Source organism: Arvicanthis niloticus, chromosome 12 (genome assembly GCF_011762505.2).
Source record: "Arvicanthis niloticus isolate mArvNil1 chromosome 12, mArvNil1.pat.X, whole genome shotgun sequence".
Lineage (NCBI taxonomy): Eukaryota > Metazoa > Chordata > Mammalia > Rodentia > Muridae > Arvicanthis > Arvicanthis niloticus.
The window spans coordinates 11,216,123-11,288,211 of NC_047669.1; the positions used below are offsets into that span (position 1 = coordinate 11,216,123).

Below are 72,089 nucleotides of genomic sequence, written 5' to 3' on the forward strand. Positions count from 1 at the left end.
ATGTGCCTGTTCTACCAGTGAAGGTAAAAACCAACCGGAAGCATTGATAGATTAGGTAGAAAAATCCTTTACTTGGAAAACTGAATACTTGGAAGAGTCAAGGTTAGATTGGTTAGCAGTGTTTTGAATGGACACTTTAAAAAAAAATTGTTTTAAAAACAGTATAGAAGAGTCATAAGATGTCTGGGCACAGTGCCCCAGTCAACTCATCAATGGGATTCTGTAATCCAAGCAAAGGTTATACAGTATAACAACACAGAGAGCAAAATGCACAAAGATCTTCATGGAATCATAGTTTTTAAAAAGCACACCCCTCCCCCCAAAAGGAGAATGTAAGACGACTTGAAGGTCTCAGAGTGGGAGCACGGTTCTATTAGTTAGAGAACATCATGCAAATTATATCATCTAGGCATTATAATGCAAACTTTAAAAGGAAATGCTCATTATGTAATGTTAAGTGAAAAAAATCAGGCCGTAAAATGAAATGTGCATTATGCATGCATATGATGAAAAGACAAGAAATAGATAAGAATATGCAGAAATACAAATAGTTGGCTGTGGTGTGGGATTCTGGCTTGTTTTCTGTTTTAAAGCCATTACATCATCTTTCCAATGACAAACTACATTTTAAGTTATTGAAAACAAAGTCTCGTTAGCCTTGTCCTTGCATAAATTCCCAGAGAACACATTATTCTTGTTCCCTTCCACCTCTGCTACTTGTCTTTGGTTTGGACCTGCTCCACCTCCTCTTACTTTTCGGTTCTGAACTAGATGGGGAAAAGAAATAGACCCTCGGGAAACAAGGAAGCAAAAGCACCTGACTGTATGGAAGCCTGCACTCAAGCTGAAAACTAGTGGAGTGGCTTCAACACTTTAACTTATCACCATTGTTGCAAAGGCAGACCCAGATTCTTGAATGACCACAAGTGGCCTCAGTTTAACGAGCCTTGCCAATGAGGCACAATGTTCCCGGCCTCAGAAATAGAGCCCAGCAGAGCTTCCAAGGACCCATAAAAGTCTGCACTTTTGGGAAGACGTGACAACCCTGGCAACAAACACAGATTCGTCATTCTCTATATTAAGAGAACGTTTGGTTGCATCAGGCTTTTGAGCTGGGCCAACACTTAGTAAAAATTTGAAGCTGGCAATGTCAGTTTTCATCTCTAGCCCGAGGTTCCTTTCCTTGCAGATGATCAAGAAAAAAAGTCGCTGTGAACAGTTGACAAAGTCCTTCCACACTCCGTTCTCATTTGAATCTTGTTATCAGACTAATTATGTTGGTGTTCTTACTAATTTGACGTTTCAGAAGTGAGCACTGAGGTTCTAGCAAGGAGGGTGACTTGTCTAAGGCCACCCAGCTAGTCAGTGAGAAAATGAGAGCAACAGGAGAGTAGGGGACTCTGGCGCGCTTGTGCTCCGTCACCCATCCTCTCCTCCAAGGGAAGAGCTGACCTCATATATGTTTCATATGAGTACTTGGTGTCTGACCCATCACAAAACTATATTTTAAAAGATGACAAATGGGAGAACAGTGTTAGACAGTGTATAGGCAACTATACAAAGAAAAAGTCAAGTGGGATTCTTAAGATGCTGAACTAGCCTGACCTCTTGGTTCAGAGAACAACAGAGGGAAAAAATTACAATTTTTATTTTATTTATTTAATTTTGACTGTGGGGCATATGTATCTGGAATGTGTAGGGAGCCACAGTGAGCAGTGATAGCATTCGACATTACAAGATGGCGCGGGCATCTGGTGCTCCCACAAGTAAACAACTAAACTGCGCAGGTGCAAGAGGCGAAATCGCGCCAAGCCACTGCCCATCCCGGGGCGTAATATGGGGTGATGAGTGAACAGCCAATCAGAAGTGAACACGCCACTCTAGGGTGCATATAAGCAGTGCCTTTTCTGGGCTTGGTGTCGTCCGCTTCAGCTGATACAAGAATAAAGCCTCGCTGTAGTGACTACCCGAACACTGCCTCCCGTGTCTCTCTTGTGGGCGAGGGGACTCGGAAGGGGCGAGGAACAGGAATGGTCCTAATTTAAAGCAGAAGGGATTCAGGCTGCTGTAGCCAAACAGAACAAGAAAGGAGTCATGGCTTCTCCAAGTCTTCATCTCACTTCTGTCTCAACTCCTTTGGCTTGGAACCTTCAGATTCAAAGGCAAGGTGATGCTGAGGCCCTGTACCTGACACAGTTAAGGGTTCCTATCAGTAATATAAATGGAGGCACAGAAAGAGTCAAATAAAATTAAAACCTTGATAATTGGGGGCTGGAGACGTGGTTAAGTGGTTGAGAGCCAGTATTGCTCTTGCAAAGTACCCAGTTCAGTTCCCAGCACTCAGGTCATAACTGCTTATTACTCCAGCTCCAGGGTACTCAATTTCTTTTTCTGGTCTCTGGTGGCAGCCACACCCATGTGCACAAACTCACACCCATGAGCACATACTCATAAACATCATTATAAATAAACTTTAAAATATGAGAATGTAGGTAATGATGGTTACTGGAAGCATAACCTCATTAGTGCAATGGGATAGCAAACTGAGAGAGTGGCTTAAGGAAATCATTTTAAAAGTAGAAAACATAAAGATGTTGTGGAACAATTTACTCCAAGATTGAAGGACTGCATCCTGAAAAGAAGCTCCTTCAGCTAGAAGGCAATCAATTCAAAATAGCTGCAGGAAGTTCCTGAAACTGAACAGTTTCAATAGGCTCCGACCTCTCAACAGTAAGTAATAAAGACTGCCAAGAGTCGCTCTGAGAGAAGCCAATCTACAAATAAGATGCTAAGACCAGATCAGCTACCTGGAAGAAGCAGAAACCAGCCAAGCTTCCTGGAAGAGGTTTAGACCAACTGAGTCATTTGGAAAAGACACTCCCCAACTTGCTGAGCTGCCTGCAGGCTGTGCAGTGGCTCCAGGTTCCCAGTTTTTGTGAGCTGTCATCCATGCTGGAGCTGGCTTTGGTGATGCAACTGTCTTTGACTCATTTCTGCTCCTGTAAACAACCCCTCACCCATATTCCTGTGAATAACTCCAATAAAACTCAATGGCTCACCAAGTTGAAGTTTGATGGTATATGTTATAGGCTCTCTATTTGGGATGAGTAGATGTGTGTACTGTTCATCACACAATAATAGACAATAGAGAAGATCCAAAAATAGTCCTAGAAAGAAAAAGGTCGAAGTAGAGAAGAGGAGATATTTAAGAGACTAATGAGAGATAATAATCAAAAGGCAAAAGATCAAAGATTGAAAAAACCCATAGAAGAAAATAAAATAAAAACAGGTGGATACAAATTATATTGAAATTTTAAACACTGAGGAAAACAAAAGGCTGAAGAAATAACGAAGCCAAGACAGAGACAAGAAATTGGGGAAAGATATCAACGACAAAGATACCAACGTGCCACTGGTGCCATAGTAACAAGACTAATTTATGCTGCAACCAGCCTCTCTCTTGATTGCTTTTGAGGTCTGATTTCAGGATGAAATTAATGCCTGAAACTGCAAACATAGTTTTAAAAAACAAAAACACAACAACAACAACAAAACTATGGCTAGAGAGGTCATAGTCTCTACCAGAGAATTTACTGGTATTTATTTTGTAAATGGTCATGTTGTCAAACTGCTTTACAAATATTTGTTTATATTTATAGATTTGCTCTGCTCTCAACATTGGTCAGAGAAGCCTCTCAGTGCAATCTTAGTGCAGAGACCTGTCACTGTGCAGAAGTGGGAAGAATGTCAGAGAGAGAGGGTAGAGACGAGCCCCGTGAAATGTATATGACCGCTGCACACGTGAACTCTGAGCAGCTGTGCTCACCTGTTCAAGACCAGCATAAGAGTAATCCAGTTGAGAAATTCCAGCATAAAGGAGGGATTTACTCCCGAGCCCCAATCCCCAGCGAAGGAGCTCTTGGCAGTTGATGGCTGTGGAGGGAAGGAGGAGACTCACTTTTCGTTGTGTTGTATCATTGGTGGATTCCTCGTGCCCAAGTGAATGACCCTACACCTACATGCATATGGGCAGCATTATTTGACTCAGAGTGTAAAAGAAAGATCCTTGGATTTTAAAGGAGGGCATAAAGTTAGGAGGGGGATCTGATGGTGAGTTTCTGAAGGGACTTGGAAGGGGAGTGAGGGGTGGCAATTATCAAGGTATATTGTATGTGTACATGTGTAAACATTACTAAACACAAGGGGGACAACAATGATATTAAAGTTCTCAGCAACAAGCAAGGATGCAAGACCATGGAGACATGTTATTACATTTTTGAAGACACAGAATTTGGTATCCAGTCAAATGTTTGTTCAAGTGGAAACGCATGTTAAAATACTCTAAAGCATGCAATTTTGAAAGCTGGACACACAACTATATTTCAGAACGTCTCAGTAAAATAAATGAGAAGATATCATGTAAGGTGACCAAATATCTTTGTAAATTTGTTATTGTCTTTAAAAAAAAAAGTTTAGAGACCAAGGAAGAGAGGAAGCAAAAGCATATCCAATGAGGCCAAGAATTTAAGGTCTTGATGAGATCCTATAATACGTAGGGGTAGCAGAAATACCTCATCTTATATGACTGAAAACATGGACAACTTTATACAAGAGAATGAAAAGAAGGAAAAAAAATGTAGGAATGTGTAGAAAATGACTGTGATACTAGAATAGTTGCATTGGCATATGGATATCTGCTTCAGATATAAATTAATCCACTCACCAAGTAAAAACACTCCACATCTTTGCTCTTTATTACACACATTCTAAAGCTCCATATATTTAAAAATATTTAAAAATATTTAAATGCTTAATCAAGAAATAGAGAGTGGAGCTGGTCTTGGTATATAAGGTGGTTTATCTAATTGTGGCATCACTTGGGAGATGAGACAACCAGCATGCCTGTGAGGATCATCTTGATTATGTTGACTGAGGTGAGAGACTAAAACCACCGTGGCCAGCAGCATCCTGTACTCTGTAAGCACAGGAAGGAAGCTGAGCACATGGAAGCATTCCTGGCTCTGCTCCTAATGATGGATATAACTGTACTGGTTGTATGAAGTTCCTGCTGCCTGAACTTCCCCACCATGGAGAATTGTACCATGGAACTGTGAGCCAGCATAAACTCCTTCTTCTCCAAAGGTCTCTATTTCATCACAGCAATGGGAGAAGAAAGTAAGACAGTTATTATTACTAGATAACATGAAGATTACAAACTTTATACCAAAAATATAGAGATGAGAGAGAGAAGCTCCACAGAATTTTAGTAAATTTAATCCAATAGCTTAGTTAATTTAGCACACTGAGCTTATCAAATGGTAAGGATAATTTGGATATTAGAAAAGCCATAAATATAATTTATCCAATAACTAAAAATAACCAATAAATAAGGAAAAATAGGGGCTTCAATTTTTTTGGTAGATGCTGTATTTCCATTTTTTTTAAAAGAAAGCTCCGTGGGCTGGAGAGATGTCTCAGTGGTTAAGAGCACTTGTTCTTTTGTAGAAGACATGGGGGTCGGTTCTTAACACCCACAAAGTAGATAAGAACTGTCCAGAACTCCAATTTCATGGGATTCAACATCCTCTTCTGAACTCTTCAGACATCATGCAAGTACATGGTGGACACATACAAGCAAATTACTAATACATGTGAAATAAAAATGAAAAATATTCTTAAAATAAAAAAAAGTCTACCCACAGCCTATCAAAAACAATGGTATTTGAGTAGTGTGACAGACTATAAAATTAATGTGAAAAATACAGTTACATCTCTTCAGCAAAGGACTAGAAAAATTATTTTAAAGGAAGATATCTTTTGTAGGACTATTGGAAAATATCAAATGATGAAGGAAAAGGCAGGTAACAGTCCATACAATTTCTACAGGAAATATAAAATATTATTGGAATTTCAAAGACAATTTCATTCATTCCTCTGTGAAGTTTCATACTTCCATTTGGGATCATTTTGCCTCAGATTGAAGAATGGCCTGCATTGCTTGAAATGCTGTTTGAAATAGTCTCGAAAATATTTTTTAATGGAAATAGCTTTAAAGAATAAAAATTATTCTTTAGCCTTTAAAAATTATTAAAATACACTTTTTAAAATAAGCGTGTTTTGTGCTGTGTTTGTGTATATTAGTGTGTGTTTTCACTTTTGTCTGTTTGGGACTTGGTGAGCTTCTTCACACTCTGGACTAATACTTTTGATTACTTTAAGAGACATTTTGAGCAGTACCAAGTCAAAAACAACGTTTGCCTTATTCTTTCCTCTCTTGAACTGGAACCTTTGACTTTGTCTCTTACTTATTTCTAAATCAATTCACAAGCAAGCTGTAAAGTGATTGTATCTTTACTCATGCCTTTCTCTCTTGGAATTTGTTTCTATTGTTTCTTTATTCTCCATGTTTATGTTTTTCTTTGGGTATTTCTGTTGTCTTGTTTTAAAAGTATTTAAAATAGATTTTCAGGTCACCTGTTTTCATTGTTGTTGTCGTTTTTGTTCTTGTGGTTTTTTTAAAAACATAATAATCACATACTTTCTACTTCTTATTCATTAACTCCAGAATGCAATTCACTTCTGAGGCTAACATTCCACTTGTTTGTTGGTTTGTTTGTTTGTTTGTTTGTCTGTTTTTCCTCGTCTTAGTTTGCAATTACGGATTCATTATTGTCAACATGCTTTTCAAGTTTTGATATAATAATGAACATTGTACATGTGACCTTTAGAATCTTTGGGAGATCTTAGTTTTATATACAGAATATGAAACTTGCTTCTGCCAGGCAGACAGGTGAGCAAAGGCACTCTTGATCCTGACACAGCCTGGTTTTAAACATCTTTAGACTTTGTCCCTTTCCTATTTCCAAGGTCCTCATCTCATAATTGTCCAGTTCCTCCTTGGGCTGTGGCTCTTCCATGTGGCTCAGCAGAGTCCTTTCACTGTGTTAGAACTTACACGTCACCGTCTTCTGGGCCTGAAACCCCTCCTGAAACTGACAGCTCTGCTATTATTTTTGCAGATGAGAGGCTTCCTTCACATGTATATCTCAGGAGCTGAGCAGAGGGAAAAGAGAAACTTCAGATGTCCATGAATTGCTTCTCTTGTCCTCAGCATTCCCCCTTTTGAGCTACCTAGTTCTTCAGAACTCCTCCCTCTGCTCCTCAGCCCAGCAAGCCTGCTGCATAACCCCTTCCCTGCACTTTGGGTACAATTTGCCTCAACCTAAGTTGGAAAAGAAAAGAAAGAAGAAAGTGGAGCAGCCACCCTAAGAGCTTCCCACCATGTGTGCACAGGAATGCCTCAATTTCTGCCTGATTTGGCTTCTTTCCATGCTTTCAACTGTTATCTCATAGACTTTGACCAAGTCTAACAGTTGGTTTTGATAAGGGGGATAGTCACAGTGAGAACTAGAAGTTTGTGAAATGACAAAAAAAACAAAACAAAAAAAAAAAAAACCAACTTGATATTATCCTGCAAGTGTGAGCACTTATGGCCATTATGAATTCTCTTCACATAACTGTGCTTCCAAGAACTCTTTACATGTGTAGACCAGAAATAGGGATGTGAACATGTCAATAAGCTTTTAAAAATCTACTCAATAGGGGAATTGATGAGCGAGCTATCGGATAGTCTCACAAAGCGACAGTTAAATGAACTGTAAGAAGCAATATAGGTGAAGCTTCATGATACAATCTTAGTTAAAAGGTGAAATCTTTAAGAGCCAATTGCACAGGAGGTCCTTTATATAATGTCAAGAACAACATTAATAAAACATGCCTTAAAATACAGAGAGAAGAAAAATCTGTATAGAAAAGGAAAGAAAGAGATGAGCAGTCTATGATCCACAGTAGCACTTTATCTGGGCAGAAATGGAATGGATAAACAGACAGATTTATGTGGTCAACGCCCTAATATTCACACAGCAAGATGTTTTATGAATGTTTATTAAATCAAATTAGCTAAGGAAATGACAGGCTAGATATGCAAGAATTATAACTAGCTCAGTTATAATAAGTTCCTGAAAGCCATGTGTGTGTGTATGTATTCCTATATATATATTATACGTATTAATATACAAGTATATTAAATGTATATTTCAAACTGAAGACCTCAAGCACTGAGGCCCTGAAAGGGGAGGTATTTAGTAGTAGAGCTATCTGAGTCAGAATAATTTTATGACATTCGTTTCATTCCTTCTGGAGGCCTGTATAGTTCCTTAAATGTGTTTTAAAGACCATGGGCAAAATCCTTAACTGCCCTGGTCAGACACCTTAACATTAACCAGAGTCAGGAATGGGGCTTCTCCTACAGTAGCACTTGACCAACCAACCCTCAGCCTCACTCTTCTTTATAGTCTTCCACCTACGCTTTCCAGAGCACTAAGTGCAAGGTTGACCAGATAGCATTTGCTGTATCATTTCCTCTGGAATCAGCTCTTTGGATGAGGTGTGTTTGATCTGCAGAAACTATGAGTAGCTTTATAATATCACTAAACCCTGACCATGCACATTCATAACTTGCATATTAACACTCTCCTTGCCCTTTTCTGTATAACATTTTGTCTACGATGACTATATTCACATTTTATTGACATTTTACTCATTTTCAAGTCTCAGTTCACCTTTCGCTATTTCCTGTTTCCCCTCTTGCATGTGTTCGTGCGTGCGTGCGTGCATACGTGTGTGCATGTATGGTGTGGGTAAGATAATCTTCATATGTGTGCACGTGGGTACATGTGTACAAGCACGGAGATGGGAAGATGATCCAGTGTGGTGTTCCTTACCTTCTACATTTTTGATACAGGGTCTCTGTCATTATCACACTGTGTGTTCTAAGACAGCTGGCCAGGGATTCTTCCATCTCTTTTGCTCATCTTTCTTCAGGAACACATGGATCACAGGTGCATGTGCATCCAGCTTCCCTGTGGCGTCTCAAGATCCAAACTCACTAGGCTTTCATCAAAAGCACTGAACCATGCCCTGTTTCTCAGTGGCCATTTCTTTGACTCCATCGGAAGGAGGAACAGTGCTTTGAATATGAAATATGCCCTATAGCCTCAAGCACTGGGGGCTTGGCAGCTAGCTGGTGAGAAGAGGTTTGTTTCCGAATGCTCTGATTAAATCACTGGATGCATTCCTTAGTGGATTCATAAAATGTTGACATTATGGGAATAGTAAAAGGTGGAGCCTATTTGGCAGAACTAGACCCTCGAGGGCAGGCTCTGGAAAAAGGTGTCTTGTTCTTAGGTCCTTTGCTTCCTTCTCCTCCTCCTCCTCCTCTTCCTCCTCCTCCTCCTCTTCCTGCTCCTCCTCCTCCTCCTCTTCCCTCTCCTGCTCCTCCTTCTCCTCCTCCTCTTCCCTCTCCTGCTCCTCCTCCTCCTCTTCTTCCTCCTTCTCCTCCTCCTCTCTTCCTCCTCCTTTTTCTCCTCCTCCTCCTCTTTCTTCTCCTCCTCTTTCTCCTCCTCCTCTTCCTTCTCCTCCTCCTCCTCTCCTCCTCTTCCTCTTCTTCCTCCTCCTTTTTCTCCTTCTCCTCCTCACCACCCTGTGTGCTTCCTGGCTTTAAAGAGTTAAGCATCATACTCTACCACCCACTCCTGACACCATGTGTTCTGACTCAGTTTAAGCATACGGTACTAGGGTAAGTGAACCAGGAATGAAACCTCTGTTACAAGACAAAACAAATCTTAGCTCCTTGAAATAGTTTTTCTTACATGTTCCTCACAGTGATAAAGTACCTGACTGACACAAACATGGAGAACTAAGCCAGGCATGGAGATTGCAAATTTCCTCTCAGGAGTAGGTTTGCTTATGAAGGAACCCCTATGGCTCAGGGGAGCCAACCTAAGGCACTCTAAAACTCTGACCTCTGCCCCAGCTACCCAGACATGGTTTCTAGGAAGCAAGCTGTAGAGACAGACCTTGGGCTTTGGAATTAGACCAATCATGGGTAAATTCTTCATCCATCCTTTCCAATGTATCAAATTGCTGAGAGTTAAAATATTAGCTTCTTGAAAAAAAAAAAAAAAACGAGAGAACAATTTACAAACTGCAGATGGTTCTGTCTGCTATTTCATTAAGTTAGAAGATGTAATTCAGCAGCCAGGAGATGACACACCAGGCCTGTTGCTTACACAGAACCACACATTCTTCACTTCAGTGACAAACTGAAGGATGTTCAAAGCACTTTTGAATATGAACAACACTTTTTTTACTTATTTTAAAATTTAACCCTTGATTGAGAGGCTGCTCAAATATGCTAGCTGTGTGAATGAGAAGCATTTTTCTAATCTCTTTGAACTTTTATATCCTCATTCTTAAGTATACTCGGAAAGAATGCATTATCCAAGCAAAGACCTGGTATTTCCTATTGCCACAGTTCACTGTCTCTTGCTATAACAGAACATCACAGCTCAGGTAGTTTACAAAGAAAAGAAGTTTAAGTATAGCTCACAAAGATTCTTTCCCATTCTGCAAACTGTCTGTTCACCCTGTTGATTGTTTCCTTTGCTCTGCCAAAGGTTTTAATTTCATATAATCCCATTTGTCACTTCTTGGAACATTTCCTGGCCTATTAAGGTTCTGTGTAAAGTTCCTGCATACGCCTGTGTCTTGAAGTGTATTCCCTATGCTTTCCTCTAGTGGTTTTACTGTTTCTGGTCTTTAATCCCCTTTAACTGATATGCATGCAAGGTAAGAGATATAGATGTATTTTTATTCTTTCAAGTGAATATATTCTGATTTACCAGCACCATTTTTTGAATAGTCTTTTTATACCAGGGTCTATCTCTTAAACATTTATCTATGGCATGCATGTAGAGATCAAAGGACAACTTGCAAGAGTTGACCCTGTCTAACACAATGTGGGGTCTGGGATTTGAACTCAGGGTATAAGACTTGATGGCAAGCACCTTTACCTGATGAGAGACCTTGCTAGCCCCAAGGTGTGTTTTGATGCTTTTGTATGAAAGTAGAAGGTAATAACTGTATGAGTTTGTATTTGTTTGTTTCTCCAGTTGTTCTTTGTGTCTGTTTTGGTGCCAATACTTTTTGGCTTTTGCCACTATGGCTCTGTAGTGTAGTTTAAGATCAGATATTATAGTCTTTCTATTGTGTTCTGAGTAATAAATTACAAAAACAATCTCCTAATCTGTGCTGTGTTTTTTTCTACTTAGAGTTTCTTTGGCTACCCATGGTCCTTGACTTTTCATATGGATTTTGTAAATTTCATAGTGTCCCTTTCTTTTCTATTTTGTGGAGGAGTTTGAAAGCATTGGTGTTGAATATTTCTTACAATTTTGTAACATCTAGAATACAGAAATATCTTCAAAAATAAAAAAAACAACACATAGGTAGATAGATAGATAGATAGATAGATAGATAGATAGATAGATAGACAGGCAGATAGATACCACCAATCAATAAGTAGTAACTGCCTGTGAAATCAACAGGCAGTTCTTAAATGTGTGTGTACATGTGTATATGTATACATGTATATATATGTATATACATGTATATGTATATACATGTATATATATACACATATATATACACACACATATATATTCAAGATCTTTAGTCATCAGAGAGATGCAAGCTAAAACTACTTTGAGATTCAATTTCAACCCAGTGATGATGACTGTCACCAGGAGAACAAGTGACAGCAAAGGCTAGTAAAGATGTGAAGGAAAAGGCTCTATTGTTGTGGAAGTGAGTGCAGCCACCATGGAAATTTAGTGTGGGGTTTCCTTAAAAATAAAAACCAGAACAAAATTCAACTAAAATAAGTGTACCTTGTGAGCAATGATATCACTTGATGGCTTGTTTGAATAGGGCTGTATGTCCAAACAGAGTGCTCGCATGTCCATTTGTCACTGCTCCAGTTACAATAGCAAAGATGGTGAGGCAGCCTAGATGTCCATAATTTGATGAGTGGGTAATGAAAGTGTGCATCTTTTAGGCCTCCATAAAAGAATATGAAATTTGCAAGAAAATAGATAGACTTGGAAAATATTATATTAATTTTATGTAACTTGGACTCATAAAAACAAACCCTACATGTTCTCTCTATATGCAGATCCTAGCTTCCAAGTTTTATATTATATCTGCATGTTTATGTGGAAGTGAGGGAATGACTTGGACAGAGGTCATGAAATCAGAAAGGGGACCACAAGGGAAGAAAAAGATCTCTTAAAGGAGGGGATGAATAGAAAGCAGAAAGGTAGTGCAGCAGGGGGTAGACATGAAGGGTGTGGGGAACAGGGTGGAGGAGTTGGGGAGTGCAAGGGTACAAGTGGGAGACAGATCAAAGTGACAGAGGAGAGGAGTAATTAGGAGAAAACATTGACCCAAACTAAGCCTTATAAAATGCCAGAAGGACATGTGTTACTATACAAACTGGGACTTTCAGGGACAGAATGCCTGCATCTGTAGAGGGTTACCATACTGCATCACAACATGGCAGTATACAAACTCCCAAATGTAGCCTATGAAAGCCAGCTGAACTCACTCTTAGAACAGTTCACTCCGAGAGCAGGCTTGCTTCTGCAATAATAATGTTGGTCCATTCCAGAGGGCTGTACCTCAGAAACCACATCACCTCTTAAAGGTCTATCTTTCACAACTGTTTTATTGGCAATTAAAGTGGGAACTTCTGGAGACTATGTTCCAATCTCGACTTGCTGTCTCTTTGCTTCCTTCCTGTGCAGGAGTGGGATTTACATCCCTCCCCCTGCCTGCCACGTAGGTGAAGGCAGGACTTGTTTGTCATCAATAAAGTACACAGCAAAGAATACAAAGGACAGGGCTTCAGTGCTAGACCAAAAGGTCACCTCGTTCCTGACCCTTGGGGGTAGAGCATTAGAAGTCTGAGCTTGCATTAAAAGCAAGGAGTGTAATCACCCTGATGCCACCATGCTGTGTCACTCAAGCGATAAGGAGAGATGACTAACCAATGCTCTAGTCTAAGCAGAGAAGTAACATCAACTTCTGTGACTAAATGCTTCTAGATGATTCTGATCTACAGCTGCAAACCTCCAACCTGTGTATGCTGAAGTAGAGGCGCAGACATCCTGAAGTAGATGCAAACTAACCCTTTTATGGGCTTTTGAATCCCTGACCCAGACAATCCACTTTCCTGGTATAATTATTTTGTGTCTCTGAGTTTTTCAAGTGTCACTAGAAGTTGGGACTAGGAAATCTGATCAATGAACAGAATATATTTGTTGTGCCAGTTACAGAACCGCTGCTCAGAGAGTGGAGGCTGCTCCAGCAATGCGGCTAACACGCAGCTTTGTGGCCTTAGACCAGCCTTTGTTTTAACATCGAAAATTTCTCTTTCGAAATACCTGCCCAAGTCACTCAGAGGGTTACTGTGAGGATCAAAGAGGATAATGGGTGTAAAAGCACTTTGGAAACTGGAATGTTCTGTACAAATCAAAGGTTATCAAATGCGTATGATACCTGCTCGTGCAGGGCTCCGGCTGAGGAACATTCTAATAAAGGTTCTGTAGCAGTTGGTGTCTGAACCCCTAAAACCAAAGGCTCTTGGCTTGAGACCCCAACTTAATTCCTTGTTAGAAATCATTAAATCGAACCATGTATCAAACAAGACTTTGTTACACCTACTATAGATAAAACAGTTGAATGCAGTGTGTTTTCAGAATATAAAGGAACCAAAATAAAAAACAAACTTAGGGCAATCAGTCTAATCTTCAAAACAAGCCCTGTTATATTTTGATGCCAAAAAACGACAGAATGATAGAGTACCGGCAGCTTTCTGTAAGCTGTTTCCAGAACCCCCTGGAAAGAGGTTGAAAAGAGAAAGAGAATTTACATGCGTTCAGAACCTACAGTGTGCTGGGCACTATGCCAGACTCTTTGTATGCCAACTCACTCGACTCTCACAGTAACTCTTCAGGATAACTTTATATCGTCTACTTTCCCCAGGGAGGAAACAGACATTTGTGTAGATTGTCTTGGCCAAGTTCACATCTGTACCAAGTAAGTGCCAAAGGCCAGGGTTAGTGATACTCCACCATGTTTCGAGCCCTGAGTATATTTTCTCCCTTGAAAACTTTCCCTAATCATTTTACTAAAATCAAACCAACAAACAGAAACAAACAAACAAACAAACAAACAACAACCCAGCATTTCCTGCTCAGGTATTTATCCCTTGGTTGATAACATCCTCATTCTATCAATCTCTTGTAAAAATCTCACAGTAGAATGACTAAGAGTAATATCTCATTTGCACAGGACTTCATTGTTTACAAAGTGTGCTCACAATGTTTCACGTCTTGATCTGTAACAGTCCTGTCAGGAAGGCATGTGTGACAGCGAGCATCATACAGATAGATCTTCTGTGAAGGAAGGCTTTGTGCCTTGTTTACTGCCACATGAAGGCTTTCCATCAGTCTCAGGGTGTCCACGACATGACCTTTTCACATCATTGGCTACATCATGACAAAACACGCGCTTTGGTGAGAAAGAGTGGCTATAAATCTATTTTTAGAGTCGCTACAGAATAGCTTCAGTTTCTTTGTGGTTCCCTTCCCTTCCAGTTGCTACTGGTTGAATAGTTAATAATTTTTTCCCTTGTAATGTGTCTAACAGAAGAAAGATTTTTCACTCACTAACTGACCAAGGATGATGACTTTGTACATCTGATCCTCCTGTTCCTTTTCCTCCCCTACCTACCTTCTGGAATTACAAGCGCCAGATACGGGCACGGGACACTACAGCTGGTTTATGCGGTGTGGGTTGCCGGACCCATGGCTGCAAGAATATTACATAAACACCATAGCAACTGAGCTACATCCTCAGCCAGAGAAGTTCTAAACGATGCCCTTTCCTTGTTGCCTGATTCTCCTTGGGCATAGATATTATCTTCAATCCGCTGGCTGTACAAATCCTTTAAGGCAGAAATCGTTTTACCACATTGAAGTCCATTTTGAACAGATAATACAGGCCAACACAAACGGCAGATCCACTTGTTCGGGCTTCTCTTCACAATACACCAAGAGCCAACAGAAGAAGAAATGTGGGTGTAGGGGTGAGCTAGATGTTGTGCTGCACATTGCAATCTCAGCACTCAGGAGGCAGAGGCAGGATGCTTGTCTCAAGCTCAAGGCCATCCAGATCCACGTTGTAAGTTCCAGGACAGCCAGGACAGCCAGGATGGCCAGGACGACACCATGAGACCTTGTCGCCAACCAACAAGCCAAAACAACAACAAAAGAGAAAAATGTGGATTGTCACAGCCTTCAATTCTCATTCTCACAGTTGGCTAAGATGTTATGAAATATGCATGCCATGACAAAGTTTTCTTTATTTGTAAGATGTAAATCAAATTTCTTGGCGAACATGAATATATGTCCGGGGCCGGGAGGGGGGAGGCAAGCATGTTGCACACAGTACATGCAAATACATGGGAACTCAATTCAAGTCCTGTGACTTGCACAAGTGTTGGATTTTCTGGTTTGATTTTGGATTGGGGTTGGAGAAAATTAAGTGAAGAGGGTCATGATCTCCCCTTTGTTTGGCTTTGCAATTTCCCGTGCATCTTCAGTCATTTAAGAAACCACATGACCAGGCAATCTAACACTCTTGCCCTCTGAGAGTCACCTGTTGCTCCTCTGAGAGATCATGGCCATAGTCACTGTGAGACCCGGGAGACATGGTTTCCTCCATCAGGATCAGTTTCCGGTGTGGTAAGTGGACAGCTATTCAGTTCTAAAGTCCTGGAGATTTTTATGCACACTCTTGAATAGGAAAGAATAACTCTCTCTTGGTCTGTGGTTGGCTGTGTTCATCTCTTCCATACGTGGTTCCCTTTCTCTTTCATGGAGCATAGATGTGGAGTCCTTTCCCTTTCCCCATAGGATCGTTCAAAGGGTTTCCTACTAAGAAAAACAGAATATATGAAAACAAAACATTTTAAGATATATTTTGTTTCTTAGCATGTGTTAATGTACCTGTGTGTGCGCAGGTGCCCCCCCCCCCCAAAAAAAGAGATCAGGACAGGGTTGTTGCATCCCTTGAAGCTGGAGTCACAGGCATTTGTGAGCCACCTATGTGGGTGGTACGATCTGAACTCCAGTCAGCAATGCATGCTCTGAACCAGCCTGGAGATAAGCAAGTCATGTCCAGCCCTGACAGTGCTTTTGTCAAGCACTTTGCATACAGTGTCACAGACAGTGAGTGGAAGGGAAGAGATGACATTACCTGCCGACTGATAACCTCGGCTGGGTCATGGAAACCCAGAATACGTGCTGACTATTCTATGCTCCCATGACCTCCCCAGGCTGCCCAGATGCTAGCTGTACAGGCAATGGCCCTTCAGCTGCCAACATCACAAGAATTTGTAAAGGCATTTGTATGAGGCTCAGAGTATGTTTAAAGTTGTATCTCTGACGTGGAAGAAAGAAGTTGTCCTTAGATGCATAGCAATTAAAAGCATAGAGAGCTGGGGGAGGGAATGGTTATACCTTTCCATATTTGTGTACACAGCTCCTGAACCCTGGAAACTGCTCCATTGGGAATAAATATTTATCTAGGATACGAGAACAAGAACGATTCTTACAATGGCTGCTAAGGTATCAAGGGCAGTTCAGTATGTCAACTATGTACCTTCCTGTGACCTGTCTCTCCGTATTTATCCACAGAAATAAGCACGTGGTGATAAAGAGATGAATATAAGTGTTCCCTTCAGGCAGCATGCTTGCATGTGAGACTCTGGGAACAGTTAAGATGTCCATCCACAGGGTATTGGTTAAAGCAGTGGTTTTCAATTTTAGAGGAACTGATATAAAGATGACATCTTTTCTTTCATGCAGTAACCGTTACAAAGCTCTATTAAGCAGCAATGCTACTGCCCCAGGAGTAACAGAAGAGTGAAGGTAGATCTGCTACACCAGAACCTCTGGAAACTTCTGTGAGCATGCTGGCAGGAAAAAGATCTTCAGTGGGTCAAACGGTGACACCTGTAAGAAGGCTTATAGATTAACATTAATATTTTATCAACCTTAATTTCCTGGTTCCTAGTTTTACTAAATACTGAGACAGTGCTCACCGTCTATATTTACAACTCTTTTCTAAGCCTGAAAATATTTTGCAACAGTGTTTACATTGTATCTGTCCCCTACTCAAGAAGAGGAGAAGCATGCCTGTCACTAGAAACCTAGCCACAAACCCAAGGCTATAGTGAAGTTGTGGGCCTTGGGGAAGAATCTACAACTACTGCTTTAACACATCAACACAATTCCTAACTGCCTTCTGAGGATTTGTCCTTATATCCACAGGGAAATATAGGTCTCGCCCCTGAACAAGGAACCTTCTTTTGGCTACAGATGGAGACCAATACAGAAAACCATAAGCAATTAAGACACAGAGTTGTGGACCTGAGTCCCAAAGGGCACATCTACAAACCAGCGCCCAGAACCAGGGCTCAGGGATCTTTTCAGAAGAGGGAGTGGGAAAATTGTAAGAGCCAGAGGAACAGGGAGTTTGTATGAGACTGTGTATCCAAGGAATGTCAGAAACTATACCCCTAGGATCTCACCAACATGACTGTCTAAGCATGAACCGAACAAGGGCAACAACAGGCATGCCGGAGTGGATGGGGGAAAGCCTAGGAGGCCGGGGGAAGAACGAGAGACAGAAATGTAGGAGAAAAAGTCTTCCCCAGGGAAGAGCACACCATTTGGTTATACAATACCAAATGATCGGTCCTGAAAATACACATACAACCAACATTATATAGACGGAAGAGGTTATATTTATGTATTTAGGAATGCCTAGATACATATGTATATAAGTATGTATACATATAAGAACAATTAATGAAAAAGGAGGCTATGAATCTGAAAAGAGCTAGGAGGGGTATGTGGAAGGGTTTGGGGACACGAAAGGGAAGGAGGAAACAATGGGATTGTATTTATAATCTCAAATATACAGAAATAATTTCTTAAAAAGTGTATCTGTTATTTACAGTAAAGCCGTTTATAGCGCTGAGTGCTGTACAACATTGTGAGAGGCTTCTCGTGGGATGAACCTATTCACAACACAACACTGTGTCATTTAAACCATCCAGCTAGCGCTGGCCCTTTTCTTTCTCCAAATTGGATGTTGAAGAAGTGGAAGCAGTACTGAGACCAACCAGGCAGGGAAGAGCTTCCCCATCATGGATGGTGCCTGCTCTGCCTTCCTGCTGGAGGCCCATAGCTTAGAGAGTAGCACCCAGCATGGTGTCACTTCTCACAGGAGCAGGGGATTTGCTTCTAGTGCCCACTTACACAGAGTATGAGTCCACCTTCTTAACATGAAACAAGAAGTTACTTGAAGTTATTGGGGATGAAACTATGCACACACACACACACACACACACACACACACACACACTAAATTGGACCAAGTGTGGGAAGTGAAGTCTTTTTTGTCTTTTTCGCCTTGGTTAGCTGAGTGGATATATTCGCTTCTGGCCATGGACCTGCCCGTTACTTACGATACATATATTACTGCTGCTACACTAGACAAAAGGTCCAGGTTAATCTTTCTGAAACATTTCCTAGTCCTAAACAACACAGTTTAATACAAACAAAGATGGATTCTTTTTTTTTAATTTCTTATTTTTTATTGGATATTTTATTTATTTACATTTCAGATGTTTTCCCCTTTCCCCATTCTCCCCCCGAGAAAACCCCTATCCCATCCCCCTCTTCCTTCTTCTTCTCCTCCTCCAGCCTTCACAGGACCAAGGATCTCCTCTCCCACAGATGCTGGACAAGGCCATTCCCCCCTAGATATACAGCTGGAGTCATGGTCCCTCCCTATGTGCTCCCAGGCTGGTGGTTTAGACCCTGGGAGCTCTGGTTGGCTGGTATTGTAGCTCTCCCCTTGAAGCTCTTAAAACCCACAGTTAAGGTCTCAGTGCAGAGTTAACTGACCTGTCTTCCTAAGTTTGACTTTTTCTCCTGAACGGCCTTCCATTCCAAGTAGACTGGTCATCATCTGAGCACAGCACATGTGTCTCTCCTTCAAGCCACTGCTGATATTGTGTTCTGTGCTTGAAATGTCCCTCCAGTCATTCCCTTTCAACCAGCAAATTCTAACTAATTTTCTTCCGGGAAATTCATCTAGTTTAGATGTGTGTTGAATGTGTCACCCCGCAGTTCCTATTTCAGTGTTTAAGCCTTACTGTGAAGTTTTAAGGAAACAGACTCTGAACCTGACTGTTGTGCTGCGCTTAGTGGGGCCTCTGGAAGATGGACACACTTAGATCAGATTAGCAGGATCGAGTCCCCATGAATGAGTAACTGTGGTGTTATACAAAAATGCCCCCCCTTTCTCTCACTTGCTCACTTGCTTCTTTGCTCTGCTCTGCTCTGCTCTGCTCTGCTCTGCTCTGCTCTGCTCTGCTCTGCTCTGCTCTGCTCTGCTCTGCTCTGCTCTGCTCTGCTCTGCTCTGCTCTGCTCTGCTCTGCTCTGCTCTGCCTTGGGGCTTTTGCAGGAAAAAGGTTACAGTCATATACAGGCATTTGAACATCCAGAACTGTGAACTGTGAGCTAAATAAATGTTTTTTTCTTCACAACATAACTTTTCTTTAGATTAATTCTTCAGATTAATGAGGTAACTCACAAGTATACCCAGCATAGTTTAGTATTTAAGATTCGTAGTTAAAACTAGAGGTAGTTCAGGGGTAGAGTATTTGTCTAGGATATGCAAAGCTTTGAGATCAATCTCACACAGACTCTCTCTCTCTCTCTCTCTCTCTCTCTCTCACACACACACACACAAAGAAAGAGAGAGAGAAAGAGAGAGAGAGAATAAAGCAAACTAGGAAAGAAATGAAGTATGTTCATCAAATGTTGTATATATACACAATTGCATACACAATGTATATGCAAGGGCATGTGTAGAGGACCTAAGGTCCTTTCCAAGCACCCACATAATGGCTTAAAACTATCTGCAACTCTAGTTCAGAGGACCTGAAACCCTCTTCTAACATCTTCAGGCAACAGGCACACTTGTGGTACACATACATACAGGCAGTCAAACTACTCGAAGACATGAAATAAAAATAAGTGCGTCTTTCAAAATGAAAACGAAAACTTGGTAAATTTGCAGCTGGATGAGTGGAACTAGAAAGCGTTAGGTAAGGCAACCAAGGTTCAGGAAGACAAACACTGTGGCTCTCCCCTGTGTGTATAGCCTGCTTTTCTGTTTTATAAAGAGACACATGAGAGGGGAAAGGGTAGGGGGTGCATATGTGATGTGGAATGGAATGAGGGGAGAACAAAGAAAGAGCAATTCTATTGGGATCCACACATATTAGTACCTGGGGGTAGAAACAATTATTTGCCAAGATTTTAATACCTCTTGCCTGGTAGTTTCTATAACAAAGCACTCCGCCTACCTTCATCCTCCCTGTCAAAAAGATTATTGGAATGAAAGAGAAACCCAGTTCTCCCTATGGGTCAGAGCTGCTTGCCCAATCCAGGATTTTGAGACAGGTGGATTCAATCTCAGCTTCTCCTCCCCTCTCCCTCTCCTCCCTCTCCTCCCTCTCCTCCCTCTCCTCCCTCTCCTCCCTCTCCTCCCTCTCCTCCCTCTCCTCCCTCTCCTCCCTCTCCTCCCTCTCCTCCCTCTCCTCCCTCTCCTCCCTCTCCTCCCTCCCCCTCCCCCTCCCCCTTCCCCTCCCCCTCTCCCTCTCCCTCTCCCTCTCCCTCTTCCCCTCTCTTGGTTCATCTGCAAAGGGAGGTGGTAGAGACTTGCATTGTGGACTAGTGAAAGTAAAGATACCGCTTTGCTCATAGTGAAACATCCAGTAGAAAAGAGAAGTGATGGCTTTCAGCCCCATGGTGACAGTGTTTGGTCTGGGAGCTCTGAGGGACTGTGTTTGCCTTGCTTGGTAAATATTGAGTGAGTAAACAGGGCCTGCTCGGGCTCTAGAGTAAGTTTCTCTTGTCACCCGGAGCCTGTGACTTTTCAAGTGATCAGCATCTTCCACTTCCTTAAGTGTGTGTGAGTCCACTGACCCTACATCTCTTGATTCCTGTTTGTCTTTCTCCCTGTACGTAGTGGATACAGGTGTTTCATGAGCTACACATGGTTATGCATAGTAACCAGGGCTGGAGAGAAGCAGTTAAGAACACTGGCTTCCCCTCTAGAGATTCATAGTAAGGTTGCAGCCAAATAACAATAAAATAAAACAAAATAGACAAATATCTATAATAAAGTTTAAAGAGACGTCTCAGCTTATTGGTTGTTGAATGTTTCATTACAAAAACTATTCTGCTTATCTGTCTGGGTATCATGACTGCACAATATTACTAATGTTGGCACCAGTGTTTTGTCCCGTGGCATCTCTCATGACTGTCTCAGATGGAGTGAGTAGTGTCTCCAGTGTGCCCCATCATCTTGTATGTTTCTCTATTACACCTTGTGAATAATCAAATATTTAGATGGTAATCCTGGCCTGTAGAGGGAATATCTACGGATATTCAGTTTTCAGAGCAAGCTCTGCATGATTAGCTTTTTGCTGAGGAACTGAACGTGGAGTGAATATACTAATCATGTATACTAGCATTTGAATAAATGATCAAACAACTTTGACATTGTTTGGAATAGTTTAGCTTGGGAATATCTTGAAATGTTCACCTAGAAGACTTTTGTTGGTGGTGACCCTGCTTTGGGCCAGACAACTTCGTCCATGAGACCAAGTAAACTTGTGTTGTTTGTTGTAGTTACAGTCTGTTTCCTAAGCCATCCACGTTGCTTGGTGCGTTGTCAGTATGAAAGTATGAAGTCAGAGTTGAGATTTCCTCTGGTATTTACTTGCTTCTCTCCTTGTATCTCACACTTCTCTTTCATTAAGCCAGCACGTAAGTACAAGCTTCAAAAGCTAAGCTTTTTTTTTTGATCTCTGGAAGAGGCCTCATGCAGCTAAATATCTCACCCACCAAGCTCCTCAAAATCACAGGTTGTACTCCCCCCTTGGGTAAAAAAAGTTAAGAAATCATCAATAAAAATCAGTTAGTGAAATTACTGTGAATGATTCATGACAGATTTCTCAATTCCAGCTTGATATGCCAATTACCATACTCGTGATGGCATTTTTCGTGTGGTTTCTCTTGCCTTAGTTAAATAGATAAAATAAATGTTAATTCAGACAAAGTAAAGAATCAGGCAGAATTTCACTGGGAAATGAGAAGATTCAAAAGTGCCATGACTGCTTCCTTCAAATGTGCAGTTGAATATGGACGTGTAGATCTGCAACAGTCCTTGTTACTAACACAAAGAGAGGCTCATGAGATACCATCAAAACCTGGTTCGATTCATTTCAAAGAAGAATTTTCAGCTTGAAGTGGTGGAATACAGCTGACATCCCAGCACTTAAGAGATGGAATTTGTAGGTTCCAGTGTTTATATTTATACTTATCTACATTGTGAGTTCAAGACCAGCCTGGAGAGAGAGAGAGAGAGAGAGAGAGAGAGAGAGAGAGAGAGAGAGAGAGAGAGAGAGAGAGAGAGAGAGATAGGAGGAAAAGGAGGAGAAGGAGGAGGAGGGAAGGGAGAAGCAAGAAAAGAGAAAGAAGAGGAGGGGACGAAGAAGAGAAGAGGAAGAAGGGAGAAGGGGAAGAGGGAGAGGAGGAGGAGGAGGAGGAGGAGGAGGAGGAGGAGGAGGAGGAGGAGGAGGAGGAGGAGGAGGAGAAGACTGTTAGAACAGTTTATAAATGACAAATGGAACAGGCTGCTTCAGGAGCTAGTGAGTCACAGTCGGCTAAAAAGTGTTTATTGGGTACTTGGTACAAGCTAGGCACTGTTTAAAGAAATGAAGTTACAAGGAATGAAGACAGCAGAATTATTGATCTTAAGCAAGCATGGAGCAGCAGAGGAAGCAGCAAGAGTAAGTAACAGTGTGCGTGGACAAATGCTCCAGCAGAGGTGGAGATGGCATACAGGGGCAGAGGAAGGGCTTTTTAAAAGTCTCTGATTAAGGGCTTCAGAGAGAAAATGAGATTTGAACGGAATCTCAGAAAGTAATTCAGACATTGTAGAATATTGGAAATACTTAAGCTATGAGGGGTAGGAAAAGAATAACTTTGGCAGGGATTTGTTTGAGAACGGGATGAACTATATTTCTAGCTTCCTTTATTTCAAAGAGTCGATTATTCTATTGGCTCAAATATACCTCAAAATTTTCCAGTTTTGAGGATAGAAAGTGGTAGAGTGGTCTATAGGTACTTTAATTAGAAATAATAAATTAAAATTTTAAACTTTTAGTTGCTCCCCACAGCCCAAGAACCTAGAAGAGTTAGAAACAGAGTGTTTGCTAGACTCTGCCCAGAGAATGATCTCTCAGGGCAAGGCTCCTGGCATTCATAGTCAATAGGATGGCAAGATGGTCCTCAGAACATGCTCTGAGAATAACAGGTCTACATACTCATGTGACTCTATCACACTTGTCATCTTCCATGTTCCCAGAAAACCCATTTATTTTAGATGACATCGGGGCAAGTTTTATTCTCTTTGAATAATACATATGTTACTACATGGGATTCAACTCTTAGAAGTTCCTTCCAGATTGTCATTCTCCCACCTATAGACAGAACTCCCACCAGAGAAAAATTTTTCCTTTGTATGATGACTTGTTACTTGGACAACAGTTCATTTAAAATGCATTTAGCAGCCTCTAGAGAATGGTTTATTCTTGAGCTCTTTGGTGGTGAAAATGTTTGGTGATGAAACCTTTGGCTCTGGATGTTGTGCTGCATCAGCTATAATCTTCCTGATTGACAACCATGGTGATTCATGGAGAAAAAGACCAAGGATTTCTCTTGAGCTGCTCCTGTTTGCTTGTTTATTTTTGCTGCTGGGTTTCTGCCTTCTGAAGAAAGTCTCTGGTGCTTCAGCTGGCAAGTTGATATCAGTTGCTAACTTAATGTCCCTTATAAGTAAAATTGACTTGAAAAGAATTGATTTTCGGAATCCTGCAGGGACAGTCATTAAATCACCTACATGCAGATTATAACACGAGCAGGCACACGGCTTAAGCTAACACTATCCATGTCTTCCCCGACCAAATTTACCATCTTTCCTCTAGTAAAGCCACTTCCTAATCCATGCTCACATAAATGCCCGTAAAGCAATGTACATAAAATTGTATTCATGAACTTGGTGGTGTTGGTGCATGCCTTTAATACCAGCACCCAGCAGGCAGAGGTAATAGAATCTCTCTGATTTCAAAGCCAGCCTGATCTACAGAATGAGTTCCAGGACATCCAGGGCTATGCAGAGAAACCCTGTCTCAACAAAACAAAACAAACAAAACAAAACATTATGATCACCTAACACTGGAAACAACTCAACACACACACACATCCATAGATTAGTAGAAATGACTACAAAATTTAATAAACTCTTTAGCAATTAAAAAACTATTAATATGAATTTTCAATGGATTATAAGTCAAGGAAACAATTCTAAAAAGCGAATTCTATAACTTCTTTCACTTATATGGCATTCTTAAAAAGAAAAAAGATACAGCATTGGCTACCAGGCTCTTGGGATAGCCTTGGTGTTGACTATAAAGGACCAAAAATAATTTTTCTTTTCATGAAACTAATCTATGCTTTGACTGTAATACTGTCTAAACAACTACATGCATTTGTCAAAACTCACTAAATTAGATGATAAAATGGGAGGAGTTATCAAGATAATTTATAGCTACATAAACCTGATTTAGAAGAACAATGTAGCAACAGAACAACCTTTTATATTTAACTGAACTTGAATCTCCTAGTCCCACATTGACCTTACACACACACACCTTACACACACACATTCACACACACACACACACACACACACACACACACTTATACACACACTTATACACATACTTTTGACTCATCCTATCTGACAGCTCCTGCTTCCATTTTCTGTGCCTCTGGCTTCATTTTGCCGCTCAGTGGACTTGCATAGAGTCTGTGTGCTTTTCTCAGTGTCTTCTTCATCCCTGACAAACTTTCCAGGTCTAGACCTTCTGTCAAGTATCCCTCCCCCTAAGGAGGAGCCTCTGCTTTCTTTTGTGAGCAGGGTTCATGTCCTCTGAGATTCCTCAACACTCATTCAGAAGTGATAATCCACACTGGCACCTTTGTAACTCTTGTGTATTAATTTTCACAGAGGAGCAAGCCCATCACATTCCTTGTTTTAAAAAAAAATTAAGAATATGCTTATTATCTCTTATTCAAAATAATAATAAAATACATGCTAAACCAGCATATTTTAAAACAAACAAACAAACAAACAAACAAACAAACAAACAAACGAAACTGACTTTCCAGTTACTTTCCTCACCAAAACTGACACAGGGAGCAAACAATTACTGTTTAACTTTTTTTTTTTTCTTTTTTTTCAAAGTCTCTCTAACGTCTTGCCTAACCGGGGACAACTGAACTGCCCTAGCTGCTGCCACATGCCCTCTGTTGCAATATCACATGTCATGTTGCCTCTGGAAAACTCCATCCACATTCATGATTGAAGGAGCGTGAGGGAAACAACTAGTGTACTGTGCTAGGGTCATTATGAAATCCTTGTTGAGAAAGGAGCTCTCCCCAGTAGGGTTCCAGAGAGCCACGGGGGTTCCAGGAGAACACAGAGCCACTGCTTACAAGTCTCCCTGCTTTTTATGTTACTTGATTTTGTTGTTGCTGTGAGCTTTATTTTTTACAGCAGTCTTAGAAAGAAGAACACTGCCCCTACACATGCACAAGTAACCCCACTATTGATGTCCCATACCCCAGAAGAACATTATAGTCAGTGACTCTACAATGAATGACACAGTATTATCACGCAAAGCATACAGTTTATGTTCACTGTAGGAGCTGTGTGTTCTATGGGTTTTGACAAAGAGATGATGCCAAGTATCTACCATGGCCATATATGATCATGAATGGATATTGGATTTTTGTCAAATACCTTTTTTGCGTTATTAATATGCTTGTGTGCTGTTTGCTCTTTGACTTGTCACTATGTTGTTACATGAATTGGTATGTGAATATCTAACCACCTTTTTGCACACTTAGGATAAGTTCCACTTGGTCATGGTTCATAAATTTTAGTGTTTACCTGATTGATTGATTGATTGATTGATTGATTGACTGACTGATTCTGTGCGTGTGTGTGCATGTGCAGGATTCACAGGTATTCATGCCTATGCGTGCACATGTGGAGGCTGGAAGTGGGTGTCAGTATTTTTCTCTATTGCTCCTCACCTGACTCCCTTGAGATAGAATCTCTTACGGAACCCTAATCTCACCTTTCCTATCCAGACAGACCGGCCAGTGAGCTCCCAGTCTCCACCTCCCAGTGCTAATGGCAGTCTGATACAGCCATGTCTGGTGGGGCTATGTCACAAGTGCTAGGGCTTTAGACTCAGGTCCACATGCTTCAAGAGCAGATGCTCACACTCTCAGAGCCATCTCCCCTGCTCCGAGTATGTGAGTCTTTGGATTCAATTGTATTATTTTCAGAATTTCTCGTTATTTGTATTGACTATCTGATTTTTGTAACATGGTAATGGTGGCCTAGCTGAACGCATTTGGAAAGTATTTCTTGTTACACTGTCTTCTGAAAGAGAATTGGTGTCCTTATTTCCTGCAAAAGTGCAGTAGTGAACTTAGCTGAGCTCCCTCTCTTAGAGAAAAATGTATCATTAGAACTATAGCCTTAGTGCAGATAGAAGTGGAAACAGAGGGTAATCTCATGTATCCTCTACGTAGTCTCCCCCAATGCTACTATCTGTGGTTGTGTAGTGTTATAACACAACCAAAGTCTTGGTATGTGGGCCAGACTAACATCAAATTCACTGTGTAGCCTAATGTAGCCTCAAACTGGCAGCAATCTTCCTTTCGTCTTCTTGGGTGCTGGAATCACCATACCTGTACCCTATGATACAACCTATGTTATTTAGATTCCCTCACTTTATTCATTTGTGTATCTCTATTTGGTTCTATGACTATTTGTAAGTATTGGCATGTTATCTATAACCAGAATCCAGATAGACACAAAAATGTAGATTCCTTTGCATCTTTACTGTCACAGTCTGGATACATCTTTGTTGTGATGGTTGACGTCGATTGTCAACCTGACAGGATGTAAGATCACCTAGGTGACAAGCCTCCAGCCAAGCCTAGGAGAAAGAATCTGGATTAGACTAATTGAGCTGAGCGAGTGATGGTGAATCTTCATTGTGGGTAGCACCATTTCATGCTCCGAGATCCCAGACTAAACAAAACAAGAAAGCAAACTGATTCTGACATTCCTCTTCCTGCTTCCTGATTACGAATGGGACCAGCTCCTTCATACTCCTCCATCCACAGCTTCCCCACCAGGATAGACTGCTCCTCCAAACTGTGAGCCAAAATCAACCCTTCTTTCCTTATGTTGTTTTTGTTGGGTGTTTTTATTGCAACAATGAGAAGAGTAGCTAACAGTTGTTAGCATGGTTTTTTTTTTTTCCCCAGGGGATACTCAGGAGCAATTCCTGGGATTTCTTTGTTTTGTTATCTGTAGGAATGGTCTCATGGGCCATTACAAAGAGCTGAGGTTGATATACTTACTTTTCTGTATCCGTTACTGAATTCAACAGCATGTTCATGTCACGTACAAGTCACATTTTAACTATTAGAAGCTGATGATCACAGCACATCTTTCCCCGGGTGAGAGATAACCTATCTACAGTTTCAGAGCCAAGGGACAGCATTTCATGTCTGTGACAGTCAACAAAAGAAGTGTCATGTTCAACATGCCTCCCAGGAGTATGTGATAAGGTTGTATCAACCCAACGTACTGATAGTTTGGAAGGAAATGCCTCTAATATAACCCATTTATTCATCAATCAGTTTTGAGAGAAGCCTTTTGCGTCAGTCCTAATAAGGAACCGAAGATAATTTGAATGAATATTTCTATAAGCAAAACTTATACACTAGCTAGGAAAACATAACATTTACATATAATGAGTCTTCTGCAATATAACCTCTTCAAGGCACTGTGCCCAGCCAGGAAAACACCTGTTCACTAGTCCTCACATGGGCGTTCTTTTCTCCACTCTCGTTCATGATATTCCCCCCTCTCTATGAACACTTTCATAATATTCCAAGCAGGCTTTCTCTTTCCCTTCTAAGAAACTGGTCCTGGCTGTGAAATGCCATATATTTTAATTTACTTATGTAAATGTCTGAGCCCCCTAGCAGATAAACACTCAGCTAGTAGGATCTAATTCTAGGAAACTGAGGCTCTAATTACGCCTCCTGCCAAGACTGGCAAAGGTAGTAACCTTCTGATAAAGCACAGCTGGGTTATAAAGCAGGGATCAGCCCTGCTTCCCCTATCTGTGTATCTACCAATAAGAATTAAGATACAGTTTGGCTGTGAACATTTGATGTCAGGCTTAGAAAACAGAAGGAAAAAGCACAGGATCATAAAATATTCTTGAATTTGTTTTGTAATCCCAGAGCTTACAAGCATTCCTGAGTTTCCTGTGGTAAAGAACTCCCCCTAGGTTCTAACTAAGATTTCCCCAGGAATAGAAAGATTAGGAAACACACTGCAATAAAACACCATGGCTGAACAGTGCCTTAGGGATCAGCTAGTTCAACAAACTTGTTCTAAATATAAGAAAACAGAAGCTTAGTAGAGAATAGGGTTTCTTCAAGGTTATAGTGTCAACTTGCCAACTTGATCTTGTCCTTACCCAATAGCTTTCTAAAGATATTGCCTGACTTGGCCCTGGATGGCCACACACATAATACAGCATGCCCTCCATGAGCCTGGCAGTACACATTTGTCCAGGTTTATGTGAGGTTGACAAACTACATAGAATCAAGAAGCTATATACAGTATGCCATCAAGAGTATCGAAGGGAACCTCTAGTGACCAATGAAAGAATGAGTCCATAGCTGCAGTTGGGAGGGAGGCCATCTTGAGAGCAAAAAGCTCTTGAACTTGAAAGAACCTTGGAAACCATCTAGAAGAGAAACCAGAACTTGAATACTGGGGGCGGAAGGGACATACCAGGTTGTAGACATGACAGTGGACAAGTGCCCATCTCTGACACTCAGTTTCCAACTGCATCAAATAAATAAGTGCTAAATGATACCAAAGTTGCTTTTCAAACGGAGACTTGATTTTTCTTCTACAGAGCATTTAATTTCCTGTTTTGACATGTGAGAAAAGAGACATAACCCTTTGAAATAAGTAGGGAACCTAGCTATGATTAAACCCAAGGTAAGGTTTTCAGCCACTGTCTGTAGGGCTGGATTCATCTTTTCTGTGTTTTCCTGGAGCCTTGGGAGGATTTCTGCAATTGCTGTCCCCAGGCTGTTACTCTTGACCTCTTTTTTACCTCTGGGACTATTGGCAGCGTTGGAGTCTGAACACATTCTGAAAGTGGTACATGGGTCAGAAGGAAAGGTCTTCCCTTTCACTGTTAAAATGAAACCAGAATAGATGTGATCAGTGCCTTGCTCAGCCATCAGCAGAGAACCTTCCTACTTCAGCAAATGGGAACAAATACAGGGACCCACAGCCAGACATTCTTCAGAGAATGAGAGACTTTGGAGTACTCAGTGCTGAACTGGATTTCCTCCTCAGAGTCAGAGAAACCCATGGAAGATGAGGCAGAGCCAGTGTAAGAGCCAAAGGGGATGAAGGACCAGAAAGAAACAAGGCCGTCTAAATCAACAAGATGGATCCACACGTGAACTCACAGAGACTGAGGTAGCATGAAAAGGGCCTTCAAAGTGGGCACACAATGGGGTTCAAGTGCTGAAAGGAGAAATGGACACATGCCCCCATCCATAACCTAGAAACCATCTCCCACTGATACCCACTTTCAAATAAAAATTTGTTTTTTCCAAAGGAGTCTCACTGGAGAAATAAACTACTCTTAAGGGTAGGCTGCGTGCCCAGCAGCCGATGCCAACAGTCAGTGAGCTGAACAGCATCAGGGGAGACTCCTGTCTCAGAGTGTCATGTCAGGGCCTTTTTAAAATTTTATTTTACTTCTTTTAAATTTTATCTTTTTTATTTTTTACATTTATAATAAAGGATCTACAGGTCCTTTGCATATACATCATGGATTCTGGTTTTGCATTTTTATGGAATGTGAGCATACAAATGAGTGGGTCTTATAACTTTTCTTGGACTCTTTCCTTCTGTTTGTTTGTATTGTCCTATTCTGACTTATTTCTGTGATATCATATCATATCATATCATATCATATTCCCTTATGACACGGGGAGACAGAAAGAAGATGGATCAGGATGGGATGGGATGTGGGCAGGAGCTGGAAAGAGTAGGAGAAGACAAAGTGTAATCACAATATTTTGTATGAAAAAAAATCCATTTTCAATAGAAGAAAAAAAATACAAACTATGTGTACACTCATTTTTAAGGTTGACCAAGTATTAGGATTAACCTCACTCACAGACCGAGCAAACAACAGTCTACATGATAAAGTTCCCCTACCTCACAAACACATGCTGTCACCTCAAAGCACTGAGTCCCATCTTCTGGAATACCATAAGATTTCTGGAATACCATAAAACCACTAGTTTTAAAGAGACTCACTCTGAATCAATACACAATATTTTTAACATTTTAATTCCTCCAAAGAAAGTGCACTGAGCAGATTAAAACTACAAGAAAAAAAATTTTTTTTTAATTACAATATCAAGACTTGGGGAATTTTCGATTTAGATATTTATTTTATGTCTCCTAATAATATTCTTATGTTAAAGGTCTCTACTTCATTTAACGGTCTCCCTAAAATATTGTAATTTAGATAATTTAAAAAATAAAGAGGAAAATTTTCAGTGTTAAGTAACTAGTGGAGATAAACATTTAAAACAAAAGAAGGGAAGTACACAGCGGGATCCACTGGAAACAGAGAAAGTCAAAGTCATGAAGCCAGCGCTGCTGGACAGAGTTCCAGCAAAGCTGAGCTGCATGTTGCAATCCCTAGTGCTCTGTCTCTCACTTTTGGGTTTAGGTCTCTGTGTGTCGCATTCTTGGGGGGGACTTTCTGCATTATGATTCATTTTATGTTTTTTCCTGAGAAAATTATACCTGAGTCATTTTAGGAAAGTCCTAAACTTATGATCCCTTCTGCTTTTAGGGAAATAACTTTATTTGGCCCTATTTTAAGGTCTTCTTTATGCACTGGAGATTGTGATAAGCACAAAGATGCTAGAAATTTCTTCATGGGTCATGACTCCAGGAATCTTCTGTGGGTTAGCCACCCCTAAGCAAACTAAAACAGTATAATTGAAACAGGGTAAACTTAAAAATAGTTGACAAACTCCAATTGACCAGGAAAATTGCTAATAGATCAAAGGTTTCTTTTTACAATAATATACTTAGAGTATCTCTGAAAATGTTGTTTAGAGATAGGGGCTCATACAGGGTACACCCCTGGAGGAATAAAACTCAGTAAATAAGACTATAAGTAATAGCACTCTAAGTAAAGGGAGTTGGGTATTAGTATTTGCTATTCATAAAAGGACTGGTTCGGATAGTTTCTATTTATCTGGAATACTCTAAAACTTAAATACTGCCAGCCTAAAAGCAGGCTGTCATGGAATAAATGTGTTTGCTTTGGTAGAGACACTCTTTAGATTCTTGGAGTTATGGGGCTGACAATAATAACAAAATTCGTTCTGTTTACTCTTCCTAATTGTGTGCCTTTAACCCTGGGCACGGAATGAAAAATCGAACACATAATCTCTAACGCCTGGAAAATCATGGGCCCATCTTTGTTCTGTGAAATCTGTATAAAGAAAGAAGCAACTTGATTTCTGGTCAGTCAGAGCTGCAAGACTCCCTGACCACCGATCACTGTGCCCGACTCACTTCTCTCTCCGCGACTTCTTATCTTCTCTTGGGAACCTGTCAACTTCTGGGGCCTGCCCCCCCCCCCCAGGATAGAATGAGAAAAGGAAAAAAAATCAGGGTGTTTATGATTTCATATTCTTAAAAACAGAATCTCAGATACACTCCAATCCCATGCTCAAACATATACATCTGAGTGCATATCATCTCACTTCTTAAACTGGTAAATAAAATGGGCATGAATCAAAAAAGCATTTAACCTTCTTATGCCTTATAATAATAATAATCAACATGCATTTTTCTTTAGGAAACAAAGTTTCTCAAAGTGGGTGCAAAGATGGAGAGGCAGGACCAGAGCTGCCCCTCAGGCCCACATCTGTAGATCTTTTCTTTCTCAGCAGAGTCAGTGGATCTGTTTGAATTCTGCAAGGTAAAGCCAGACAACAAGTTAAGGCCTGGAAGAGAGACTATGACTGAGGAGAACCAGTGCTAAGGCCATGGAGCAAAGGCTGCATCTAGCATTGCTGGGTCACCGACTTCCTGTAGGACTTTACAGAAGACCATTTGAAACAGCATTTGAACAGGACCGTCCCTGGGCCTGAAAAGGATTTCCCAAGCATGACAAGAAATCTGATGATGTTCTTATCTTAGTCATATGTGACCTCGAAAGTCCCCCTCAAAAGGCCACATGGCTCCATACACCCTTGGGCCAAGATAGCCCTTCTTCACAATGACCAGTTTTGAGGTGACTTGCCCTCACATGGAGACATCACACAGAGGGTCAGCACAAAGACAAGATCATACAGATTGCCTGCCACCCAGGCCCTGTTCTCTGTTGTTAGAGGCATAGAACTAGAGTAAGGAAAGGAAGCAGAGAGATATAGTAACAATTTCTAAGCTGGTTAATAAGGTTCAGATAACCACAAGCCCGAGGTCAGAGGAGAAATTCAGGTCAGCAGGAGTTACACCCAGATTACACCCAGGTCCCCAGGAGAGTTCTGTCCCGCTAGCAGTCAGAGGCACCAGTGGCAACTAAAGCCAGGCCTGTGCTTTTCGAATGGGGTCAGAACCCAGGCCCTTCTGAATCCAAACTGTGCAACGAGCTGGACAGCAAGCAGAAACCAGGCTGGAACACATGCTTTTCATCAGAGACCTTGAGACCCACAGGGGACCTTACACATAATTTAATTCAGTCCTCCGAGCTTGCAAGCAGAGAAATTAAAACCCAGAATAAAGGACTGGGCACAGAAGGCTCATACAAGGTCACTTGGCAATTTAAAAATAGCACGGCAGGGTCACAGGGGTGGCTTTGGTGTGTGACTGTGCTCAAAACGTCCATGTTGCCACTTCCTGCTACGAGCCACTGGTTGAACCATTTGACTACCGTGAATATTAATGTTGGGAGTGTGAGGTGGGGAACCTGAGTACACTGCCGCCATCACAGAGCTGTTACAACAATTAAAGAGGATTTTACGCCGGGGGCCATTCTTCATGCAATAGCTAATGTTGATAGCCAATAAGCTAGACACAGTGGCCCACTCAGATAGTTCCAAGTAGAGAGAAACTTGGAGGGGATATCTTCTACTTGAGTCCACTAGTAAATAAAATAAAGCAAAATAAGCTAAAAATATTAATTCACCTGTAATAATAAGAACAGCATGCTTTTCTGAGCGCCCACCATGTGGCAAGCGTGTGTGTGTGTGTGTGTGTGTGTGTGTGTGTGTGTGTGTGTGTTCACTTGGTCATGCAGTGATTCCAGAGCTCTAACAGCCAAATAATTTGAAGCCAGTTCAGATAGACAGCAGACTCAGACTCAAACACGGCCTCTGCTTACTCAGCATTTCTCGCATCCAGATACCTGGGTCTTGGATTGTGTTTTCAGGCCACGGTTCACCCCCAACCTGATCTCACTCACTACCCTCCTCTGGCAGCAGAGGTAGCCCCTGGTCCCCTGACATCTCTTTGTACCAGAAGACAGTGTGGTACTTGGCGCAAGGTAAGAAACATCAAAACAAAGTAAAAAGTAACCTGAGTTGACAGGTTATGTCACTCCTTGTGACATAAGTCGCTATGTCTTGTTTCTGTTATTTAAAAAATAGCCCTACTAAAGGATGGTTAGGTGGAAAGAGGTTTTGGATTTATTTGAAGAATTTATAGCTCTCATGAGGTGGGGCGTGCGGCAGGGGTGAAACAGGGAGCACAAGGGTAGATCAAGATAACGAAGCTGTGTAGGGAACCCACGCTTTACATTGTTTTACAGAAGTCAGATTGATAAAATGCCACTTCACAACTCAGGACCAGATCTTTCTGCTAGTTTCCAGACACACAAAGCTGACAGACCTGCTCAGGTGGGAGTTTAAACGAGTCTCTAATATGCCTCCCCCATCCACTTTACTGTGTCCCTTTGTTAAATGGGAGAAAGATGCTGAGGTTTGTTTCAGCTTCGCCTCACAAGAGATCTCCTCTGTCAATATGAGACTCTTCGATAATAAGTCTCTGGGTCATTATTTGGTGGCTTGCGGGTCCAAGAAAGTCCAGCAATAGAAAATTAACATCTTTGATAAAAAAAAAAAAAACTGGGGTCATTTCACAAGGTTTCAACCCAAATCCTCATCTGACGCCTCCAGACCCTCCTCTGTATAGCAGATTGTTTTTCTGAAGATGGCTGCAGCCCATTTCTCCCACACCACCTGTTTGTCTAGAAAGTTGTGCTTCTCCAGTTGAAAAGCAGGAGCTTTGGTCTCTTTTGAGTGAGTTTGAGCATAGTGGTAATTCCCCGAGAGTTCAGTAAATGTAAGTGACCTTGTGTGGTTTCTGAAGGTATGACATGAAAGTGGTTGCCATTTCTTTCTTGTCCTCTAGAACATTTTCAATGTAGCTCAGAGCCACCAAATAAGCAATGCACTCATGCTGAGACTCCATGCTACGAAGCCACTCATGCCTGCCCAGTACCCCCACTCCCAGCTTCCAGTACCCCATCGCCAAATCTACCGTTTCTCAACACTGTGATCACTTGAGCTATGTGAGCCAGAAATGCCCAGGGTAGCCCCTTAGTGTTCAAGCCGACAGCTTAAGCTACTTTATTCTAGGATGTTTTGTTCCTCAGCAGAACCACAGGACTCCCCTCCCCACCCCCATCCCCTGCCATTACTACTTCTGGTTACAACATCACAGACACATGGCAGGGCATGTCAGTGTCCAGCCATAACCCTTCCTTCTTCTCTTTGTTAGTGACATTGCATCCTGGCTCTGTCATCTATTAGGTAGAGCCCTTAACAAAAGTGTCTGCCACATTATTTTCCTCATCTACAAAAGAAGACCAAGATTTGTTGCCAGGATGTAGACACAGGGATTGTAACTGAGTTGAGGCAGCCTTGGCTACATAGTGAGTTTTGTCTCACCCCAAGACCTTGTCTAATAATAATAACAATAATAATAATACCTTAAATTAAAGCTAATAGTACAGTCTGTGAGGCCTCTACAGAAAGTGATGATCACTTCATTGTACAATGATCCACATTGTCCTAGGAATGTCCCTGTAATGGTTAAGGTGTAAAATGTCATCTCCAGGATTATGTGTTGAACCCTTTGTCACCAGCTGGTGTTTTAAGAGGTGGTTCGACCTTTTGCACACAGGGTCTCTAGCTGACAAACATAGGACTGCAGGAGCTGGGCTTGAAGGTGAAAGGCCAGCCGTGGTGGCTCTGGCTTAAACTCCCTGTGTTCCTGACCCATAAAGATCGAACAAGCCACAGACTCTGGATGCTATGCCATCCATGTTAAGATGAACTATACCCTGCACTGTGGATCTGTGCCCCTTAAGATGCTTCTGTCTAGTATCTGGCAAGAAGGCTAAGAAAAGAAACCTGCACAGTTTGAATTACCCTGACAGCATGGAGTTTTTCTGACAATGTTGTAGGGCACCTGCACAAGCAGGGAAATGACAGAGGTAGGCTCAACTGCTCTCGTAAGTACAAGGAACATCAGTCGCCTGGACGCAAAGTCCAAATCTCTTGTTTTCTCAACCCTGGTTCTCAACTACATAATCATGAAGCATCAGAGAAAACTTAGCTTCTCTTCTTTATCCTTTCTCTTTCCCCGTGACCCACTCTAGTTTCGCCCTTTGTGCCCAGCTACCTGCTTTCCTATCTCTAGCGCTACCTACTTGGTAAACATGAATATTATCACAACCTCACTGTATCTCTCAGGGTCACCAAAGAAACGCAAGGCTTCTCACTATTAGTACATGGGAGCATAGATTTTAGATGACCAAAGACAATTAAATGACCAAAGACATTTACAGTTCCGCTTTACCAACCACATGTATCCAAGGCTTTCAATCAAGCCCATCAACCTAATGCCTTGCAATGAGAAATGCAGACCTAGGACATCACCTCCTGGGATGGCACAGCGCGGAACAGGTAAGCAAGGTCCTGACCTCCACTACCTTGATTCATTGATGCAAAGGCTAACTTTGTTTCCCTTCTTGCATTAAGCTGGGGAAGGTATTAGCAAAGTTTCTCCTCAGGAGTCTCAGCTAATGTTGGCTACCACAAAAGAAACCTAGGCAAAGAGTCACAGGGGGAATTTCACCTCCAAGGAAAGCCAGGAGTCTCACTGGGAAAGGTGCCCCAGATGTGCCAAATCTGAGTAAAGATGGCCTCACTCTTCTATTGTGCTTACCTCGGTTTGTAAGAACATCAAGAGCTTTAGGTATAGTTTTGAAGAGCAGAGTCAAGACCAATTGATTGTTGAATACTTTAATTTTAGAACCCAGAGGATTCTAAGACAAATAACACCCCCTTTTTTTTTTCCTTCTTTAGGCAAAAAAGAAAATCAACTAAAAGTTTTCTATAAAGTCAGGTAAGGCACAACCAAACTCAGGTTCTTGGCAAGAGCAATAAACTTCTAAAGGCTGGACCAGCCCTCTAGGTGGTCTGTCTCTGCTGTTTTAAAAACTTTTTAACTAAGTGATTGATAAATGTTATGTTCTCAGCACCCTCCTCAGCAGCCCTTTCTCGATTCCTTTGATCAAACCTACAACGTAGTTGTTTTTCCAATCAGTGAAATCAAAATACATGGGCCATTCTAAGGGCAGGAGTTGAGTTTTAGATAAATTCTGGTTTAAATATGTGGGGAAGAATCTCAACCTGATGAAGTATCCGTTTTCAGGAGTGAGATATGACAAGTTCAGGCTTGCAGGAACTAGGCTCTTAGCAATCTTGTGACCAAAAAATAATTTTAAGGCTTTGTTTCAAATAAACTTGTTCATCAATCTGTGTCGTTTCTGTTTTTTTTTTTTTTTTTCCACGAGTGAAGACTGCTCTGCTTTATAGCTTTCAAGTGGGCAGCATTAAAAATTCAACTGGTTTTTGTTTTTGCTTTCCTGACAGCATAAGTTTTATATATTTGGGGGTGGTGGTCCATATTTTATTAATGTTGGAGCTCAAGGACAATCCAGGTGTCTAAAATCCAGTGTTCACCTGGAAAGTATCCTTAGAAAGTATTTTCACTTGTTCAGAATCAGAGGGTTTGCTAATTGTCACATGTGTGTTGGAAGAGAGGAAGCTGGAAGGTTCTTTGTGCATAAGCAGGGCTGGAGTGTGTAAGCACATGCGTGAGGCTGGGGGACTAGCTCCAGTGATTCAGAGCTGGGGATGCTTTTGCAGTGGACCTAAGCTTGGTTCCCATTACTCACGTTGAGTAACTCACAACCACCTATACCTCCAAACGCAGGAGATCTGACGCCCTTTGTCTTCCAAGGGCATCCACACTCACTCACACACACACACATGCATACACATGCACACCACGTACACACACACACACATACTCACACATGTGTATGCACACACACACGCACACACACACACTTAAAAATAAATACTTTAATATGAAGGCAATATTGATAATGATGATTGCAGTGGTCCACACTTAAGCAGAATTGTACAGGTCACATAGCTTTCCTTGCTGTCATTTTTACTAAGGCTCTGCCCTGTGAGGTAAGCATAGAAACAACAGTTTATCTCCAAATGACAGATGAGAAAATAAAGAGCCTGGGAGTTTCAATAACTCATCCAGAGGCATAAAGTCTCATTTCCTCAGCCTGAATACACCACAAAGTGCTTGAGCAACTGGAGGCGCGAACAGAAGAATCCGTTCAGTTAAAAATCCTAGTAATGTGGGCACCCTGCAGAGCCAGCAAGATCAGCCTGCCAAAGGAGGGAGCATGTGGGGAGAGAGTGCACACCCCCTTCAGTGTGTTCAGTAACTAGATGTGGGTCAGAAGAAAACCAGAGCCAGGGTGCTTGGAACTGAGGGCCATGAGAAGGGGCTGCTGTGTGGGTTTCTGATTACTGCTACGAGGAAGTACGTAGTCCGTGTGGTTTAAAAGAACACAAATTATGTTCTTAAGGTTCTGGAAGCTGCTGAAGTCTTAACTAAATTGTCTGTGCTTAAGTCAAATCATTACCAGGAAGGGCTTCTTCCAGCGGCTAGAGATGAAATCTTTTCCCTGTCTCTTGAGCTTCTCTTCTTTGATTTGAGCCTTTCTCAGTCTTTAAAGTCCAACACTCGAAGCTCTCTACATTGTTATCAAAACCAATTCTCCCTGCACCCCACCACATAAACATCCCAGTGTTTATGTGTTCCCCCCAGATGATCTAGGATGAGTTTCCACCTCTGAACTCTCAGTTTAATCCTATCTGGGCAGGAAGATAGCAGGCATTCACAGCCCTGGGGATTAGGTTGTGAGCATCTCTGAGGCTATCATTCAGCCTATCACAGGTGACAAGGTGACAAGGTGACAGGTGGATGGTGGCAGTTGTTTTGTGCTGGCAAGTGCACCTCTGGTTGTGTTTGCCTGTTGAAAGTCACTCTCCTCTGCCACCTGACATGCAGGACCAAAATAGAACCTCTGTGTTCTGATTCAAAATTGAATGCTCTTTCAGGCACAGAACACACTGCCTCTCAACGTTGGCATTCATTCTTACAGACAGCCCATTCTTGTATAGATAGTAATTAATATTTGCATAATGCTTTAGAGTTTACAGTGTCCCCTTGTATTTACATGAAATCATCAAACCCCTACAATAACCTTCTGAGATGGTTATTATTAACACAGTTTTACATATGAAGACGCTAAAGCTCAGAGGAGTGAAATGGTTTGTCCGAGGTCACCCAGCTGGTAAGGGTGAGACCACAATGCAAAACCCTGAACTTGCCCTATGCTCAGTTCTAACTAATGAATCTGTACTTGGCTAACTTCACTAGACGTGTTAGTTACCTTTTGACAACTACTCAAATGATAACTTGGATCTCAGACATGCTTTTGAGAGGAAATGAGTTTATAAGAGCACTTAGTACTTTGTAGTATGCAGCATGATTAGTGACACACACACCCATCATCTCTTATCACCACTACCACCCCTACCACTATAACCATAAGTACCACACCACCACCACCATCACCATCTGTTCTGGAGGCCAAGAAAACTCAATAGGAGAAAACTTTATTTCTTTTTGGAATATTGTGCCTGCTGTGTTATAGTTCTTGGGAACAACAATGTTATGACACACCTCAGCGCTCTGTGGTTTGTTGGCCACCGTGCAGGTGTGACTGGTGAGATAGCCAAGCTCTTGTGCCCTTGCAGATAGACAAGGTGGCTCCCTGCCTGGTAAAGCAGGAGTCCTTAGGCACGTGACTATAATGGCCCTTCCAGTTGCATGGTGATGCTCCTTGTAGATACCTACCACTTGCTAGGTATCTCAAGTCCAACTACTTGGATAAAGAGGGAGGAATTAAGATGGGCAGAATACAAGACAGTGAGGACAGTGGGCTGGGGTCAAGTCACAGCTGCCTTCTCTGGTGGAACTGCACTTCACCAACCCTCCTGCTCTTCAGCCTTTTTTTTTTTTTAGAATAGCCACCAACATCTGAAATTTGCAACCTCAAAACCAAACTAGGGGTTCACCGGGAGGACTAGCCAAGCTACCCTGCACATGTGGCGGAGCAGTCAGCCGGCCCCCACTTCATTTGAGTGAGACCGCCAAAAGCCTTCACGTGGCGCCTTGGCCACAGAAGTATGTATAATTAGGAAGTGCTCCCTGCCCCTCGCAATGGCCACCTTCACTGGGCCAGGCCAAGGGGACAGATGGCAGGCAGGTGCATTCAAATGGTCTTGGTTTGACCAAGGGAAATGAAGTACTAAAACCTAACTCAGTTCCACGATGAGTCAGAATGGGGGTGGGGAAGGCTCTCAAAGTCCTCTGGCCCCTGTTCTTAGGAGCGCATGTTGCTCCTGCTTGGTTTCTAGCACTCACGGTTCTAGTGCTCTACTGCTATGAGACAGCCCCTTGATTTTGGCTCTTACTAATAGTGCTTCTTGCTTTCAAGCTCAGTTGTTTAATAGCACAAGTTCTGGCCAACTGAAATGGTCTCCGAACCCCAATAACCCATGCCTCTGCTTATTTAGACCCCATCAGTACTTCACGTTCACATTTAACCCCTTCTTAGAAGCCTTTCCCCAGCCCAGTGAAGTGGCACGTGCTGGCAGTTCCAATCTTTAGAAGACCAAGATGGGAAGACGGCTGTTATCGAAGGACCGGGCTGGTCTATGGAGTGAGACCTTACCTGAAGCACAACAAGACAAAGAACCTGCCAGCTAGACCCAGCAATTCCTTGCTACCTGGGCCCTCCTGACCCTTTCACTCTCCGTTCTAATGTATATCAATTTGAAAACGAAAATAGTTTCTCACCTAAATGTTGAGTGCCCTGATAAGCACTTTCACACTTGTTTGTTTAATTTGCTGTGTCTCTCCCTGACATTAGACAAAAAACCGCCATGAAGACAGAGACAGTGATTCATTGCTCTCTCCCCTGCCAAGCGGTATGTTCTCCACAAACTGTTCCTGGATTAACAATTTCAGAAAACTATTTGAGAAAAATCTAAGACTAGTAAAGAATTAGGCAGGAGTGGTCTCCCTTTGCTTCTAATCTAATTCACCCAGCTCAGAACACCATGTACATAACCCATCCACCAGTGCAGGCCTTCCTGTGACCCCTCTGTGGTCCCCGGGGAACTCCACAACTACCTCTTTGCAATCTTCTTCATTCTCACATCCACAATAGTGTTTTCATTTAAAAGTTAACTGCTTCATCATTTTTTTTTTCAGTGTTCTGGGGACCAAATCCAGGGACTTGTTCTTGCTGTGCAAGCACTAGACAACAACAAACTCATAGCCCTTAAAAATCTCTCCTGGTCCCCCACTGTCCATCCTCTGATGGTATGAGATTCTTCAAGAATCCACTTTGAGTTTCTGCCTGGTTCTCCGTCCTAGATACACTTTGAATCCCGATGTGCTCCAAATCTTTGCCTCCAGCCTCTATTTCTCTCCCAAATGCTAGTTACCACTGCCTTCCCAAACGTCAACTTCCTCTCCAGGACAGTGCTTCCGGCTGGCATTTTAAAGCCTGTTCAAAGGGCAGCTCTCTTTTCCATTCTTTCATCCCAGTTACTGAATCTTGGCAATTCCTGTCTGGCCCTGATTAGGAGCGTTTGCGTGGACTACAGTGAAGAAGTTCAAAAGCAGTCTTTTAAGACTCGCCTTTCCTTTGATTGCCACATGCCAATCGCCTGCTGGGAGTTTAACTCTGAAAGTTAATATTTTAGTCATCCTGTCCCTCCCTCCACCCATAATGCCCTGACTCAAGCCCTTGTCTCCTCTAGCTGGACCCCTTGCAGCATCTACATCATCGTCTGTATGTTTCTTTATGCTATCCCTTTAGAAAGTAAACGTAATCAAGGCTCTGTTTGCCTTGAAATCCCCTTTCTGATGCACCGTGTACAAGACTGAGGTAAGATGCTCTGGCAGGGCACACACGTCTCCTGACATTCTGAGCTAACTTCATCTCTGTCCCTGCCACCTCATGCAGTCACTTGGCTCTCTTAAATCAATATGCCATTTTCTTCCACAATTTGGGAGCAGGAAGGATTTGCACATGTCTCTACCGTTTCCTGGCGTGTGCTTCTGCCTTGTGATTGCTAGCCCGGTTGTATTCAAGACCTAGGTGCCAGCTCACGACTCTCAAGAGGTTGCCCCCTTTTTCCAGTCAGCCAGAACTGTGTACCCTGTCCCAGTCTCTCGAAGCAGTTGTTTGTATTTCTGTAGCACCACATTTTATTGTAACTTTTTTTTCCATATGTTTATCGCTCCATGTACTTTAAGATTCTGGGGGTGGGGGTGATAACCTATGCTTCTTTTTTTTCTTGATGTCCTCAGATTTGCTCACAGTCAACCCTCAGGAAAATGAATATTAAATAAATTAGTGGCCATGCTCAGAGCTGTTTTGTGCTTAAAGAGAATTCTCAGTGAAGTGAAGTTGTCTGTGGAGGTGAATCCAGAGCTAATAAAGGGAAGCTGGACTTTTCCATCACAGAGACTTTTCCCTCTATGAGAAACTCTGTATACAACTGTAGGCAAAAGTTCTCAATTCCAGGCCTGGGCTTCTTTGTCTTTAGATACCTACCCCCAAGTATTGTCATGTTGTAGATAAGAATTTATATACATGAAGTATAGAATATGAAATCTAACAAATAAACATGATTATTAACAGTAATGGATGGTCTCATCCTCTCTCTGGGACCCCTTTCTATAAAATGATTTTTTTTTTACCAGTGTTCCTGAGGTTATAGCAAGCTCTATCACTGTAAAATTTTACCTCAGTACCCATCTGTAATATCAACCATTCAGGTCTGAAATTTATTTTGCCTGGAATAATGTTATTTTGCGGGAGACTAGGGGGGGACAGGGTCTCACTACATAGCCTTAGCTGGCCTGGAACTTGCTATGTAGGCTAGGTCTACTGGCCTTTGCCTCCCAAGTGCTGAGCTTAAAGGGAACCACTGCCATGCCAAGCCCTGCCTGGAATTATCAACTCTAGAAGTTTCTTGAGCATAAACTTTGCTCACTATACACAAAGCCTGAGCAGAACAGTTGTTTATTCCCTCTGTCTCCCCACTGTATCTGGCTCAGGGTTAGGCACTGAAAAGGGCTCTTGAGTCTACATGAACAAAAGAAACAACTGGAAAAAAACCAGGATGTCCCCAGGGGTCTTCAGCCTGAGTGTCCAGGACACTGTGGTGCAGACTTCCCACCAGTGTGCTCCTGGTTTCAACTTTGTGAACTGATTTTGCAATCCCATATTTCTCCCCAGCTCATTCTCATTAAAGTCCTGTTAACAGCCTCATTTGAATTGCGGCCACCGGCTTCACAGGAAGAGCCCACATGAGTTCTATTTAAATGGCTTCGGAGGCTTTCAGAGAAGAGGTGCCTTTATCCCACATTTGCACATTTAAAATTTATTTTTGACATCTTAATATGATTATTTTTTTGTTCTAGTAAAGCATTGGAGCAGAAAAGAAAAATAACTGGTTAGGTTTCTTCCCCCAACATGAAAAATAAGGAAAATAGCCAATTCTTTGGAAGTGAGCTGTTTGGAGTAATATTTGAGGTCTTTCTGAGTGAAATAATTAGTCATTTCTAAAAAATAAAAAGGAGGGAATTATGGGGAAGCAATGTGCTGAGGCCTTTGTATGAATACCCAGAGCTTTCCCACTCCGGAGAAGGAATATTCCAGAGAGCCAGTCTGTAGGGGGAGGGGCACGAACCCCAGATTCAACCTGACCCAGCTTTCACCTCATCTTCTCCAGTTGCACAATTTAGGCAATTTCTACAATGCTGATTCCCCATTTGTAAAAAGAGGATGACAGCAGTGACATTGGGAGAATTAAAAAAATAATTGCCCAAAACCCATAGTGTACATATACAATATAGGAAAGGTGTGGGCCAAGAAGACTAAAATTACCTATGTCCTTTTGCTCTGCCTTGTTCCACTTTCACTTAAGACTTACACTTTATATATATGGGGGCAGTGGAGAGATGGTTCAGGAGATGGTCCTTTACCAGAGGACCGAGGTTCAATGCCCAGCATCCACGTGGCAGTTATTGTCTGTGACTCCAGTTCCAGAGGATTCAACACCCTCACACAGACATATATGTCAGCAAAACATGAACATAAAATAAAAATAAATAAATTATTTTTAAAACATACATATATATATGTTTAATATATAAATTATTTTAATACATATATATATACATACACACATCACTCTCTATCTATATATATATGTCTATCTATCTATCTATCTATCTGTCTATCTATCTATCTATCAAGAGAGTCAAGAGAAAGTAAAGGTATGATAAATTAGGCTGAAAAGGTTTGCAAAATTTGGGATTCTTCAACTGTGTCACAGAAGTCTGCCAAAATTCAGAAGTTTGGAAGATTACCTGTTACCTAAGGAAAGACTGCACTTTTCCTGAATGAAAACCCAAAGCATTTTTTTTCCATTGTATGGAAAATGTTCCCTAAGAGACAAAAGCCCAATTGCCCTTTCCTCTTTGCTGTTTGTCTTACCAAGTAACCTTTTAAGATCATACCTGGCACACAGGGGAGATTGGCCAGGATGACCCTCAAAGCTTTTCTAATGCCTAGATTTTACAACCAGCTTCTTTTTTTAGAGCATATCTACAGTTTCTTTCACCAACTATGACCAACTCATGAGACATTTTTTCCCTGGAATGTTTTAGTACAGCTAAACTGTCTCTGTAGTACAGAAAATTAGCTCTTCATCTGCGTATGTGGGCTATTTCTTTTCCCACTACCACAGGACTCCTGACAGAACTCAAGAAACCAAAATTCTCCCAGTGAACCAGCCAATGATCAGCAAACATATCGATGGGTCTATTAAAGGCAATTAAGAGTAATGTGGGCAGATCTAGATCACCAGATAAAGAGTTGTTATTTCCAGAACTGTTTTTTTTCATACTCAATTCCCAATTCTGTTGACCTTCCATTACACACAAATCTTTCTTGTTCCCTTTGTTCCTAGTGGGACCTGGGGAAGCCTTGAGCTGTGCTGAGTATGGGAAGTCTCCCACACTCTTCTCAGGAGCATGGGGCAGTGGAACGCGGCTGAAGCTGGCTTTCCAGCAACTGCGCTCTGATTTGTATTCTAGCTCATACCAAGAACTCAATAGAAGTGCCTTTTTATGGCTGAGAAGGCTAGATGGAGAGGAGGGGCTCTTTTTCTATCCGATGTGAAGAACATCTCTCTCTATCAGATTCATTCCACTCCCTTTTCTGTCTCCTCAGAGCCCAGCTGACCAGCAAATCGCTCAACCTAGACTTTCCTCAGTCAAAAAACCTCCACACCCCCTAACTTGCTGCTCCTTCCTTCAGGTGTCCTCACTCCTCCAGATTGTCTGTGCCTTTCTTTGCTCATGGCTGTCTTCAGACAGAGTAAGTCACCCCAAGAGCCCCCCAGCAACTAAGACAGAACCAAAATTCCAGTCTAAACTGCAAAGCCCCCCGAACCAGCACTGGGAAATGAAATCATTAGTAGAATTTTATTCTGAACTCTGCAGTGAAACATTTATTAAATTCCTATGAAAGTAACAGCTCCTATCTTTGTCATGTTTCTCTGTGATTCTATGATGCCAGGAGTCTCCAAAATGCCCTCTAGTGATCTGCTAAAGCTCTCAAGGTCTAAGGTGTACCCGAGCAATTATGAGATCTCGAAGGTTGGCATGAGCCCTTAATATTTTGCTAAGTTCCCCACCCCAAAGATTTGATACATAGAAAAGTTCTGGAAACATCGGCTTATGGTAATCTCATAATCTGAGCACAAGTAACCCCTGTATTGTAATTATTCATATACCACTGGTTATAGACTGTAAACTTAATTGTTTTATTAAATTTCTGTTACCTACAGAGCCACCCAAGAAAGAAGCACGGAGAATATTATTAAGTGATTACATTGATTTCCTTAGGTTCTAGCCACTAAACAACTACAAACAAGTTGATGCGTTCAGATGGCAGGATTTGATTGATAAATATTTGGGGACAGAAGCCCCGCAAGGTGGCAGTTCTCAACCTTCCCAATGCTGTAACCCTTTAACAGAATTCTTCGTGTTGTAGTGAACCACCCACACACCTATAAGTATTTTGTTGCTACTTCATAACTGTAATTTTGCTACTGTTATGAGTTGTAATGTAAATCTCTGATATGCAGGCTATCTGATATGAGATTGCCACAGGGGTCATGACCCACAGGTTGAGAACCCAGTGCCTGAGGAAGACAGGCCCTAGAATTGTGGCTTCACATGATAAAAACAAGAAAATTAAGACAAGAATGATGGCTCTTTAATTTAAATCCTCTAAGAAAAATGAAACCAGACTTAAATGAGTTAAATTTTAAATTTTTAAATTTTAAGAACTAAATTCTAATGACACAGAATAGAAGATTCTGGAATTGTACCCAAAGAAAGCCAGAGAATATTTTCAATGGAAATTTCAAAAGGAACATGACTGTTTCATTGCTTATTTTTATTCATATGTTTTGATTTTTGAGACAGTTTTTCATTATGCAGCCTAGGTTCCCCTGGAAGTCACTGTGTAGCCCAGGCTAGCCTTCAGTTGAAAATTCTCCTGCCATAGCCTCCAAAGTACAGAGATTACACACTTTAATAGATGGAGCACCATACCTAGATTGCTTATAGTTCTTAACTGAAGAGGTTGGGTAAACTATCCAGTAGGAACTACAAAGAGAATTTTATTTCTTCATCTGTCAGTATAGTGAGTTTATGATTCTTGCTTAGGATTACAAAACAATCCATTGTTTTCTGTCCAGGCTATAAATTCAGGCTTTCAGATTGCTCAGAAGACTGTTTGAGAAGGCAGGAGGCAGATTGTCCAATCTGGCTGTTCCACGTGCCAGGAGTTATTCATTATGTCTGTTCTAATAACAAGAGCTGGGGAGCAGCAAACTCAAAACATGAGGGGGAAACAAAACAAAATAAGACGGTGGTTTGCCTTAATGATAGGAAGCAACTGGCCACAGCTACAGTATAAGCCATGCCAGCGACAGATTGCAGCTGTGACTGGGCATGATGGCCATTACTATGGCAATCTGAAGACATGGAGTCCCAGGGGCCTCTCTAACATCTGTCATGAGCAATGAAATCACCTTCTTTCCTGTGCTTCTCAAGGATAGGTGAAGGAGGATTAGAGAAGTTAAGAGGGGCCAATCAGCCTTTACTGTTCTATGGAGCATGGGATATAAGAGCTGCCCAGTATAGATCAAATAAACCACCCAACCCTAAATACTTCTATACATAAATAAACTGAATTCTAGAGAATTCTGAATGGAATGGCCTAGGTTATCAAACAATAGCAGAGTAACATCTAGGTTTTCCCATTTACATCTTCTCTAACTAATACAAGACTCCTTTTCTTTCTCCCTAAGAGAATGACCTTCTTTAGCTTTCTACAGACTCCCATAATAGACCTAAGTCTTGCTCAGGTAGATGTCTCAGAGTGTGAGTCTTCATTTTCATGCAGAGCGTTGTTGAGCTCTGTTGGAAGACTGGTCACCACTCATCCTATTTGTTTTGGTCTGAAGTTCAAAACTTCAGGTTGTAAGAAGTGACAGTTCTACCAAATGGCACATGGAAGCTTAGACTTGGTAGGACTGCCATCACTTTTACCAGTAAACTGGGAAGGCTGGTTAAACAAACAATACACCAGATTTGCCTAAGGTTGTCATCCCTTGACCTACTAAACAGCCAGCTGCCTGAGAATCTCTAAGGACAAAGGCTTGTGCTCCTCTCTGACCCACTAGGCTCCACAGCAGAATCATGGCCAACTTTGTATCCTGATTGCCACCTGGATGATTTTCGATACATTTTAATAAGGGACTGGGTCTAGCACTTAAAGGGGTAAATACACTAATGAGAACTCACACTCAGAGAGGAGGCCCCTGGGTTGTAGGATGACAAGAATTTTCCTTCTTGGGGAATGAAGAATAAAATTCAACCTGAAGAACGAAATGGGCAAAATGTTCCCTGGGAAATGTTCCCTGGGGAAATGTCTTCAAGTAGCCAGGGGACTAGCTCTGGGATGAAGTAGCCAGGGGACTAGCTCTGAGAAGATGGACAAAGGAAAACACTTGAAGGCTTTCAGATGAGTGTGAGAAGCTCCAGAAAAGAAAGGGACATGGCATGCCTAATGAGAACACTCTCAATAAAAATGCAAAGAGGAAGAAAGACTCCAGGAAGACACCTGGTCATTCGGAACTGCAAGAGACTGTTGTCACCATTACAGGAGGCCACGCTGAAGGGAATGGATAAACACACTAAGCTGAACTCCAGACAATGGGTAGGAAAAATTGAGTTCAAGGGTAGGACAAGTGTGTCTGCCCCTCCTAAGTTCGCTCTTCGTTTAATACCAGACTAATTATTGAATGTTTCTGTTTGCCATGCCCTATATTAGAACTTCAGCCCTGCTGATAATAATCCCCACAGAGGAACAATCAGGAAGCCCCATTGCATACAAGTTCAACTTGAACAACAACAAAAAAAGATAACGGGAAATGATTTTTAAAAAAAAAAAAAAAAAAACCCAAGCTGACAAGGTTTCTGTGAAGCTGGCATTCTGCATTGAACACAAATTGAACACAAATTGAAACAATCCTTTTGGAGAGCCATTTGGCAATACATTTCAGAACCATAAAACTCAGCTAGTGAGCCCACTGCTAAGGATTTACCCTAAGGCAAAAGTCTCTAAAAAAGAAAGAAAAACTATATACACCAAGCTCTTTCAAATAGCAAAGCCTGGAAAGAAACCAAATTCCCTTTGAAATGGTTAAATAACTTATGATGTATTAACCCCATAGAAAATTACATACCCATTAACATGATAAATGAGGAGACTTTGTGGCAACATAAAAGTCGTGACAAATAATGTTCATGAGAGGCAGTGCAACTCATGACTCTGATGGTAAAAATACAGCTAAAAGTTGAGACATAATAAAGAGACATAAAAATTATTAAAATCTTGTCTATAATTATTGGGTATTTTTAGGAAAATGAAAACAGATGAACTCTTAGGTTAGCTAGGAAAAGAATTAGTCTCAAAGCATGTGAATTGTATAGCATCTTTCAGATTCTTGTTTTACAATTGTGCAAATAAAGCCCTAAGAAAAGCAGCTGCTTTGTCCCCTAGCCAGCCAGTGACAGACATGGGACTGAAACACAGGAGCACAAGGCAGAAAGGCTGTGGAAGATTCTATTCCAGAGAATGGTAATGTGTAGAAACAAAACGAATTTGGGGCATTAGCAAAATCAGGGGCCATAAAAGTTCTCAGATGTGGAGAACAAATGCTGCCAGTGAGAAGGGACTTGTCCCCTCTAGACTGAGGCCAGCTTTACCTACTCATAAACTCTGTTAAAAATGGAAAAGTAGCAGGTTGTCTTCCTTTATGGGCTAACTTCGTCCTAGTCTCATTGACCCTCTTTGAGGTCAAGGTCTGTCTACCAATCCCTGTGCGAACACTTGTTCACTTGCTAAGCCTGGATCCTGTGGAATATAGGACAGAGAAGGCTTCTGCTCTGGCATCTTCTCTCTTCTTATGGTGGAAGAGATTGCAAAGAAATGAATAATTTAATATAATAACAAGTACTGGTTTAAAAGAAAAATAAGAAGTCAACAGAGAGCAATGAGGAAGACACCCCAGAATGGGGAAAAGAGTAGTATGAAGAATTATAAGCGAGAGGGAGACACAACCTGGTATGTGTGTTGAGTCCTTCCTCTGGTGGCTTTTATTTTTAGAACATTTGCATAGCAATGCCATCCCTCTGCTTGGCAACATGATCCATCTTTTCTTACTGTGGCCCGTGAGATCTTCATACAATTTAAGTGAAGTATTGTATAAACTAAGGGCAAGACCACTCCAAGGTATGGTTGAGGGGGATGTCATTTATTGTGGACATGGGGAAGAGAACATCCAGAGGCATCTGGAAGAGTCCAGAGCAGGGAGAGAAAGTAGTTGATTGAACATGGCTGATAGACTGGACTGGGCTATGAGAGGAGAGAGGGAGGAACAGGAAGAGAGTACGCAGGCTAAGAAGGCCAAGAGAGAGAGGCCAAAAGATATAGGGAAGAGAGAGGGAGAGGGAGAGGGAGAGGGAGAGGGAGGGGGAGGGGGGAGGGGGAGGGGGAGGGGGAGGGGGAGGGGGGAGGGGGGGAGGGGGAGGGGGAGGGGGAGAGGGAGAGGGAGAGGGAGAGGGAGAGGGAGAGGGAGAGGGAGAGGGAGAGGGAGAGGGAGAGGGAGAGGGAGAGGGAGAGGGAGAGGGAGAGGGAGAGGGAGAGGGAGAGGGAGAGGGAGAGGGAGAGGGAGAGGGAGAGGGAGAGGGAGAGGGAGAGGGAGAGGGAGAGGGAGAGGGAGAGGGAGGAGAAAGGTTGAAATGGCAGGGTTGTGTGGGAATAAGAAGCTGAGGAAGGAAAGGTCATGAGCTGGAGTTTAGGCTAGGGAATAGGATGAGAAGCCCTGAGAAGAGAGAGCCACAGGTAGTTGTGATACTGAGGAAACTTGGAGGCCAGCATAGATTTGGTAAGCTAACAGGCACCACAGATAGCCATTTGTCCTTTTGGGCCTGACAGATGATATTGGCCCCTCTGCAAATCTTCAAAGCTCCATTTGTTCATGCCTAGCTAAAACCCAAGTACTCAACACAGAGGTGAAGGGGTCCACACCAGCCTCTCACACCAGGCTCCCAGTCAGCAGGACCAGTTTTCCACCTGAGTCTCTGCCTTCCTCAGCATGCCCACCTCCTGTTCACTGCTCCCACAGAATCCTGCACTTATCTAAGGCTGGACACTTATCTAAGATTGGGATATTTACCTCTGTGATCACTACTCTTTACTTTCTCTTCCATTCCCTGGGACCTGTTTTCTTGTATGTTACTTTTTAATACTTTCTCTTCATCCATCCAGGCAGAGCAGATTAGTTACAATATTCTGCACGCTCGGTTCATTGCTTGGTTCATACACATCATATTGTACTGTGCATCATATTGAATCATAAGTATTTGTGTGTATACGTGTGTATAATAAACTGTTGAGGAGCAGGTATCATACCTTATTCATGCTTTTATGCTTAGAGCTAGCACAAGCTGTGTGCCTGGTATTAGTGGGTATTTAATGAACTATCAGGTAGGTAGATCATTAGATGGAAATGTATGGATAGATGGATTTGCTACTGCATGAATGAAAAATAGCCAATCCTCCATTTTAAAACTAAGCTTTGAAAAGAAGAAAGGGATGAAATGATTTTTAAGCTTATTTCCAGATCTGATGTCTTTAGGTCTAAGAGTCAATGAATTACAAAGGATTATTGATGTTGGAATCAGAGATTCTACTTAGCCTGGTTACTTGAGATAACTCAGAGAGCTTCCAGGTTCATGAGTAGAGATCAAAAAGTGTATAGTCTCCTGACATGAACGACAGCTATACTAGGATTAAAAAAAAAAATCTTGGGCACAATCAGAGTGTCTGCCTGTCCCAGTTGGCAATATTCATAATACATCAACATACTTGCCAAGGGAAGAAACCTCTAGCAAAACAGGTTCTGAGCTGGCTCAGGAACAGCACGGCTATACATTCCTGTAAATTTCCAGGGCCATGAGAAGTCTTTAGGTGTGATATATATATGCACTACTACCATACATAGTTCCAGTGGTCATCTTTGCTGTTCCTTGGTCCCTATGGATATAGAGTTTAAGACTTATACAGACCTAAGTTAGATATCAAGACAGAAATAACCCTTAAGTCTGCTTTCAGCTGAGGAGAAAACATGAAGGCAGGCCATTTCCTTTCTCCCTAGCTAGAGAAGTTCGTTTGAGGTTTGTGTCAAGACAGAGGCCTATCTTGATGCAACCATGTGCTAAGCCTTATCTTGAGGATTGGAGAACAGACAGAACAATACAATGACTCCTGCCTTCAGTGAGTCTACACACGTGAGACAATCAGTGACATGCCAATATGCTGTCAGTAAGCAATATGCAGTGGAGGAAGCCATGTGGATGAGGCACTGAAGGCTGAAGGAAGGAGAGACACTTTATAAGGGAGGAAGTCTGGTCAACAGACAGAAACAGGGATCCACCATGTCAGCCAGGAAAACTGCTCAAACAGATGTGTTTAGGACCCAAGCACAGGGCACTGGAGAAGCTCAAAGTGTGGGGAAGAGAAGAAAAGAGGGTTGGTGTTTTGTTTTGTTGTGTTTTTTCCCCCTACGATGTTGGAAGATATCAGAAAGAAGGAGTGACCTCCTCTAGGGACCTGCCTCTTTATTTAATTAAAAAATATATCTGGTGCCAGTTTCTGTGAAACCCTACTGCTCTCTCTAAATACCAACATCCACAGTTTAGAATGCACTGCAGGAAATGGAGACTACTGGAGAGCTGTGTGGACTCAAATTCGTTCTTACCTGGAGGACCACTAGCAGAAAATGCTTGCCAGTAACCCCACCCCCATGAAGGGCTAAACATGGAACCTCGCTGACCTCTAAGGAGCATCTGTGATGGAGTCTCTTTATAACCAATAAAGGACATTTGTAGAAAATGGGAAAATGTTCACATACAGACCCACATTCAGATTTCTCTGAGAAGTCACCTGGAACAGTGAAGGTACAATCTAGAAGCCAGGATACCTGATACACTGCTCTGGCAGGGCAGTGTGGTCCAACAGATCCTGGAATCTTACAGATTATTGCCTTCGATCTAGACTGTGATCCCAGCCTATGGTGTCTCCTGCAAGCAGCAAGTTTCCAGGCTCAGGATCAAAGACAGGAGGAATAAGTGTTGAAGAACAGAGACCTTTCACTCTGAAGCTCAGAAAGAAAAACTAGGTCCAGACCACCAGAGCTCAGTCCAAACAGACTGAACCCTGCCCTTCAAAAATGTAATCACCATTGAATTCACCAACTTCCTTCTTCCCCTTCCTTCAGAGGGAAGAGTAGCCGTGACTTAACTGTGGAAATGCACTGAGTACAGGCTTACTTTTTGAAGTGCCCAAGACGGAGAGGAAGGAATGGCTCAAGTCCCAACACAGGCAGAGCAAGACAGCCATAAATGCGACCCTGTCTGGGTGACTTTTCGAAAGTTTTTCTCACAGATGTGGGGAGGTTGTGCGGGTCTTTGCTATTTTGGGGAGGTTTTCACTTTGACTGAATCCTGGGGACTCTGTTCGTCCTTTACTCCGTGAGCTTTTTTTAGAGCTGGACCAAGGGTGCATACACAGACGAGGACTTTAATAATCTTCAAACACAAAGATTAGTTCCCAGAGTCCCAGAGTAAAGGGCTGTGTGTGCTCCACCATCTTATGCTGTACATGTGGTAGGAGTCATTCTGCTCACCAGACTCCCAGCCTGGTCTCAGCAGATATGGTGTGCGTGTGCGTGTGCGTGTGCGTGTGCGTGTGCGTGTGCGTGTGCGTGTGTGTAGTATTATATTAACAACTGTAACACAGAATGGACATGAGGCAGAAGTGGACTCACAGGCCCTCTCTATGCCTAAGTTTTCTCTTATAAGAAATGATTGTAAAGGCTCTTGCTGCCAAGTCTGATCACACGAATTTGAGCCCTGGGGTCCACAGGCTTTAGGCCAACCACCTGCTAGTTGTTCTCAGACCTCTTGCAGATGTAGACACACATAAATAAAGTCAACAAGTGTCAAAAGAACAACTAAAGAGAAATGAAATCTGTTGTATTCATCTGCAGCCTCTGACGTGGCTCATGCTTTCTTCACTGATTTTGCTCAAATATCAAGCTGGAGAAGTAAATGCAACACATCATTTTGCGTTCCCTAACATTCCCTATCTATCTAGCAGTGTATCTGTCTGTCTGTCTATCTATCTATCATCTATCTGTCTATCTATCACCTATCTATCATAGCTATCTGTCTGTCTGCCTATCTAGTATCTATCTATCATATATGTATCATATATCTACCTATCTGTGTACCTGTCTATCTATCTATCTATCTATCTATCTATCTATCTATCTATCTATCTCCCTTTTTAAAAAGTCCCAGCCTAGAACTCATTATGTATCCCAAACTGCCCTTGCACTCTTGGAAATCCTCCTGCCTCAGCCTCTCAAGAGCTGCAATTACAGGTATGAGTCACTGTTGCCTGATTTCTTGTTATTCTTGAGAAGAACAGTATTAGTAATGTGAAAACAAACTATACACCCAACAATAGATAGTATGTCTGATGCTGCATTTGTCAACAGACTAAAAGATAACACCCCTTCCCCACAGTGCCAGCAACGTCAATGGTCTGGTTAGAGTGGCCTACAGTTACCTCCCAGATTTCCACACTTTCCACATTTCCACTCTGGGTCCTAGTCCTAGAAAATGAGAAGCTACGAAGCTAATTATGCTATCTGGTGCTGGCAGATCCTGAAGCACCTTGTGAATCACCAAAGAAAGCTTAAGTCACACTTTAGCATTTTAGTGTTCAGCAAAGTGTGTTGTAATTACTTCTTTGGAAATCAAGAATCTCAAATGATATGGATGGTAACCAGATGAGCCAGAATTTTCCATTGCCTAGAATACTCCATTGCTTGGCTATTTTATGTAAACAGGAACTTACTTTAACATTAGAGTAATAATAAGCTACAGTGACTAGAGACTAGTAGTCTCCGGCTTGCCAAGTGTCCAATGTGTGTCAGCAGCGGAGATTGCTGTCCATGGCAGTCAGGCTTTATGAGGACCCAATCAGGCTCCATTTCAGAAATCATGGGTGGTGTTTCCATGGAGCTCTGCCCAAAAAGAAGTGATCTAAATCTTACATGAGAGATGTACATCAACAGGGAGCTTTGCCCAGAACACCGTGACCTACAAAATCCTATTAAGGAGCTCAGAATACACAATCAGTTTCAGAGACATCAAGTGACCTTGTGCAAGGCACCCCACACACTGCCTCGCCTACTTCAGTGTCCCCCTCCCCACAAAATCTCAGTAGACACCTTGGCCAGCAGTTCCCCAGCCTGGGAGCAAAGAGCAACCTGATTTTCACTGTTTTTTTTTTGTTGTTGTTGTTGTTGTTGTTTTGTTTCTTATACTGTTTGTTGTTGCTGTTTTTAAGGCAGCCTGCTCCTTCTAGTAATCACTGTGCTGCTTTTGTTGTTTTAGAAAGGCACACATGAATTCACAAGGGGGAATGTCACCTACTGCTCAGACTGGAGCAGCATCCTCCGTGTTTCTCCTTTTAAAGATTCTATCATTTAACTTTTGATAGCCCTTAACCAAAGATGCATGTCTCCTAGGATGTTTATGGTTAGGAAGGAGTTTGCTGACTCTGATCCATAACTGCTCTTTCTTTAGTGGATAAAGGCAGCTGCATAATGCAATCCGTCCCCCCATTTATTTTGTCTGAGCTGCCAAGGACTTCAAAATCACGCTGCATGATTTTATTATTCTTATTGTGGATTTTCTTCTTCTAACTGTTCTTGTCTTCTGTGACAAGGTCTTAATCTATTCACTATGCTTTACTGATCAGGACACCCGTTTTGGAAGTAAGGAGCATGCAGGTAAAAAAAAAAAAATGCAGACTAATATGTCTTATGAAAGAAAGTTAGGAAGTTTAATCCTCACTCGGTGGAGACGACTATACCTTCACTTGCAACACAGGTTAACCATTAAGATTCAAAAGAATAATGATGGACCTTTGCATAGCTATTTCCATCTATGAAGCAAATACTTCCCCATACATGATCTCATTTTGTAAGTATTGATTGCGCTGTACTGATGGGGACAGAGAAGTTCAGAGAGATTAAGTGTCTAGCCAAAGGTCAACAGAGAGCGTGGATCTTCTACCGCTGAGCTGGGTTGGATTTTTCTCTTTGTACACCACATTGACTTCTGTTAAGCCAGCACCTTCACCTTCTTCCTGGGCAAGGTATTTTGGGACATGAGAATTAGAACTAAACATATATGCTGTTTTAGTGGGCCTTTCTCTTCTTGAGATGCTCTGTGTAATGTCTGGAAACCACTTATATCTGCCTGTTGGAGAGCTGGGCTCCCTGCCACCAGCCCAGGGTTCCATGTTGTAGTCTCTGAAAAGCTTCTCCCTTCTCAATAAACTCTAAATAAATACCAATTACTTCTCCCCGTCCCTAAGCCCTAAGTATCAGACAGAAGCTTGTTGAAACAGTCAAAGAGAAAAATGGCTGTTAATTGTTAGGGCTTCTTGGTGGGAAAACACATGATAAGATCTCAGGGCCATGCATTTTCACCAAGTGGTTCAGTTGGCTGGCTTCCTTTAATGTGACAATAAAGTGTTGGGAGGCACTGCGTCTGTGATTCTGCTTCCTGCCATTTCAGGTCACTCACCCACTGCCAAGTACATAGTGAAATACTCTGGTAATGGCCCAGAAGATCCACTGCCTCTAGAACCACTTGGAAGGACCATGAAGGACATGTCCACCAATGATGTTGTGTCTGGTCCTTCTTCCCCAGAGTAGGCCAGACCCCATTCTGGTTTCCCATTAGGCCCCAGATCCTGCCCACAGTCTGAGGGTTGGAGAGGCTAATCTCAAAGGGCCAGATATGAGTCAGTTTCCACACTCAACACCAGGCGTGTGGCTTCCTGAAGCACAGACAAGGAAGTGCTGAATTTCAAAGAGCAAGGTTTTTTTTTTTTCTTTGCATACCATATCCGGAACTGAAACCACCGATTCATTTCACTTTAGATCTCATACTAACATTCAGATCATCAATTACAGTCTAGAGATAAGATGCCGAAGCTTCTTCAACCCTGTCCCTGTCTCCCCTCATGCCCCCATTTCTTTTGCTGTGTTATTGCAGGATTCTTTCTTTTCAACTTTTCTGCTTTCAGTGTAAACAGCACAGACTGTGGAAGGTGTGTTAGGTATAATATATATATATATATATATATATATATATATATATATTATATATATTATATATATATATATATATGTTTATGACCAGGAGTCAAATATCTAAACATCTCTTGAGAGTATGGCTAAGCTGAGAACTTTTCTCTTTCCTCAGTAGTCACCTCAGCTCTCTGTGAGTGAGGCTATAGGTTCAGCTGTCCCATGCCAGAGGATAAGTGGCTTGGTGAGAGTGACTGACACCTTGTTAACTCGTGACAGTGGTTAAAAGATGAATACTGCGGACAGATTCATGCAAAGTACCCTCAGGAGGAGAGAGGCAACTGAAAACAGACACATCCTCTAAGCGCTGCCTGCAGCATCAACCTGTTAGCAGGAAGACGGATCCCTGCACTTACATAGCAAGTAGAAACAACTTTCACATCCTTTCTCTCTCCTGATTCTTACCAGAACTTCTGAAATCAGTCACACAAGCCTTACCCTCCCCACTTTAGAGATGACAGGACCCAGAGCTGCTGAGAGGGGAAAGATGAGCCTGCGCAGTAACAGTGAGAAATCTAGACCCCAGTGCTCTGGTTCCCAAGTCCAGTCTTCCATGAAACCTTACGTATAATGCTTTAATGCACTGTAGCCCATGATCTAAAGCTCTAGGCATCTGTTGACTTTTTAAATCTTAGGATCATACGGGTCAAGGTTAATGGCTATCAGTAATTACATTGACACAACCCTCCCAGGCTTCAGCTTTTCGTTACTCAAAAGATGAAGAAATGCTATCAAATTTAGTGCTGCCTTCATTTCCAACACTCTGTGGACCAGTGCATGAATGACTGCTGAATTCAAAGTATTTGCTCTGGAGCCTGAGTTTCCAGGATGGTTATACTGTTAGGTAAAAACAGTTACCTGGCTTCCATGGCAAAGTAAGTAAGTGAAAAGTACTCTCATAAATCTATGAGAGTGGAGACTATAGATATATAATATTCCTCCAACTTGGTCCTAGTCCAAGAGTTTCCTACGATAAGCATCCTGTAGTGTTATTATGATGAGCAGTAGAGATATCCTTCATGATCTCTACCAGTGGGATCGTTGGTCTCTCAAAGCAGCAGCACATATCCCAACAAAGGTTGTGTGACCACTCCAGCCCTACAAATCCCACCCCTACCCTCTGCTGCTGTTGTGCATGCTAGGCCGTGTAGTGTGGTACCTCCAAGCCCAGTACCTGGTTGAACAATCCCAGCTGTACAAACTGCATCCTACACCAGTCAACGGAACTAAAGTTTTTTTTTTGTTTTTGTTTTTTTTTTAAATTCCCACATCCGATCTGAAAGCATCTGAATTTAGGAATGGGGACAGTGCCTTATGTTGTCCTGGTCTTTTACTGTCCTTTCATTTGCTGGAGGGCAGTAGTATCCCATGGTTCTTTCACAGTGGGAGAGGAGAGATGAGCTTGCCCAAGTTTCAATCTGCCTATTGCCATTCTCTTCCCATAGCCATTCTAGAATATTCCCTTGTCCAAAGAAAGAAATGACAGATTTGGACAGATTCATAAGATACCACCTGGGACATTTTCCTGTCCTGAAGCCCTCCTGCCTTGTGTCTTCCCACTTAGCCCCCTTTCTGTTGCCTCTGGGGAACTGATGCTCTGGGGTGAGGCTCTCATCTCAGGGCACCTCCCTGTTCTATCAGTTTAGATGTTTGAAAAGTTCTTAACAATAGTCTGTCTAGTAGCAACTTCCTCCTCTGGTCTACTTCAATCAAGTCTGATCCTACACTCAACAAGTGTGGAATGGATGATCTCCGTTTTGTCAAGTTACTTTGTATGTTTTAAATCTGTATCTTCAAAGTCCTATGAGCTGTAAACACTGCCAGATCGACCGCCTTCCTGTAATTCATCTTCAGGCTCTCTCTCTCTCTCTCTCTCTCTCTCTCTCTCTCTCTCTCTCTCTCTCTCTCTCTCTCCCCCCTCTCTTCCAGTCTCAGTTTCTCTAAAGGGCAAATCTTTGGAATGTCATAGATACTATTTACCTCCACTCAAAATTTTGACTTCTTCCCTTGAGTTTAGGTCAACAAATAACGCAGTAAAATCAATGTTTCTCCTTTTGACAATAAGACAAGACCGGTGCTTGGCCACAGGTTTCTCAACTGTTTCTCACAGGCTGACACAATTACCTTCAGTTCTAGAAGGCCACAAAATACGTAGGCCTGAGCAATACAAGGAAACTTGTGGGGGAAAGAGAGTTGGCTATACCCCCACAGACATTTACAGCAGGCATCAAAGCAGGGCTACAGCTTAGTTGGTAGAGTGTTTGCCAGCAATGCAGGAAGCCCTGGGTTTGACCCCAGCACCACATATACCAGATGTGGTGGGTCTGTAATCCAAGCACCCAGGAGGTGGAGTCAGTAAGATGGCTACAAAGTGACCTCATTTCCAGCCTGGGATGCAGAACGCACTGTTTCAAAAACAAAACAAAACGATGGGTATTCTGTTTTATTTGCAAAAGGGGGAAAACCCTGATTTTCTTTTTTTTTCTTGAGTGGATGTTCTGCAGTGTTTTTATCCATTTGCTTGAAGATTTTCACGTAGACATTTCACCTCTATTATCTTATTAATCTACTTAAACTATCTTGTCAGGTCAAAACTACTGCATCATGTCATCATATTTTAATTATTTTATGGGTACTCTGATGTTTCTGAGGTCATTATTATGGGCCAGAGTTTTAACTTTTTAAACCAGACTGTGATTGAAACACCTAACCCCTGCATGACCTTGGACAGGTCCTTTCTCTTATGGTGTTCTATAATTATGGAGAGATTTTGGAGTAAACTAAAATAATCCCTGAGACACTAATCTTGGCTGGCCTCTCTACTAAGTGATGCCATTATCACTATGGAATCAGAGAAACGAAGCTGAATCCAGGAGGACAAGCTTTTCCTCACTTTCTTGCACCGTTTGGTAAGTGAGGAATGGTCAGTCTTTATCTCTTTGTCTAAAGGATGGGCAGCCCATGACCACCCACTACAAGCAGCAGAGGGATCAATGTTTTTGACCGGAGAAACTCTGCTTGGTTTAGGTGAAGAAAAAATTTGAGAGAAAGTTCAAGTCTTGAAACTGCTAATGTCTTCCTGTTACAGTATGTGGGACACCATGGGGGCGGGGAACATAAGCCAGACAGTCATTCTTAGGGGTAACCTCTTTGGTTTATGTAAAATATGTGACTCAAAGCAAATTCATCCTTGCAGCTTGCCATGCCCAAAGGAGGACTTAACCTGGCCTAAAAGTAATTTGAGCTTTTCATATATTTAATTGGTTGCCATTTTGCATTTTATGTTGTGATGTCTAATTTCCAGAGGAAAGATCATTTACAAACCACATAAATGGTGATGACGCTTTTGGAAAAAGGAAAAAAAAAAAAAAAGTGAAGAGGAAAGCCGACGACTCCTAAAAGTAAAGATTTCAGTATGAACTTGCCTATTATTTGTATTTTACACCCACATTCTTGAGTCTGTTATCTCCAAAGTAATTTCGGTTTCTAAAGGGTATTTGGTACTCTTATTCTTGCGGCTTTGGAAAACAGTCCAGTTTCTGCAAACAGAACTGTATGTGTGTGTGTCTGTCTGTCTGTCTTTGTGTCTCTCTGTCTCTCTGTCTCTGTGTGTTTGTGTCTGTCTTTCTTTGTGTGTCTCTCTCTGTGAGTGTGTGTGTGCACATGTGCGCATGTGTGTGTCTGTCTGCCTGTCTTTTCTTTGTCTGTCTCTCTGTCTCTCTCTCTTTCTGTATCTCTCTTCATGTGTGTGTGTGTGTGTGTGTGTGTGTGTATTAGAGACACTGTGTGAGACAGGCTGTTGGGCAGAAGGAAACACACGACAGCTAACCCTTGGCCCATCACAGCTCTTCCTCCATAGTTATCTTTGGAGAAAACAATAAATTTTTAGGTAATCTCACCAAGGTAATCAAACACTAAGAATAAGAGCTAATATTTTTAAGCACTTAAGAATGTCTCTGGAAGTTTTGTGGCGGGGTGTTAATACATGCTGACTTACTAATTGCATGAAAGGCTATGAAGTGGATTCCCTCATCCCATTTTACAGATTGTGTAAGATGGTGAATGGCAGTGTGCTAAGCTCTCAGGTTCTTCTATGCACATGAATTAAGATTTCATCTGACTGCCATCAAGACTCCAGATACTCTGCTTCATTGAGATGGAATCTCAGTTTCTTTGAATGAACTGTCTTCATTTTTCCCTCTGGCTGTGATAAAAATAACCTGGGAAAGTGCAACCTAAGGGACAAAGGGCTATTGCTGGCTCACAGCTCAAGGTACATCATCGCCAGAGAGTGAAGACAGAGGGAGCTGGAAGCATCTGGTCACATTGTATCTACAACCAGGAAACAGAGAGGGATGGATGTGCGCCATAGTTCAGTTAACTTTCTACATGTATAAAACCTAGAATCCTTGGCTTATGAAGTAATGTTGTCAAAAATTAAGCGCCCTCTCCAGTCATCCCCAATTAACAGTAACCATGAAACAGCTCAAAGCTTTCTTAGGGCACTGAAGCATCCATCTTAAGTCATAGAAATCTACAGAAGTAGAGACTGCTGTCATCAAAGAATTTAGGCTATTTTCCCATAGCATAGAGAATGCTCTAGCATAGTGTGGATCTTATGGGGGAAACTATATAGCAGATGCCTCTGTATAAGGTGTGATCATTTAAAGAACCTATGAAAATAAACCACAGCCTCTGAATGGTGAGGCCTTAGAAGCTGGAGGAGAACCAACTATTGCCACTTTCCTGAACTAGTATAATTCCTATAAACATTCTAAATACCTACCTTATACCCACAGATAAATGTAGCTCCAGTCTTCAGAAAAGAAGGTTCTTTCTGCAATAGATAGAGATCATTATAGAAAGCTGTAACAGGTCAAAATGCAGAGATCAGCTGACTGCGGGGTGACCAGATGCAGCTAATACTTTTACAGTGCATCTCCTACACGTAAGATTCAGGGAACATGATGGAAAAGGGGCAGAAAAATGGAAAACACCAGCAGACCAGGGCATCTGCTGTATGACAGCGTAAAACAGAAACACAAAAGAGAGACAGGAACTGGTAGATCTGGATGAAGTTATGGAGAACAGTTCATGTGACTAGAATCAAGATAGATTGTATTAAACACTCAACAAAAGTGTGTTGTTGTTGTTTTAATGAAAAGCAAAAGGATACTCCTCTAAAGATTTTCCACTTTAACCCTTTCCAGGAAATAGTGATAATGTGGCTCAAAGGAAAGAAATCTGTTGCACCTGCCAAAAAAGAGAAAAAGACAAAAGAAAGAAAAGAAAGAGAGCCGGGCAGTGGTGGCACACACCTTTAATCCCAGCACTTGGGAGGCAGAGGCAGGCGGATTTCTGAGTTCAAGGCCAGCCTGGTCTACAGAGTGAGTTCCAGGACAGCCAGGGCTACACGGAGAAACCCTGTCTCAAAAACCAAAAAAAAAAAAAGAACGAAAGAAAGAAAGAAAGAAAGAAAGAAAGAAGAAGAGAAAAGAAAGAGAGAGAGGAAGAGAGAGAGAGAGAGAGAGAGAGAGAGAGAGAGAGAGAGAGAGAAGTCAATATAATAAATCAAATGTGAATAAACTCAGGGCAGGTGACTTCCAAGTGAGATGGCTCTCTCTATTACATTTCTTCTAGTTTCTGTAACTGTGTTCTAAAAGATGAATCCTAAAACAAGTCTATCTGGTTGTATTTGGGTTAAGTGTCTGAGTAAGTTCTCAGGCTCGACAACCAGTTCCAAGGTACGGGGTGACAGGTGGTCTCTATTTTTGATCACACACTAAACGTTTGTGCCTACGAAGCCATGGCGAGATAAATTAGTTGCTTGGCATCAGAAGAACATGAGTCATCTTTCTCACCAGCAATAAATCCAGTGCCTGGCACAGGGGAGATGAAATGCAAAGTGACAGCTGAGATTGGAGCATGCTTGCCTCCCTCTGTCCCCATTCCTTAGTCCATTCCCAAGCTGGCAGAAAATGTTGCACTGTCCTTTCAACCATGGTCAAGGATTTGAAAGCAATGACTTTTTTTTTTTCCTTAATGTTGCCGGTGGCTGAAGGAGGGCAAACGTGAAGGATGTTTGGGTACATGACAACTGACAAGCAGGTGGAGACCGGAGGTTCATGTGAGTGTCCAAGCCTCCATCCTCACTCTGCATGACATTGGACATGACACATGTCTCTTTGGACTCCTTTTCTCCTTCTGAAACTTAAAGGGGTTACCTTTCTACTTCTAGGCTGTGCTGGACCCATGAGTTTATTGGGCCTCTCTTTCTCTAGTGTGGTGCTGTGGGTTCCCAAGCAAGCAGCAGTTCAAAGATTTCTCAGCTCAGTTAACAGTTTTGATGTAAGCAGGTAGAGGTCACTGGAAATGGAAAAAGCACGCCAATAGTGGACACAAAAGAGCGAGCCCAACTTGGGTCTCCGCCTAACACCCCGGTGATTGTGAGTTCATCCCCTGCCTATTCATTTATTTCTGAGACAAGACCTTTCTCTGTAGCCCATGTTTTCCTCAACTTCAATGTAAGCCTTTCACCTCAGCCTCATGAATACTGGGAGCAGACATACATCAGTGTGTCTGATCTAATTTCCTATCAGAATCTTCCATTATTTCTTTGCTTAAAAAAAAAGTTACAGTATCTGTTTAACAAAGTCATCATGTGGACTGGGACATGGAAGCCATGGTGTTTGTAGTTAGATGTGAGAATGATGAGTTAAGGGCACTTAGCTGATTTTCCATGCAGATACAAATGACCTACAGGTTCATGGCCACGAGCAGCCCAAATACAATGCAGCAGATGTGCTATCTGAGCTGCTTGCTGGGTGCACTCTTCAGAGCCCCATACACAAACCTTAGTTACCACAATCTTCCTTCTAATCCAGTAGGAAGTACCACCTGCCTTACATCTGACCCCTTCCTTCTTCCTTCTCCTTTTCACTGCTCAAAGATGAAGATGCCAAATCAGATCTCTGGTACAGATTTCAACCATTCTTTTCTAATCTTCTAGACTGTTAAGTGGAAGCGACTCAGGCATTCTCCTCATCTCCAAAAGCCATCCAAAAGCCTCCTCCCTTTTGGCTTGAGGTCAGCTGCAGTTTGCCCCTAAGGCAGTAAGAGCTCCTGACCAGAAAGTCTTTGTCTCTTCCAGACTTTTCTTGACATCAGAGTTCTGAGTGATCATCAGGTAAGCTGGCATTGGAGGTAAAGCTGAGGCTATCTGCTAGAAACGACACGTCTAGTGTAAAACATGGCCTTCCGTGTAGTCTGCAAGGTTATGCAGCTATGAAAGGCTTCAACAAGGCTAGTAACTTCAATGCCCTACAGTGTGGAGTGCCGGAGTTGAGCACTGCAGAGGAGAACGGAGGTGTAGTATCATGTACAATAGAGGCAGGGCTGTCAAAAGCATCTAGATCACATTTAGCTTTAGACAGATGAAGAGACAGAGGCCCAATCCTAATGGAATTCTAGAATTAAAACACAATTGCCAATCACCACAACCTCTGAGTCCAAGTGTGGCTCTTAGTTCATGAGACCCTATAAAATATACACGGGATAGAAATTTGCACGAAATCGAACTTTGGGGTTAACCAATAGAACAATGGGTTGTTATAGTCATGTAAAATTGGGTAAATAAATTTACATTAATATTTCAGAACTCCCATTTACTCTACCAAAGCTATGTCATATACTGCTGTGTACAAAGTGGGACGGGTATACAATTGCATTTGTGATAGAGGTATAGGATACGTGGCTAGAGGAAGAGCTTCACTGCACAGATTTATGTTTGATCCAACTCTGAAGGCGGAATAAGTCTTGTAAAGGGCAGTTTTCTAACCTCAGGAGGCAGCTTGTCTATGATGGCCCAAAGTTGGGCCAGACTGGGTGGAAGATAAGCCAAGAAATGAAAGGGCTTATGTGTGCTTTGGGCTCAAAGCCTGTTGCTCACTGCAGTGTAATCTGCCTTTCAGGACAGTGCTGGGCGTCAAGTATTTAGTAACTGGTTCACAGTTAGGAAGCACTCATTTGCTCTGTTTGCCAGTGTCCATGGTGAAAACTTCCATCATGGCCAAGTTCAAGCTGGCAATGGAACATCCCTGAAATATGAACGTCCCATACAATGTGGACAGGTCACCAGCTCTGCGCCACTGTACACCATCTCCAGCATACTAAAGCACAAACAATATAAGTGACACTAGTGTATGCTTACTAATAATATGTCAAAACAAATAGGAAACAACACGTTGTCAGCATTTCGTATCATTTTGCTGATTTTTTTTTTGGTCGTGTGAATTCATTATTGTGATTTCACATAATGCTTTCAGGCCAGCTGACAGAACCTCTGAAATTTACCAATCAGATCTTGTGAATTGGAGGAAACTTGCTCCTGGGAGTCCTCAGGGTGGATAGTCATGGGTTCAGACCTAGCCTGTTGGTCAGCCAGTTGTGTATCACAAAGTGAGACTCTAAAATTTCTTGGAGCTTTACTTCTTCCATGTATGACAGCAGTAGTAACATCATGGTTATTTTATGTGGTTAGTAAGTCAGCCAACAAGAGCATAGTAAGAAAAGCTCAGCAAACCCTTATGTATGTATGTATGTATGTATGTATGTATGTATGAATGTATCTTGAAACAGGCTCTTGTAGCCCAGGCTGACTTGGAATTAACTATGTATCCCAGGCTGATCCTTTAACTTCTTATCCTCCTGTCCTCAAACTTCTAGGGTAATCTCTCTCTCTCTCTCTCTCTCTCTCTCTCTCTCTCTCTCTCTCTCTCTCACACACACACACACACACACACACACACACACACACACACACACACTGAAGAAGGCTACCTAAGGGGGAACCATAAGAGAAACAAAGGTAAAGATAATATATCTCGTAGGCACAGATGGTTTGCAATTTGGTGGAACAAATAATACAAGAGGGAGTAGTGAAGACGCATAAGAAAGACTTCCACATCCTGCCAACCTGGAAGTTGAGAGATTTGCTTCATGCCCACCTGGTAAACAATGGCCCTAGGAAAATAATTCCCTCTGATGAATGGCACAAGTCTTTTCAAACACCCTGGTGTCAATTACCTATGGATGGTAACTTCAATGAGCTGAGCTGCAGGGAAGCAAAGACATCTGTAAACAAAGTGAATTCCCTCTTTAGGAGGGGATGCACTGCACTCAGGGATGGGAGTGACATTAGAACTCACAGCTGAAAACAGTCATTTGTTTACAGGCTTTGATAAACATGGGAAGGTTCTAGACAGTGGCAGTTTTTCAAGAGTTCTGAGTTTCCTGCTCTGCCCCTCTTGCATTACACTTCACACACAAAGTTGCCAGACGGCCTACATCTCTATCTACTCCGGTCGGAAGCTTCTACACACAGGTGTTGGCTATGAGTGTTCTTCCCTATGGAAAGGTTGGGTCTCACATAGATACTATCACTACAAAGCCCTAATCATTATGGCACACACAGGAAGGTGTGCAAAACAAATCACCAGAATATTACTGCCAACAGGGGAATCATGGCAGTTTTCTGAAAATAGAAGTAGCCTTAAAATTTCTCACAGAAAAGCCTTGGTGTGGTTATAGATCCTTTTTTCCTTCTGGCTAACAAAGCCTAGTAGATGCAAACCAAATTTGCATCCACAGGCTAGAAGGCTAGAATGCTCCCACCAGCGCTCTCGCTCTCTCTCTCTCTCTCTCTCTCTCTCTCTCTCTCTCTCTCTCTCTCTCTCTCTCCCTCTCCCTCTTCCCTCCCCCTCCCCCTCCCCCTCTCCTCCCTCTCCCCCTCCCTCTCCCTCTCCCTCTCTCTCTCCCCCTCACCCTGCCCTCCTTTCTCTCCTTTTCTCTCCTCTCTCTTTCCCCCTGCCCCACCTTCCTTGACCTCATCAGAGACAATAGGTATGGTTAACTCCTCCTCCTCACATCAAACCCCCATGGAACATCTGGAGGTGGAACTGGGGAAGGGACCTCTGTGAGATCAGTGTAACCTCATGTGAGGTTTCCGGTCCTCGACACAGGCAGGGTACAGCAGCCACATTTGGCCAACACAGTAACACTAGAGAAAGGTGAACTCTTACTTTTAAGCTCAAAGTTCACAGGTTCAAATACCACTGTGTCAACTGTTCTCTCATGCTGAAGATTCAACACAAATGCCCGCAAAGATCCTGCCACTTCAGGAATGAGCCTGGTGGCTGAATTTAGATCCTTTCTCAACAAGATCAGTCTCTTGCCCAGAATGAAATGATTTAGCAAGTATGCCAAAGAGATATGAGATTTCCTTCCTTTAACACAGAAAATTCACAGACAAGAAGTGACTTGCCCACGTTCCCTGGATGAGCAGGATTTGTGACAAGGTCATTTCCTCCCAAGATCAGGCTCCTGATAGATTGGGTCAAAGACTGTTGTCCTGTAGCCAAGAAACTAGCACTGGGTTGGACAGCGTTAGCATACAAAATAGGAAATGACATTGTGCTATCCTCAATTAGGCAAGCCTCACACTGAAGTCATTACAATATGGGGCTCACCTTGTCATACTTAGTAAAGTGTTCAGTTGAAGGGCAGAGGAGCCTGTTTCTGTTTTAGACCCGATACTATCAGGTACTTATCCATGTATCTGCTCACTTATATATTATAATATAATAAATATTTATTGAGGATGTCCTGGCCCTATTCTTATCACAAGGACACAGTGTTATGTAAAACCATGTGTAATGAGGATTTCATGAAGTTAGGTAAATTAGTGGCTCCCTATGTACACACTAAAGATAATCTGTAAGTATAACATATAGTAATATGACAGATATGTAGCTTCCCCATTATCTGATCCCTTAAAGTGTGAGCCCCCAGAGGCAGGAGTTCTACATGGTTCTCTTAAGAATCTCATTACTTATTAACACCAATAATGTGCTGTTTGCAGGCTACAGAAGTGATGTGTGAGGTCTCAGTTACTTGTAAGAACTACAGCTGATTTGGGTTCCTTGTCCCATTTTCTCATGAACACTTACCATGGAAACTCTGTTCTTGGGTTGGGCTGATGAGAGCATACATATAGCACTCTCATATCTTTTACCACTAAACACTGGATGTCACCTGCCAGGCTGGATCCCTTTCCCTGAACTATCTTTGCTTGCCCTTCTTTGGTCTCTTCGGTCCTCAGCCTCTCAGATATGGTCTTTCTGATCACGTCAAAGATCCTTAGTTGACAACTAAGGAAAGTCTCGGCCCCTCCCTTGAGGTTGCCAATGGGAAGAATTCTGAGACAAAGACTTGCTTAGATTTGCAAACAACAACAACAGCAACAACAATAAACAAGACAAACAAACAAAACACAAAAGACGAAGTCTAAGAACTTGAAGATAAAAGAAAAAAAAAAAAAAACCAAAACAGTAGCTCACTTTAGCAATATTCTGTGAAGAGTAGCGAGGGAGCTATCTGGTCAGGTAAAGCATTTCTACAACTGGAAAAGTTCCCAGAAGCGAAGGTGTCACACCGATAATGGTGTGGGGAAGTCAAATGTGGGATGAGGAGGATCCCTCTGAAGTGTCTCTTCAACCCAGCCTTCTGTGTCCCTCCACCCTTCATCATGTGAGCCTCACAGATATAACAAATCAATGAAGTTTCACTTGCCTTTCTACTGCATGAGAGGTCTGCCTTGATGCTTACATTTCATCTCTGGTTATCTTCGTAGGCCCTCCAGTTATGGTCATAGTAATGGCTCCCTTCTGATTTAGTATTCCTCCCATTACACACTACCGTACATATATGTGTCACACTTCACTTTCAACTCTAGGCTACAGTACGATCTAATGAGACTAATATGGCATTCAAGACCCTTCACCATGAGCGTCTGACACATCGGCTGTGAGCCTGCCCTGGAGCCCACCTTGATCATACCCTTGCTTCCATCGTGTGCTGACAGTGGAGATTCTGAAATTCTCATTTCCCCTGTAATCACAATATTCTACGCATTGTTCCATTACCAATCATACCCCCCCACACACACACACACACACCAGCTATATTCTTGTTCCTTGGAGTGGTTCTGGGTGCTTCATTTTCACATACCCTATCCTTGGTCCAGCATTCAGATTATACTCTCTGGGTAGAATTAACCTGGATAATTTTTTTTTAACTTACAGGAAGTAGAAGAGCACCCTTGTCATGAGCATTGCAAACAGGCTACCTTCTGTGAGTCCCAGCTTTGCCACTTACTGATGAAGACATTAATCAAGCTGCCCACTTACCCTTCATATCATCTATAGGATGGGAATGGTGAGAGTCTTACCTCATGAGACTTATATGAGCTGGATTTTATACTCACTTCTGAACCAGTTACACAACAATCTAGTTGGGTTGTGACTGTTGATTTTCTTAGGTACCACTATTTCTCCCTCCTCCATGAATAATAATTCTATTTTCCATGTATGAAGCACTTTAGAGTTTACCAAGACCTCTTACATGAGTTTTCACATTCAGTCAGCCCAGTTAGATGTGAGCCCAGTTAGATGTAGGTGTTGCTATCCTGTGAGACTTTGGGTGACACAGGTAAAGCGTGGGGGAGGGAAGGCAACAAGACTTGAATAATTCTGTTTTGTACGCATAGTGTGATCAACATTCTCTACCAAGCTTGAGTCATTGGAACAGTTGGGACATTGCACATCATGTCTTCATGTAAGTCCCATCTCCACAAAGGGTTCTGCAGAGGTCTTTACAGACCCAAAGCTGTGTTCCAGTTCCTGCTGAGCCTGAGTATAGCAATTGCATTCTGGGCCAGCTGGGGAGGCAGGGATGGGCTGCTTCACACACACACACACACACACACCCTGGAGGTTTCGTGGTTTCATTTAACCTCCGCTGTTTATTGTTCTGTGACCTTTGCTCTGTCTCTGTATGTAGACCTTTCCCATTGCAAGGCACCATGTAACAACAGAATTAGTCCTTGGTGATCACTAAGGAGAAGAAGTAACTTTCCCAAGGACTCCACTACTGTAGATGCACCTCCTTGTCATAGGGCCATGCTCAGGTGCTGAGGAAATAAGGGCCACTTGCTTTGCAGAAGCACCAAAGCTTGATTAGCTCCTGCTCACAGTCTCAGAAATCTACACGTGCTCAGTGCTCCATAAATGCTTCCTGAGAGGTGAATGAATGAATGGCTGTCACTAGCCAGTCACTAGCTGAGGTGCAGATTGTCCTGCCATGACCCATCATCACGTACACTTCCCACTTCCCACAGTGAGAAAAGATTCCCAGTGAGATCTGAGGAACAGCTCATTGGTGGTAAGGCTCCCAGTAAGCAGAAGGCATTCTAAGTATTACGTGATTTTCTGTTTATTGTCTATCAACTACAAGGGATTTCAACTCACTGTGTACAATGTCTTCCCTGCCTTTCTCCTGATGTGACCGAGTATGAGCTGGGAAGCACAGGTTCCACTCAAGATCAGCACTGGCAGATTCAGGAAGTGGTTTTGGAATTCCAATACTGTCTGAAATGTCCAGTGTCACGTATTGACTGGTAATAGATATCTTAGTATGGCTCAGTTTTTGTTGCCCTAAATTTTTATTTGTTTCATAGAATGCTCAAGAATGAAGTCTTGGAGAGAATTTATCTTAAATAATACTTTATGGAACAAATACAAAGCTGAGAACAAAGCCAGGTGCAGTAACACATGTGAGAGAGCCTGTCTTTAAAAACAGAAAACACCAAAGCAGAGAATGAGAGAGAGAGGGAGAGAGAACATTGCTGATATATACAGAATATACGGACTTCATTTCTCTGGCATGTCAGCTGTTTACAGCAAATGTCTGTTCTTCACTGCTAGTTTGGGGCCTGTCCCCTGACAGAAATCCCTTCTCTTTCCAACAGTGCTGACACTGGGCTGATCACAGAGAACCTTTCCATGTATCACAAGCCCCGTGTTTACAGCTTAGAGAACTCTATGTGGCTCAGAGTAGTTAAGAGTTCATGGCCTTGAAATAATGGGAGCCGAACCTGGAGCTGGTCTCTGAGCACTGGGCCATCTTCTTCCTTCCACTGTACATGTTCTGCTGTAAAGGCTGCTTATTGGATAGATGAATAAGACTGTCGAGCACAGTAATCAGCAAGGGACAAATTTGACAACAAATCACCCCAGAGCCCTCCTCAATAAGCAGTCCTGTTTATAATCATAGTGGCCTACTGTGGCTCTCTCTACTTGACACCTGATGCATGCTTGAGAAAAAATTAAGGACATCAAAACTCCGTTTGGTATCTCGTACACTAAGCATTATCCAATGAGATCAATCAAAGAACCACGAAGAAAGACATTCAAACCGTCCTGAAACCATACTTAGAGGTGGCTGGGAGTTAATATTTTGGTTGGTGTTCATCTATTTTGAGTTATCTTCAAAGATTATACATAATTTTAATATATTTATTCTAAACAAACAGTTTGGTAATCTGTTTTTTCCATTCCATTTTATAAAAAAACCCACAACTATCTAGTCTGAGGCATATCAAAGGGGAGAGTGAATACACTATTTTGACAGCATTTACTCTGTGAGATCCCTAAACAGCGGGAAGAGAAGCAGCTGTCTTAGATTGGCTTATTTTGTGATTTATCTCTGTGTGTTTATTGTGTGTGTATGTGTACATGTAGCTGTACATGTGTGTATACGTGTGGGTGTGTATATGTGGGTATACATGTATGTGGGTGTACATGTGTGTGTGTGTGTGTGTGTGTGTGTGTGTGTGTGTTGTCTGTTTATCTCAAGGGCCCAGGGAAGTCATTTACCATCTTATGTCTGGGGTTCACTGTCTAAGGATGTGATGTTGTTAAATTTGAGCAGTTGTGGGGCCTGGTAGCACTAAGCCTGTAATCTCAAGTACCCTACAGCAAAAGGACTGCAGCTTTGGTCAGTCTGGGCGCCATAGGAAGTTCTAGAACAGTCAGAGAAGAGTGAACTTGTCCTAAAACAAAGAGTGAAAAAGGCTAGAAATACAGCTCAATGGGAGAGTGCTTGCCTGGCACACAGAGGGCCCTAGGTTAGTCCCTAGGACTGCCAGATGTATGACTGTTTAATATATCCATATATATGTAATATAATGTATATATTTACATATATATGAAATTAACATACTTTTGAACGACAACTTCTGTTTTACTTGACACTAGAAGTACTTGCCAAGTGTGCTCCATACGTGGAAAGGGGATGCTATCTACCTTCTGAATGACACACAGCAACCCTGGAAGAGAAGCAACTCCCTTACTATTGACTTGTTTTGTTATTTATCTTTGTGTGTTCATCGTGTGTGCACATGTGTGTGTGTGTTTGTGTGTACGTGTGTGTATGTG

At 42.1% G+C, this 72,089-nt stretch overlaps 1 long non-coding RNA gene across 1 annotated transcript; it reads left to right on the plus strand.

Moving 5' to 3' along the window:
* The first annotated feature begins 22,756 nt into the window (after nucleotides 1-22,756).
* LOC143444022 (uncharacterized) lies at nucleotides 22,757-42,435 on the plus strand. The gene is made up of 3 exons (XR_013113503.1): nucleotides 22,757-22,904; nucleotides 36,718-36,757; nucleotides 39,815-42,435. It is a non-coding gene; the product is annotated as an uncharacterized LOC143444022 (long non-coding RNA).
* The last annotated feature ends 29,654 nt before the right edge of the window (nucleotides 42,436-72,089 follow it).